The sequence below is a fragment of the Heloderma suspectum genome, chromosome 6, assembly GCF_057233095.1.
Source record: "Heloderma suspectum isolate Gila_16-S chromosome 6, 16-S_ref, whole genome shotgun sequence".
Lineage (NCBI taxonomy): Eukaryota > Metazoa > Chordata > Lepidosauria > Squamata > Helodermatidae > Heloderma > Heloderma suspectum.
This window is the reverse complement of record NC_139463.1, coordinates 52,443,815-52,515,607: the sequence shown is the minus strand read 5'-3', so window position 1 is coordinate 52,515,607 and position 71,793 is coordinate 52,443,815. Positions and strand designations below refer to the sequence as shown.

The 71,793-nt window shown below is 48.8% G+C and overlaps 1 protein-coding gene across 1 annotated transcript; it reads left to right on the top strand.

The window, feature by feature from the left end:
• Positions 1-11,485: 11,485 nt before the first annotated feature.
• C1QL1 (complement C1q like 1) lies at positions 11,486-69,609 on the top strand. Its single transcript, XM_084804339.1, has 2 exons — positions 11,486-12,055; positions 67,577-69,609. The coding sequence occupies exons 1-2, from the start codon at positions 11,507-11,509 to the stop codon at positions 67,754-67,756; spliced, it is 729 nt and encodes a 242-aa protein (XP_084660465.1). The 5' UTR covers positions 11,486-11,506; the 3' UTR covers positions 67,757-69,609.
• The last annotated feature ends 2,184 nt before the right edge of the window (positions 69,610-71,793 follow it).

Here is a 71,793-nt window from a genome sequence, read left to right as displayed (position 1 = left end):
CAAGTTGATCATACTGCTGGAAGAAAAAGTAAGAGGACTGGAGCGGCGACTGTCGACCCTCCGGGGAATAAGAGAACACGAAGAGTTTTTGGACAGAACGGTGGAACTATAGCAGCAAAGTGAAGAACAGAAGCTAAAAGAGCAACAGCAAGCTGATGCAGAAGAGCAAAATGCTGAGGTGAGGAAAAATGCAGTAGAGGATACTCCTTGGAAAAGGGTGACAGTTAGGAGCAGAAGAACCAGAAGCCACTCTGCACCAGTGGAAGCAGTGGAGCTGTGGAACCAATTCCAGGTACTTGTGGATGAGACTGGAGGACAGCCTGCAGAGAAAGAATCACAGGGGAACCTGCATGAGAGTGAGCAAGAGGCTGAAGGTCAGTCAAACAGAGGCAATGAAACCCAGGCCTACAACAAGAAGAAGAGAAGAGTGGTAGTAGTGGGAGACTCCTTGCTGCGCGGGATCGAGACCCAAGTATGTTGTGAAGACCCGTGGACTTCCCAGGTATGCCGTCTCCCGGGAGGACGGATTAGAGACGTGACTGAAAGGTTGCCTGCACTCATAAAGCTCACTGACAGGTATCCCTTTCTTCTCATCCATGTGGGAACAAATGATACTGCCAAGCAGAGCTACGAAGAGATCACATCAGACTTTAAAGCTTTGGGAAGGGAACTCAAGAACTTTGGGTCCCAGATAGTTTTCTCATCCATCCTTCCAGTAGTGCGAAGAGGGATAGAAAGAGAAAGAAAAACACTCCTGGTGAATGACTGGCTACAAAGGTGGTGCCGACGCGAGGGATTTGGATTCTGGGACCACGGGCTATACATCCTGGAAGATGGGCTGTTGGCAAGGGACAGGTTGCACCTCATAAAGGCTGTGAAGAATGTGTTTGACCACAGTATGAACAACTTCATCAGGAGGGCTTTAAACTGAATCCTACAGGGGAGGTGGGATGACTCCCATGAATGGAATACAGCAATTGAAGGATATAACTTGTTCAGAAAGAAAAGAACGAACAGAAAGGGAGGTGGAGTTGAACGGTATGTCAAAGATGCACATCTCTGCACAGAAATACAGGAGGATGAGCTTGGTAGCCCCATCGAGAGCATCTGGGTTGAAATAAATGGAGCAAAGAATAAAAGGAACCTGGTGGTCAGAGTCTACTACTGGCCACCCAATCAAGGAGAAGATGAGGATGAAACTTTCGAAAAGCAAACTGCCAAGGTTTCAAGGAAGCATGATGTAGTAGTAATAGGGGAGTTCAATTTCCCTGATATTTCTTGGGAGGCGAATTCTGCGAAACATGGCCCCTCCAAGAAATTCCTGACTTGTGTGGCGGATAACTTCCTCCTACAGAAAGTGGAGGAAGGAACTAGAGGATCAGCTATCCTTGACTTGATCCTAACCAATAGAGATTACTTAGTGGATAAAGTAGCAGTTACCGGAACTCTGGGGGGAAAGTGACCATGTTATCCTTGAGTTCTTGGTTCTAAAGGAAGCAAAAGCTGAGTGTAGCCAAACACCTACTCTAGATTTTAGGAAAGGTGATTTTAATAAACTCAGAACAATGATCAGTAAGGTCCCATGGCAAGCGACTCTTAATGAGAAAAGGACTCCAAGATGGGTGGGAGCTTTTAAAAAAGGAAATTCTCAAGGCACAATTACAAACAATTCCAACAAGAAAAAAAGGCAGAAGATAACGGAAGAAGCCAATGTGGCTTCACAAAAAGCTTGGAGATGACCTGAAAACAAAAAAGGACACATAACAAGTGGAAGGACAGCCAAGCTACAAAGGAAGAGGACAGGGAGGTAGCACAGAATTGCAGGGATGGCATCAAGAAGGCTAAAGCTGAGAACAAGCTGAGGTTAGTGAGGGAGGCTAAAAGCAACAAAAAGGTTTTCTTCAGATTGTTGTTGTTCAGTCGTGTCCAACTCTTTGTGACCCCATGGACCATAGCACGCCAGGCCTTCCTGTCCTGCGCTCTCTCCCGGAGCGTGCTCAAGTTCATATTCATTGCATCGGTGGTGCTATCTAGCCATCTCATCCTCTGCCGTCCCCTTCTCCTTTTGCTTTCAGTCTTTCCCAGCATCAGGGTCTTTTCCAGAGAGTTTTCTCTTCGAATTAGGTGGCCAAAATATTTGAGCTTCAGCTTCAGTATCTGTCCTTCCAATGAGCACTCAGGGTTGATTTCCTTTAGGATTGACTGATTTGACCTCCTTCCAGTCCAGGGGACTCGTAAGAGTCTTCTCCAGCACCACAGTTCGAAAGCATCAATTCTTCGGCGCTCAGCCTTCCTTATAGTCCAGCTCTCACAGCCATACATTACTACTGGGAAAACCATAGCTTTGATTAGACGGACCTTTGTTGGCAAGGTGATGTCTCTGCTTCTTACTATGCTGTCTAGGTTTGCCATAGCTTTCCTCCCAAGGAGCAAGCGTCTTTTAATTTCATGGCTACAGTCACCGTCTGCTACTAAAGACAGAAGAAAGCAATGGTGGTTCAACTATTCAATGAGGATGGCAAAATGATAACATGACAAAGAAAAGGCAGAAGTGCTCAATTCGTACTTTGGCTCCGTCTTCTCCTGAAAGAGGGTCTATGAGCCCCTTGGCAAAGGCAAAGTACAGGCTGAAGGGGCAGGATTGTAGCTTGAGACTGATAGGCAGATGGTCAAGGAACATCTAATTACTTTGGTTGAGTTCAAATTTTCAGGGCCAGATGAACTGCATCCTAGAGCAATAAAGGAACTGGCAGAAGAGCTCTCATAACCACTCTCTATTCTCTTTGAGAAATCATGGAGGATGGGGGAAGTGCCAGGTGACTGGAGGAGGGCTAATGTTGTCCCTATCTTCAAAAAGGGTAAAAAGGAGGAACCTGGGAACTAAAGACCAGCCAGTCTGACATCCATCCCTGGGAAAATTCTGGAGCAGATGATAAAGCAATCCATCTGTAAGCACCTTGAAAATAATGCAGAGATTACTCAAAGCCAACATGGATTTGTCAAGAACAAATCCTGCCAGATGAATCTGATCTCAGTTTTTGATCAGGTAACCAACCTCCCTTGTGGACTGTGGGAATGCTGTGGACATAATATACCTCAACTTCAGCAAAGCTTTCGACAAAGTGCCCCATGATATCCTGATTAGCAAACTAGCTACAAGTGAGCAAGATGAAACAACTATCAGGTGGATCCACAGCAGGCTACAGAATCAGACTCAAAGAGTGCTTATCAGTGGGATCTTCTCAAACTGGGGAGACATAACAAGCGGGGTAATGCAGGGCTCAGTCAGTCCTGGGTTCAGTGCTCTTCAACATTTGTATTAATGGCTTAGAGGAGGAAGTACAGGGAATGCTGATCAAATCTGCAGATGATACAGTGTTGGGCGGGATAGCTAATACCCTTGAAGACAGAAACAACGTTCAAAGTGATCTTGATAGGCTGGAGCACTGGGCAGAAAACAACAGAATGAAATTCAGTAGGGATAAATGCCAAGTTCTGCACCTAGGAAAAAGAAACCAAATGCACAGTTACAAGATGGGGAATACTTGGCTCAACAATACTAGAAGCGAGAAGGATCTTGGAATTGTTGTCGATCACAAGCTGAATATGAGCCAACCATGTGATGTGGCTGCAAAAAAGGCAAATGCTCTTTTGGGCTGCATTAATAGAGGCATAAGGGGCTGCAGTGGCTTAGTGGTTAAGACGCTGAACTGCAGACTGGAAGGTCGGCAGGTCAGCAGTTCGAGACCCGAGTGCTGCGTGACGGAGTGAGCTCCCGTCTTCAGTCCCAGCTCCTGCCAACCTAGCAGTTTGAAAGCAAGAAATTGCAAGTAGATAAATAGGTACCGCCTCGGCGGGAAAGGTAACAGCATTCCATGCACCTCGGTGTTCAGTCATGCCGGCCACATGACCACGGAAGTGTCTTCGGACAGTGCTGGCTCTTCAGCTTAGAAACGGGGATGAGCACCGCACCCTAGAGTCGGACACGACTGGTTGGGGACACCTTTACCTTTACCTTTAATAGAGGCATAGCTTCCAAATCCTGGGAAGTACTAGTTCCCCTCTACTCAGCACTGGTTAGGCCTCATCTGGAGTACTGTGTCCAGTTCTGGGCACCACACTTTAAGAAGGATGCAGACAAACTGGAGAGGGTTCAGAGGAGGGCAACGAAGATGATCAGGGGACTGGAAACAAAGCCCTATGAAGAGAGACTGAAAGAACTGGGCATATTTAGCCATGTGAAGAGAAGACTGAAGGGAGATATGATGGCGCTGTTCAAGTACTTGAAAGGTTGTCACAGACAGGAAGTCCTGGATCTCTTCTCAGTCATCCCAGAGTGCAGGACACGGAATATTGGGCTCAAGTCACAGGAAGCCAGATTCCAGCTGAACATCAGGAAAACTTCCTGACTGCTAGAGCAACACGATAATGGAACCAATTCCCTTGGGGGATGGAGGGCTCTCCCCCGCTGGAGGCTTTCAAGACGAGGCTGGACAGCCATCTGTCAGGGATGCTCTGAATTGGATTCCTGCACTGAGCAGGGGGTTGGACTCGATGGTCTTGTAGGCCCCTTCCAAGCCTACTATTCTATGATTTTATTATTCTAGTCCAACCAGGATGTAACTAAAGCATGGGTAACCATGGCCAGATCAGACATCTCTACGAATGGTTCAGTTGGTGCACTAGCCTCAGCTGTGCAGATGCACTCCTGGCCACTGGCAAGATCTGGGCACCCAGGTTCAGGGCCGTGTCCAAGCTCAAGTGCGAGCTTGAGTCTTCAGGGGGTGTGTAACCCCATCCAACACAGGCTGAATCCCTATTCCCTGATCTGCCTTTTGACTGACCAAAAGCACTTCTCTCATCGGGATGTTTGCCCTCATCCAGTCCATTACTAACATCAGGCACCAATTTAGAGCCAGAACAGCCTCCTCGGATTTAGTTGGAAAGGATAGAATTGGGTGTCATCAGCATACTGGTGACACTGAACCCCAAAACTCTGGACAAGCTCTCCCAGTGTTTTCATGTACATATATGTTAAACAGCATGGGGAATAAGATGAAACCCTGAGGGAAGGCACAGGCCAACAGCCACAGCATCGAACAGGAATCCCCCAGCACCATGTTCTGAGATCGCCCCACCAAGGATTGCCCCTGACGCCTCCCCATATAACAATGCCTCCTAGTCCCATCTCAGACACTGAAAAATATAGAAAGCCCTGGTATGGATGTTGTGGGCCCCTGATTCGGTCCAGGAATCCAGCAGAACTCCCCTGCCTGTGCCCCCGAACTGTGTTTCCACCTGTTCCTGCTTGCCCCCTGCCTGCGCTCACCAATGTGCATATCTGTGTAAATGCAAAATGGGGCTGTGAATGGCCCACAGGTGCAAGATTATGGTGCAAATGGCCCACAGGTGCAAGATTAAGCAAATGCCTGCAATCTTGTGTATATGAGCGATTCATGCCCCCATTTTGTGTATACGCAAATGTGCGCCTTTTCACAATCGCCATTTTATTTTTCCAAAAATGGCGATCGCAGAACTCAACAAGGCCACCCAGGTGAGTGCGGATGGCTCGGAGAGCGGTGGGGAGCTTGAATGCCCATCCCTATCAGCAAGGCTGCTGAGAAGGACGTTTTCAATTCCACATCACATCCATCATCTAAAGGAGCCCACCTTAATCGTGCCACAGAAATGGAGGCAAAATGCTCTTGTAGGGCTGGGGGATTTTCCATTCATGTAGAGATACCCAGAGAACCCTGGTGGGCTGAGCTGGGAGAGGTCTACTCCCCCAGTCTGATCCAACCAGGCCTCCGTGGTGCAGGCCAGGTCGGCACACTCATCCAGTATCAAGTCATGGATGGCTGTTGCTTTCCCATTCACTGACCTGGCATTCAGCAGCAGTGCCTTCAAGCCAGGGGGGCTGTCACCAGGACCATGCAGGCCCTCTGATGTGGGAGACCGCTTGGGAGCAGCCACCATCCTGTCGCACTCCCCGCTCCCACAAGGACCCAGCTGACTCCCAGTACCACGTCTCTCTCTGCCCTCTCGGCCTCTCCTGTTCCAATGGCTGCTCCTGTAACCCCCCCCACACACACACCTCTGTCCCTTTTAAAACACATTCCTCCCACCAACAAGCAATAATTGTACCCCATATGTACCCAAGAAGGGTACAATGCTGCTATATCTACCCAAGAAGGTAGGTGTCCAGTCCCTCCCCTCCTCCCCTCTGCCCAAGAGATGGGGTGCCCTCATCCCCCCCAAAGGGGCAACCCCCTTTGCTGCCACCCCTATGGTGGCAGCCCCCTCCCCGGCTGCTCCGCTTTTCATGCATCAGCCCCCAGGACTGAGACGTGTGTACGCTTGACTGAGATGTGCATCTGTTTGTGTGAATCTAGACACTTTATACAAGTCAAACTAGAGCATCTTGGCAAAAAGGGTTCAGGAAAAGGAGAAAGACAACAGAAAAGATCTCTGTGTGTGCACAGACAGACAGACGTTTAATCCCTGCCGTGCCAGCTCCAGTCTCTCCCTCTTCACCCTCCCAAGCCATCTCTTCATATATCTCAAGCTGCTCTCCTCCAGCTGGAAAGAAGGGAAGCCAGTGGGGAGGGAAACAACAGCTTGGAGGGGTGAGGAGTAGTTGTGAGCTGACAGACCAAGTCTGAGGAATAGACAAATGAAGGCAAGATATAAGAGATGATAGCTAGGATGTAGCTGCAGAAATAACAGGGTCATATTTCTTAGGATAGCAGAAATATGTGGGAGTTGAACTGTTTCTCCTGCCTGCTCTCTCTTTCTTCCTCTCCCATTATGTTGGGGCAGGCCAAGGCACAGCTATCTAGCAGGTGTGACAGAACAGGATGGCAGCTTCCCCCCCCCCCAAATAATTCCTTCGCCACTAAAGCTGGGGTCTGCTCAGGGCACAAAACATTGCTGGCGACAGCTTTCTTCTCATTCGGAAAGGTTTCTTACAGGCACGCCTGCTTCTGAGGCTGTTTAGGATTGCAGCCTTAGTGAAATATCTGTCTGCCTATCTCCTGTTCTCCCTACCGAACTAATAGCAGGCCACTATTTTGCCATAAAGTAGTATCTTCTCACTGCCTTTGCCCCGCAAATATATTTAAGAATGATTTTGCTGGATCAGATCAAAATTCCAGCTATCTCAGCACTCTTGCCTCCAACGAAAGCAGATGTCCCCGAGAAACTAACAAGCAGAACATTATCTATTGACTGTCTACAGCTCCTCGCAGTCATACATAACTTGCCACTGAATATGGAGGTTCTGTTATTAGCTATTGAGACAGATTGGTTTATCCTCCATGAATTTGTAACTTCATTTTTAAAAAGCCTTCTAAGCCAGAAGCTTGGTAGCCCCATCGAGAGCATCTGGGTTAAAATAAATGGAGCAAAGAATAAAAGGAAAATGGTGATTGGAGTCTACTACTGGCCATACAATCAAGGAGAAGACGAGGATGAGGAAGCATGATGTAGTAGTAATGGGGGACTTCAATTTCCCCGATATTTGTTGGGAGACAAATTCTGCAAAACATGGCCTCTCCAAGAGATTCCTGACTTGTGTTGCAGATAATTTCCCCCTACAGAAAGTGGAGGAAGGAAATAGAGGATTGGCTATCCTTGACTTGATCCTAAGCAACAGAGATGACTTAGTGAATAAAGTAGCAGTTATGGAAACTCTGGGGGAAAGTGACCATGTTATACTTGAGTTCTTGGTTCTAAGGGAAGCAAAAGCAGAGTGTAGCCAAACGCTTACCCTGGATCTTAGGAAAGTCAATTTTAATAAACTCAGAACAATGATAAGTAAGGTCCCATGGCAAGCGACTCTAATGAGAAAAGCAGTCCAAGATGGGTGGGAGTTTTTTAAAAAGGAAATTCTCAAGGCACAATTACAAACAATTCCAACAAGAAAAAAATGTGGAGGAAAACAGAAGAAGCCAACGTGGCTTCACCAAAAGCTTGCAGATGACCTGAAACCAAAAAGGACACATATAGGAAGTGGAAGGGAGGCCAAGCAACAAAGGAAGAGTACAGGCAGGCAGCACAGAATTGCAGGGATGGCGTCAGGAAGGCTGAAGCTGACAACGAGCTGAGGTTAGCGAGGGATGCTAAAAACAACAAAAAGGCTTTCTTCAGATACATGCATAGTAAAAGGCATAGGGAAGAAATGGTTGTTCAGCTATTAAATAAGGATGGCAAAACAATAACCGATGACAAAAAACAGGCAGAAGCGCTCAATTCCTACTTCGGCTCAGTCTTCTCCCAAAAGAGGGTCTATGACCCCCCTGGCAAAGGGGAAATACAGGCTGAAGGGGCAGGATTGCAGCTTGAGATTGATAGGCATATGGTCAAGGAACATCTAATTACTTTGGATGAGTTCACATCTCCAGGGCCAGATGAACTGCATCCTAGAGTAATAAAGGGACTGGCAGAAGAACTCTCAGAAACGCTGTCTATTCTCTTTGAGAAATCATGGAGGATGGGGGAAGTGCCAGGTGACTGGAGGAGGGCTAATGTTGTCCCTATCTTCAAAAAGGGTAAAAAGGAGGAACCTGGGAACTACAGACCAGCCAGTCTGACATCAATCCCTGGGAAAATTCTGGAGCAGATGACAAAGCAATCCATCTGTAAGCACCTTGAAAACAATGCAGTGATTACTCAAAGCCAACATGGATTTGTCAAGAACAAATCCTGCCAGACGAATCTGATCTCAGTTTTTGATCAGGTAACCAACCTCCCTTGTGGACTGTGGGAATGCTGTGGGTATAATATACCTCGACTTCAGCAAAGCTTTTGACAAAGTGCCCCATGATATCCTGATGAGCAAACTAGCTCAAAGTGGGCTACATGAAACAACGATCCGGTGGATCCACAGTTGGTTACAGAATCAGACTCAAAGAGTGCTTATCAATGGGACCTTCTCAAACTGGGGAGAGGGAAGGAGCGGGGTACCGCAGGGCTCAGTCCTGGGCCCAGTGCTCTTCCACATTTTTATGAATGACTTGGAGGGGAGGTGCAGGGAATGCTGATCAAATTTGCAGATGACACAAAATGGGGCGGGATAGCTAATAATTTGGAAGACAGAAACAACACTCAAAGTGATCTGGATAGACTGGAGCGCTGGGCAAAAAACAACAGAATGACATTTAATAGGGATAAATGCCAAGTTCTGCACCTAGGAAAAAGAAACCAAATGCACAGTTACAAGGTGGGGGATACGTGGCTCAACAACACTACAAGCAAGAAGGATTTTGGAATTGTTGTCGATCACAAGCTGAATATGAACCAGCCATGTGATGTGGCTGCAAAAAAGGCAAATGCTCTTTTGGGCTGCATTAATAGAAGCATCGCTTCCAAATCTCAGGAAGTAGTATTTCCCCTCTACTCAGCACTGGTTAGGCCTCATCTGGAGTACTGTGCCCAGTTCTGGGCACCACACTTTAGGAAGGATGCAGACAAGCTGGAGAAGGTTCAGAGGAGGGCAACGAAGATGATCAGGGGACTGGAAACAAAGCCCTATTAAGAGAGACGGAAAGAACTGGGCATGTTTAGCCTTGAGAATAGAAGACTGAGGGGAGATAGGATAGCGCTGTTCAAGTACGTGAAAGGTTGTCACAGACAGGAAGGCCAGGATCTCTTCTCGATCATCCCGGAGTGCCGGAGACGGAATAATGGGCTCAAGTTACAGGAAGCCGGATTCTGGCTGAACATCAGGAAAAACTTTCTGACTGTTAGAGCAATACGACAATGGAACCAACTGCCTAGGGAGGTGGTGGACTCTCCCACACTGGAGGCATTCAAGACGAGGCTGGACAGCCATCTGTCAGGGATGCTCTGACTTGGATTCCTGCATTGAGCAGGGGGTTGGGCCCCTTCCAACCCCGCTATTCTATGATTCTATAAGTCATCAAGACAGCTAGTAGCCCTGAGTTCCCTAGGTTATCCTGAACTTACTCAATCAGAACTAAATGGTTTCTTGTTTGTGTCGCATTACGTTGGGAAATGAACATTATCGGTAGGTTCATACAACATTCTTGGATGTTAATTGCTGGGGGAGGAATGAAAGGAAGGAAGGAAGGAAGGAAGGGGAAAACATAAACCCTCAAACAAAAAGTGTTTCTTATATTAAAGTCTCAATACAAATCCCTTGACTCTGCAAAATTGAGCTCCTCAGAGAACCTGCCTGGTAAAAGATTCCCAAACTTTGGTTTATCCGCAGTGTGTTGATTTCTGTCCGGGGGGGGGGGGGACAGGGGGGCCAAGAAAATTTCACAAGATTTATTTTGACACAAAAGACTTAAGCCCTGGAATCTGGTAAATACTGTTAAGTGCATCTGAGCATGTGCAAAAAGCCTTCAGCTGGTCTGCCAAAAAACTACAATCTACATGCTTAGGATGAAGGAGCAAGGCTTCCAGGCAGGATGGAACAGAGTCCCGGTCAGCTTGAAACCTGGTGCCTCTCTCATCTTTAGAAATTAGGCAAGCAAAACATTTCCCTTGAAAAATGTGTGTGTGTGTGTGTGTGTCTGAGAGGAAGAGAAATAATTTTCTATATGTAATAAATGTGGTTAAAAATATATAAAACAGTCAAATTTTGAATCACTTTGACACACATATAGTTCCTGAAGATTAATTTCCCAAAGAATCCATAGTAATCCAGCCTGGGTGAAGGTGACCTCACTGAAACTTGGGAAGGGACCCCCCCCCCCATCTTAAGTCCTTTTAATCTCCAAAAACTAGAAAGGAGAAGGGGGGGCGCTTCTCAATAGATACATGCTTCCCTTCCAGATTATTTTAGCACCCTCCCTAACCCCCCCCCCATTTTTAAGTCCCCCGCTAAGTGCTCAGGCGTAAAAAATCCCCTTCGTTTCAGGACGGCAGCGGCCCCGCCCCGGTCTGTCCAGGTGCTGCGTGCTTACCTGTCCCCTGACTTCTTTCCCCGCCTACAGTTCACCCTGGCACGGGGAAAGTCTCCCCCTCTCGCCCCGATTCCTGCCCCTGCCATCTTGCCTCCCCTCTCCATTTTTTCCCGAGGAGGAGGAGAACTGAGGGAGGGGGAGGCAATCAATGAGGCCATCGTGCCGAGACGGGCAGCGCGGGGCGGGAGAGGAGCGGCCGGTCTGCCGGGCGGCCCGCCCCTCTCCTCCTCGCTGCTCTTCTGCGGCGCGTCCCGCCTCGGCTCCCCGTCTCTCTCCTCCTCCCTTTCAAGACGGCAGCCCCATGCCCGGCCCGGAGCTCACCCGTGCAGCTGCCGGAGAAAGGCCACCGGCGAGCGCCCGCTCTTCGAGGTGATCAGCCAAGGAGCGCGCGGAGCCGGTCGCTTTCTGCACCCCGGCCCCGCCGCCCCGGGGGGCGCCTCCCGCGCCCGCCCGTCTCCCTCTCGGGCGCCCGGGCGCCCGCCACCATTCCCGCCCCGGCGAGGCGACGCGCCCGGCCCCTCCAGCGGCTGAGCGTTGGCCGGAAAACCTTGGCCGCCGCGGCCGTCGGGGTGGCGATGCTCTTGGCCCTGGTGGTCCTGATCCCGGCGCTGGTGCACTCCGCGGGCGCGGGCGGGCACCACGAGAGGCTGGGCGCCTGCCGCATGGTGTGCGAGCCTCACGCGGGCCGGGCCGCCGCCCCCAGCGGCGCCAGCCCCCGCGCCCAGGGGGCCGGCGGGCCGCCCCCGCCCAGCCTCGCGCGGGGCCCCCAAGGCAAGCCCGGCCCGCCGGGGGAGCCGGGCCCGCCGGGCGCCGCGGGGCCCCTGGGCGCGAGAGGGGCCCCGGGGGCCGCGGGGCCGCCGGGGCCGCCCGGCCCGGGCCCCATCAGCACGGCCACCTACAGCGTGGCGCCGCGCGTGGCCTTCTACGCCGGCCTGCGGCACCCGCACGAGGGCTACGAGGTCCTCAAGTTCGACGACGTGGTGACCAACCTGGGCAACGGCTACGAGGCCGCCACGGGCAAGTTCGCCTGCAGTGTCCCCGGCACCTACTTCTTCACCTACCACGTCCTGATGCGCGGCGGCGACGGGACCAGCATGTGGGCGGACCTGTGCAAGAACGGGCAGGTAGGGCTCCGGGCCGGGGGGCGCCGCCGCCCCGAGCGCGGCCACGGCGGGCCCCGCAGCCGCGGGCCGGGCCAGCTTCCCTCCGCCGCTCAGGGCACTCCCGCGGGGAAAGGGCCCTCCGGCCTGGGCAGGGCCTCACCCTCGCGGCGGGGCCGGCCGGCCGGCCGCGCGCCCCGCCCCGCCCCGGGGACCGCGTCGCGCCGGGCGAGCGCCGCTCCCTTCCCCCGACGCCCGGGCGGCGCATCCCGCGGGGGCGTGGGGCGCAGCCCGGCGTCCGCTTGCCTGGCCTGGGCGCCAGCCCGCTCGAGCTCAGCGCGACCTGCCTCTGAGCGGACGTAGGGAGGCTCGGGCTGCTCGATCTCCCGCGGAACGCTGAGCGGTCGCTGCCGCCCGCTGTGGAACTCGGGGCAGCGCTTAGTTCACCTCCGTTGCGCTGCTGTGAAGTGAATTCGTGGGCTGGGGCGCGGGGGGAGCCCCGTTTCGCCAAGCGAAGGGCTCCGGGGAGAGAGGCCATTGGCAAGGCCCGCCCGGCCACTGAAGGGTCCCGGGCTCTTCTTCGAGCTTCGGCGATGAGATCCATTTCAGTCGCTCATTTCCTCTTTTTCTGCCCCTGGAAATCCACTGCATTTTATGTTTAATGTTTGGCACACGTCTCTAATTTAACAGAGGAGAATGAATATGGTTCGGGGCATAATGTACAATGTATGATGTCTAGTCTCATTTTTAAAAAAATATTTTAAAGAAAAATTTGAGGATATTTGGCAACTTTCCCCCACTTTCTGGGATATTTCAAAGTAAGCTGCATTATGCAAGAACATTTTAAAAAGTCCGGTTTTATTTAAGATAAAAACTAACATGCCAAGGGGCAGGGGGAACAGTCCACCAAAGAAGGGAGCTGTAATCTGTTTCTTATTAATCAGACCTTCCGTTTATGATAGCACCAGTTAGTCCTGCGGCCAGAGGGAGACCAGCAAAGGATTCTTGACACTTTCTAATTGGATTTCATAATTAAGCCTGGGCCCCACAGAATGGCTTTTCATGTTGTATCAAGATCTGTCGCAGTCTCTTTTTTCATGTGCCTCTTCTCCCTGGTAATAATTCAGCAAGGTTTGAAATACATACAAAGATGCCACCACATACGTCTTTTTTATTTTCCAGTTCTTTGCATTTCTTATGTGATACTCCTTTTGTTGTGGCCTTTGATTTATACAATAAATGTGTGATGACGGGCCACATAAACAGGACCCTGCCTTTTCACACTGCCTTAATTCAGAAGAAATGGCCACAGCCCCAGTTCTGCACTCACAGTCAGTGCCTCCGGTCGCCATTTCCAGCGGGGCAGCCGCGTCCATCTGCGGCAGCAAAAGCGACAGTCTTGTGGGGCCTTAAAAGACTCACAGGGCAGCCCTCCTCAGACAGGCACCGTTCCATGGGGCTTACGCCCAGGCAAGTGTGCAGAAGACAGCAGCCTAGAAGGACTTACCCTGGCATGAGCATGCCTCTGGCAAAGGGGGCTCTAGTCCAGGGAAGCCTGTGCCGTGATGGATGTGTTAGCCCCCAAGGTGCCACAAGACCGTTCCGACTCAGGCAAGGATCCCCACCGTCCCCCACAGCCAGGCGTGCTGAAAGATGGCTCACAAGTGTAACATGTTCGTCCAGAATATGCAGCCACACACGTGCGCGCGTGCAGCTTGCCCCACAGGGCGCTGCTACTGTTTATCCATGCCTTCATGTTTCCATGGGAACAGTGGTGTTGTGGAGCCAGGGCTCCCAGGGGCACAGCCAGGGCGCTTTTTGATTAGCAAGGACCCCAACGTCCTCTGCCGCCCCCCCCTCAGACTTCCCTGCTCCCTCTGAGCTGAGATGCCCTCCTCACAGTAGTGGGGGCGGGGGCAGGGGGGATGCCTTTCTCAGCAACAATGTATTATTCCCTGTTGTATTTGGGGGTTTCTTGGTCCTGAATGGGCAATTAAGGCCCATCAGCTTTATGAAAGACCCACTTCTGCTGGAGATGAAAATGACTAGAACTGGTTTGTTGCTATGGCTGCCTCAGTTTCTGGACTCTCCTTGGGGGCATGGCTGTGGGGGTGTCATGATGAGTGCCTGCACGTCAACATTTACCAGGACACCACTGTGTGGGAGGAATCAGGAAGGGTTTTCTAAGACCACATATTGGAGGTGCCCCCATCCACATACAGTGAAGTTTGTTTCTAGCAACAACAACAACAAAAACCCAACAAAACACACATGCAAACAAAAAACAACCATTTTCAGAATTTAGGTACACAAAGAATAATAAGTAAGGGGGAAATCTTAAGGATCGCTGCTCCTTTTCCTCCCAGCAAAAGTGACCTGAAAAACAGTATGCACAGACTCATAACTAATATTCAATAAACACTAAAAGTTTATACATTAAAGGTCACACATGAAACTTAGAAGAAGGAAATGGACCCTACCCAAGCTTAGCCCCTGAACCTGCTTTCAATACCAATTATCACTCTTACTATGTGAATGAATTAGTGCCTCTGAACAAGTGTAAAGTGCCATTGTCATGCCACTGCATAAACACAGCCTATCCACAATGGGCATTGTTTTAGAAAGGCACATATGGGCATGTGCCCTGTATCTTCTGAGCTGCCCCATGCCATCCTTTGCCTTAGCGCAAGCCTGCTTCTTCCCTGTTAGCTCAGTGGCTTTGCAGTTACTAGGAAACTTCAGGACTCAGTCCCATAGCAGTCCATAGCAGTGTAGCATGAAGGCACTAGCCTTCTAAACTAGAGGGGAGACTGCCACCATTCCTTCCGCAGTCTGGTGTGGGTTTTTTTGCTCTCCCTACTTTTCGACTCTTACATGCCCACTGCTGGGAGCTTGCTTGCAATGAAATTTTGAAGAGAGGGAGGGGGAAGAGCTCCCTGTGAAATACTGGTATTTCATACAACATCTGATTCTACTTCCCCAAACTGGAACCTTTGACTTCTGCAGAGGTTCAGAAGCTTTAGCACAGCAAAGGATTTAGTCAGCCTTCACAAACTTCTTTTTCCACCTCCACCTTAATTTCCCCCATATAGCTCCAGGCAGCATATTATTCCAAAAAGAGGGTTAGGACTATGTGATATAATGATCCAGGAGGTGCTGGGGCTTTTAAATGGGTTTTACAGTTTTAAAAAAGCAAGAAAAAGCCCTCAGCCACCGTACCTCATAACATAAGAACAGCCATGCTGGATCAGACCAAGGGTCCATCTAGTCCAACATTCTGTTCTCACAGTAGCCAACCAGCTGTCAACCAGGAACCCACAAGCAGGACATGAGTGCAACAGCACCCTCCCACCCATGTTCCTCAACAACTGGTGTACATAGGCTCAATGCCTCTGGTACTGGAGGTTGCATATAGCCATCAGGACTGGTAGCCATTAATAGCCTTTTCCTCCAGGAATTTGTCCAACCCCCTTTTGAAGCCACCCAAATTGGTGGCCATCACTACATCCTGTGGTAGCAAGTTCCATAGTTTAACTATGCATTGTGTGAAGAAGTATTTTCTTTTACCTATCCTGACTCTCCCATCAATCAGCTTCATGGGATGACCCTGGGTTCTAGTATTTTGAGAGCGGGAGAAAAAAGTCTCCCTATCCACATTCTCTATACCATGCATAATTTTGTAGACCTCTATCATGTCTCCCTTCACTCTCCTTTTTTTCCAAGCTAAACAATCCTAGCTGTTGTAACTTTCCCTCATAGGGGAGATGCTCCAGCCCCTTGATCGTTTTAGTTGCCCTTTTCTGCACTTTTTCCAGCTCTACAATATCCTTTTTTAGGTGTGGTGACCACAGTATTCCCAGTGTGGTTGCACCATACATTTATTTGTATAAGGGGAGTACAATATTGGCAGTTTTATTCTAATTATGCCTAACATGAGTTTGCCTTTTTTTTTACAGTGGCTGCACACTGGGTTGACATTTTCATCAAGCTGTCCACCACAACCCCAAGACCTCTTCCTTAGCCAGTTAATTTAAGTATGTGTAACCCTCACACACACACCACACCACACATACCCTCTTAAACTCCTTTGAAGTGCTACCCCTCTGAAAGGAGCTACTTGTCTTGGGGAATTCTCTCTCTCCTCCATTTGTTTCCCATCACCATTATTCTTTTCCTCTTCTTCCCTCCACTATCCAGGTCTTTCTCTTCTTTATTCCATCCAGGGCACATCTTGGGGAATTCTGTATTTAACTTTATATAAACTGACAAGAGGATTTGCTTTTCTTCTACTCCTCAGTCAGGTCTTTCAGAAAAGTGGGTTCATATGGTTGCAGAGGAAGGAATCTGGGCTGTTTTGTTTGTCATTTGCTATTATCCAGCAAATATGGAAGGAGCAAAACACACCTCCCTTGGGAGGGAATTCCGTAAATATGGGGCAACCACTGAAAAAACCCTGACTCTTATGCCTGTCAATCTGACTGGCCTTAATTGGGGTGGGGGGTCTGAGCAGGGGTTCTGCAGCTGATCTGAATTTTCATTTTAGCAGGAGATAAGGACTTCACAAAGAAGTTGTTTTTTGGAGAATGGAGAATAAAGGGAAAAAGAAAGGGGCATGTGGTATTATATAGGTGTCCTGAGATGAAGTTCCAGATAAAGGGGCCAGCAGCAATGGATTATGGGAAGAGTTTTGCTTTGAATTGTCTCCTGTGTGTGTGTATATATATATATCACCACTTTGAGCATTATATATATGGGGACACAGTATACAAATAAAGTGACTTTGTTGTTTAAGGGAGTAGGATAAGGGAGTTTGGAGGGCTGAGGGTAGTAGAACTGGATGGGTGAAAATCATGAGCAGTGATATAATGGGAAATAAGAGCAGAAAGATGGGGAGGGGATCTTACAGGAAAAACTAGCTGGTGCAGAGAGCATTTCTATTCCAGCCTAAAATCCCGCAACTTTACCAGGGCGTTCTGCTTCCGTTTTAAATGCAGGATCATGACGGGCTCCTTTTACATGTGCTTCCCTTCCTCCCCCACTTTCTCCCTTATCTGCATGTTCTATATGTTTCATTATACAGCCACTAGACGGCGCTAGAGGATTTCCTCTTTTCAAGAGGGAACTCAATGCCCTGTAATTTGATAGCACATTATCTCCAATTATCTTTTAAAAAGTGGGATAAAGGTCACTTAGCGTGGAGGTTGATGTCATCATGTAAAGGACTCACAAACTTTTTGCAAAAGAGTCTTTTCCCCTACTCTCTTCCTACCCTTCATGTCATACTGTAGCTTGGGAAATACTGCAGTAATACTTTGAGTACCTCACTATGCAAAGTGTTGCAACCGATGCTGTTTGAGACTAGTTTATTGGTTCAGGTTACATTTGGTTTCCTTTGCAAGGCACAGGGTCACTGAAACCCATCCCTAACTCTTTTAAGAAATGAGACAGCCAAGGAAAGAAACAGTGTGTGATTTCTAAAGCTCACGTTGTCAACTTTTAATGGGGATGCTCTTGTCACACCTTGAATGTCACACCTGAATTTTCCTCAGTGTCACACATAAGATGGAGAGAGAGAGAGAGAGAGAGGGGGATATCTCTTTCTGTGACTCATTTTGTAGCTATGGAAAGTCTAAAAAGCCAGTGGGCTCTGTAACTTTAAATAAGTTATAACTTCCCAATCAGTAAATGTATTGTTCTCCTCCCTGTCCGCTCAATTTTCCCTTTTCTATTTGCATTTGGAATGCTCATTATACACCCAGAAGACAAACACAAAACTCAGCCCTCTCTGCCTGTAGGATAGGATCCTTGCCATGGAAATTCAGCCTTTTCCCTAGTTCTCTGCTATTCAGTCAGGATAACTAATGTCTCTCTAATAACTGTTCAGATTGTGATATATTTTCCCTGTTTTCTGATCAGCCCCCTGGTTTTTAGAATGAGAACAGAATCCCTGCCAGGACAAACAGCCTGGCTTGCTCTCACTCGGATCCTACTCTTTTTGTTTCACTTTGGCAAGGGGGTTGCCAACCAACTGGAAAAACTGAGCCAGCCTGGCTTGTACCTGTGCTGTTAACAGCTACTTAATGCTAGAAATCAGCAGGTGAGGCTTTTCTCTGGCATAGTTGTTACCTGCTAAAAGCAAAACAGCAAGCTGCTTTTAAAGGCACAGCTGCAGGGCTGGGTTCATAATCTGGGAACCCTACTTGGTAACCACCTGAACGAGAAACTTATTTATAACTGAGATGGACAGGACTGGGTCCTTGAGAGGAAGATTCATGTGACTACAAAGTACATAAAACAGCAGTGGTACCTGCATGATGTTTTTCCCTCTCTGTGTGTTCAAAACCCTTGTTGTATGTATCTGTGTATTTCTAGGCCGCCTTTCAGGGCAGGAGAATAAACTGTTCAACAACCCTGTAAGGGAGGCCAGTATTATTATCCCAGTATTTTAGATTGGAAAGTGGGGGCACGGAGGGCAACAAAAGTGTGGTTTGCCTATGGCCAGTTAACAGACATCAGATGATAATGCTAATTTCCATGATATAAAAACAGCATTACAAGCTGATGGCTACAGATCACACTCATGTTAAAGGGACAAAAGCAGGCCAGGCCAGTTTTTCTGGTCAGTTGGCTACTCTAGACCTGAACCTGGCATTTCTAGCTCATACGTCATGGCCCTATCTATACCGAGATGCTTTTCAGCGTGATTCCATTTAAATCACAACAGCTCCTTCCATGGCACATGGAGCCACTAAAGTGGTGTATACATTGACAAACACCCGCTTTCACGGGGCACACAGCTACTGAAACTGCATTGGTTCAGGGTTGGGTGGGCAAAGTCCCACAAGTCAAATGGACCACCACCATCAGTTGCATAGGGGCGGGAAAGTGAATGAGCTCTCTCAGCTCTAGGGCTCAGTGAAGTGCAATTGAAAGCAATGAATGACTTCCAGGTAGATATGTTTAGCTCACTCCTCTCCTCTAAGCTGGCAATTCTACCCCTGCTAAATTCCTTCACCCATACAAGTCTACAGTATTCACAGAATAGTAGGGTTGGAAGAGGCCTACAAGGCCATCGAGTCCAACCCCCTGCTCAATGCAGGAATCCAAGTCAGAGCATCCCTGACAGATGGCTGTCCAGCCTTGTCTTGAACGCCTCCAGCGTGGGAGAGCCCACCACCTCCCTAGGTTATTGGCTCCATTGTCATATTGCTCTAACAGTCAGGAAGTTTTTCCTGATGTTCAGCCGGAATCTGGCTTCCTTACACTTGAGCCCATTATTCTGTGTCCTGCACTCTGGGATGATGGAGGAGAGATCCTGGCCTTCCTCTCTGTGACCTTTACTTGAAGAGCACTATCATATCTCCCCTCCGTCTTCTCCTCAAGGCTAAGCATGCCCAGTTCTTTCAGTCTTTCCTCTTAGGGCTTTGTTTCCAGTCCCCTGATCATCTTCGTTGCCGCCCTCTGAACCCTCTCCAGTTTGTCTGCATGCTTCATAAAGCATGGTGCCCAGAACTGGACACAGTACTCCAGATGAGGCCTAACCAGTGCTGAGTAGAGGGGAACTAATACTTCACGTGATTTGGAAGCTATGCTTCTATTAATGCAGCCCAAAACAGCATTTGCCTTTTTTGCAGCCACATCACATGGTTGGCTCATATTCAGCTTGTGATCAACAACAATTCCAAGATCCTTCTCGCTTGTAGTGTTGTTGAGCCACGTATCCCCCATCTTGGAAGTGTGCATTTGGTTTCTTTTTCCTAGGTGCAGAACTTGGCATTCATCCCTATGAAATATCATTCTGTTGTTTTCTGCCCAGTGCTCCAGCCTATCAAGATCACTTTGAATTCTGTTTCTGTCTTCCAGGGTATTAGCTATCCCACCCCATTTTGTGTTATCTCCAAATGTGATCAGCATTCCCTGTACTTCCGCATCCAAGTCATTAATACAAATGTGGAAGAGCACTGGGCCCAGGACTGAGCCCTGCAGAACCCCACTGGTCACCTCTCCCCAGTTTGAGAAGATCCCACTGATAAGCACTCTTTGAGTCTGATTCTGCAGCCTGCTGTTGATCCACCTGATAGTTGTTTCATCTTGCTCACTTGTAGCTAGTTTGCTAATCAGGATATCATGGGGCACTTTGTCGAAAGCTTTGCTGAAGTCGAGGTATATTATGCCCACAGCATTCCCACAGTCCACAAGGGAGGTTGGTTACCTGATCAAAAACTGAGATCAGATTCGTCTGGCAGGATCTGTTCTTGACAAATCCATGTTGGCTTTGAGAAATCACTGCATTGTTTTCCAGGTGCTTCCAGATGGATTGCTTTATCATCTGCTCCAGAATTTTCCCAGGGATTGATGTCAGACTGACTGGTCTTTAGTTCCCAGGTTCCTCCTTTTTACCCTTTTTGAAGACAGGGACAACATTAGCCCTCCTCCAGTCATCTGGCACTTCCCCCGTCCTCCATGATTTCTCAAAGAGAATAGACAGTGGTTCTGAGAGTTCTTCTGCCAGTTCCTTTATTACTCTAGGATGCAGTTCATCTGGCCCTGGAGATCTGAACTCATTCAAAATAATTCGGTGTCCCTTGCCCATATGCCTATCGATCTCAAGCTGCAATCCTGCCCCTTCATCCTGCACTTCTCCTTTGCCAGGGGGGTCATAGACCCTCTTTTGGGAGAAGACTGAGCCAAAGTAGGAATTGAGCAATTCTGCCTTTCTTTGTCATCTGTTATCGTTTTGCCATCCTTATTTAATAGCTGAACCACCATTTCTTTCCTCTGCCTTTTACTATGCACGTAGCTGAAGAAAGCCTTTTTGTTGCTTTTCTCATCCCTTGCTAACCTCAGCTCGTTCTCAGCTTTAGCCTTCCTGACGCCATCCCTGCAATTCTTTGCTACCTGCCTGTACTCTTCCTTTGTTGCTTGGCCTTCTTTCCACTTCCTATATGTTTCCTTTTTTGTTTTCAGGTCATCCCTAAGCTTTTTGTGAAGCGACATTAGCTTTTCTGTTGTCTTCCGCCTTTTGTGTGTGTTGGAATTGTTTGTAATTATGCCTTGAGAATTCCCTTTTTTATTGATCTTTTGGTCTTCAGCTTAAGCAGTTGGAAGCAAATTTTCATTTCATGTATTTCTTTCCTATACCATCCAATAGCCAGGGCTCTCTGGGTGGTTCACCAAAATTAGAAAACAAGAACATAATATGAAAAACTTATAGAAACTCTAAAAACAACTTGAAACAGCCAAGAAACAATTACAATAAGATGCTGGGGTTTCAGTGGCATTGGCAAAGTGGCAATGGCTTGTTTAATGCCGATTACAGTTTCTATCACAGCAGCCTAACAAATATCTCAATCTGTTATAAACTTAGATTTGGTAGAAGTGATTTTTGCTGGTTGGATCCTAAAGTAGAAAAGATAAGAGAAATGTTATTGGACCAACTTCTGTGTGTGTGTAAAAGTCAGATGTTTTACTTGCACAGAACATTTCGTTTGTTCTGTTGTGGCTGATTCAGGCTAAGTCCCAGGATGGTGTGTGGGGCAAATCCATCTCAAAGGCCAAAAGACAGGCAGAGGTCAGAAGTAAAGAACAGTCTGTAAGCAGGGTCTGAACCAGAGCCAAGTCAAGCACAGGCAAACATCCCAAAACAAGCACAATCGAAGGAGCAAAGTCTTAGCAATAATCCAGGGATCAGTAGCATAAGAGATCAGTCAAGGGAAGAAGCAGGGTCAGGAAAACTAAGTTGGAAGGTCTAGGAGCTGATACACAGACGTTATTCCAGCAACTAGTAGCTGGAATTCAAGGCTATTAAGCCTGAGCTTTCAGAGCACCACCTAGGGCACAGCTGCAGACCATTAATGCCACCTGAGTAAAGGTCTACTCATGAGCAAGCCCTGCTCATGAGTACACCTTTACTCACAAGGAATCCTTATTCCTCAGACAGGCACTTCTGCATCTTGCAGCAGACTGAGCCCTGACCTTTTGACCCCTGCGCCCCCTAGGGCTAGGCAGCTGCTTTCCATCTGCCTCTGAATTTGAGAGGGGCTAACTGTTGAACTGCAGACCGGAAGGTCGGCAGGACAGGACCCGACTACCACGTGACGGAGTGAGCTCCAGTCTTCAGTCCCAGCTCCTGCCAACCTAGCCGTTCGAAAGCAAGAACTTGCAAGTAGATAAATAGGTACCACCTCGGAGGGAAAGGTAACAGCGTTCTGTGCACCTCGGTGTTCAGTCATGCCGGCCACATGACCACGGAAGCGTCTTCGGACAGCGCTGGCTCTTCGGCTTAGAAACGGGGATGAGCACCGCACCCTAGAGTCGGACACGACTGGTTGGGGACACCTTTACCTTTTTAACTCTGTTGTGACGGTGAGGCTGAGGGCTGTCCCCCCCCCCCCGCCATCCCAGGATCCCTCTGATCCAACTCAAGGTCCTCGGACAAAGGCTTTGTGATGCTTGGCTCAGGGAGCTCCTGGTCAGTGAGGAAAAGTACATGGTACAGCCCTCCTGGGATTGTACCGCTTCATTCTGCATATGTCTGAAAGCTCCTCATGCATATCCCATGCTTTCTCACATGTAAAAAGCTAGCATGTCAGGGAGAATGCTAGGCTATAATCCTTCTCCTTAACATGATAGTTTTCCTTGGGCAGAATGCAAGGCCAAGTGCCCTACTTTATGTAGGACAGTCCTCCATTTCAAGCGGTGTTCAGTCCAAGTCCAGATTAAGGATCGACAATGAGAAGGGAAAGAATGGGCCTTGAAGTTGCCTTCAACAGTGAGCCCCTGGACAGCAACCGCACAGGCCTGCAAGTCGCCTGGCCATAGCCTTCCCCATTATAGTAACATGTGTTATGTTCCTGTTTAAATTATAGTACTTATTTCTAAATTTGCATCTATGTATTAGCATATGCAAAGTTTATGCAAATCTGTGCCCTTTTTTGTTCTCCTTTTTAGTGATGCATAACTGGCCACCCTACTGAACAATCTGAAGTGGAGAGCTATACTTGGGGCGCAACCCTAAGCGTGTTGAGAGAGAAGTCCCACAACTCCCACTGTTCCCCAGCCAGCATGGCTGGCTGGGAGCTGTGGGACTTTTTTCTGTCTAAACATGCGCCTTACATGACTTTTCCAACCATATTGATTGGTTCTAATTCTCAGCAATATAAAAAAGAGAACCATTTCAGCCAGAGAAGCCAGTATATATGCACATACTGTTTTTAAAATAATTTTAAGGTACAGTCTTATGCATGTTTAGACAGAAAAAAGTCCTATAATTCCCAACATCCCTTCAGCCATCTGGGGCATGCTGAGAATTGTAGGACTTTTTTCTGTCTAAACATGTGTAGGATCACACCCTTAATTGTCATGGTTTGCACCAAATAAAACATGAGAGTGATTGTTTTGTGCAGAGTCTGAAACAGACTCCTAGCCCCTTGTGAGAGCCATAATACTTGAATAGGTTTGGAAGTGGCTTACAAATGTCATAGAGTAGACATACTAGCAGTCAGCCTGATAAACTTTGAAGCCAGGAGACTGGGATCCAGTGAATACTATCAAAACTGAAAGGGAATGGGGCTCAAAAATGCTTGGAAGCTCACCCCCACACACACACCATGCTCCCTAATCAAAGATGTGGGAGGATCTGTTTTTAAAAACTTGCCTGTCCTATCATGTGCCTTTAGCAGCATTTGGATCTGCTGGATTCAGCAAGTGGCTGAAGTTTCATGAAGGAATTAACTTCTCACTTATGGGAATGGCCAAACCCAGTGGTGGAACACCTGCTTTGCATGCAAAAGGTTCCATCTTCAGTCCCAGGCATGTCCAGGTAAGGCTGGGAAAGACCCCTCTCTGAAGCCATGGACACCTGCTGCCAGCCAATATTTTATGGTCTGACTTGGTATAAAGCAGGATTGAGCCTCTTTTTTCAAAGACGTGAATAGATACAATATTAAGAATATATAGTTATGGTGAACATTTGGTGCAGGGGTTCCCAACATGGCAGCCACAGGGATCTCCACTCCCTGCCCACTTCAGATTTTTTTTGAACACCTCGTCTTGCTAGCTTATCTGTTCCTTAATCCACAGACGCCAAAATAAAACAAACTACCTTTGTCAGCTCTATTGGTAAAACCTTAATGATTTTGGAGTGCCAATTTTCACCTTCGTCAGAATCTTGCTGCTGCCACCATACGTCAAGGTTCCCCTTATGAACTGGACCCCTGAGCAACTCCTTTAAGGATCTCTTGCATCCCTTAAGAGTTCCACCTTCCTTCTTTTACCTTCCCCTTTTCCAGTGACATCAGGTTAGGCTGTAGATGTGGGTTGATTGACACTCTAGACACAGGGTTTAACCACAACAGTTGACTAGTAAATATAAAGCTAGCAAATCACAACTAAAGGTATTTACACAATAGAGCTGAGTGATTACAAAAGGCATTAAAAGAAAATAAAAGTTGCAAAATGCAAGTTCCTTTACCCTAGCTGTCCTTAAACTTTTCTAGGCTGCTTCTTCCTGCTCTCTGCTCTCACTTCAGGCTCTGGCTGTCTCTGCTCTTACTGGCTCTCTCAGTCTCTCTATGTACCCTCCTCACTCGAACACAAAAGTAGTGCTTCAACCCTGAAGAAACGAAACTTAGGTGGAGAAATGAAACTACCCCTCTCAGGGTTACCCCCTCCCAACAGAAAGCTGCAGGCCTCTAAGCCTGACCCTTTCCCCCCTTGCCTCTAGGCATCAAACCTTCACACCTTGAGAAACATTAAGGTGCCAGCGGTGTTTCTGCACCTGCTGCAGATCAGCTGTTGGCAGACAGGCAGAGCAGGAAAGAGCTGCTCTCCGGCCCCGCCCCATCTTCTGCCCTCGTTGCGCTCTCTCTCCCTCCCCAGCTTGCGGCCTTGCTATCTCTCTCCCCACATCCCCTTTTCTCATGCTTTGTCTCCCCTTCCCATCCCTGGCCTTCTAGCCTGGCTCTTTCTCTCCCTTTTGCCTCACTGTTTTCCCCTCCCTCCCAGCCTCTACTGTCGCTGTTGCTCTCCCCACCATCACTTCTTTAGCTCGCTTTTGACTAGCCAGGCCCCCATGGGAGCCATTAGGTGACTGGCCACATCCACCATGGGAGCCATTTTGTGTTGGCGCCCACAGCAGTTTCACAAATTCCCAAATGCACCCATGGGTCCAAAAAGGTTGGGGACCCCTGTTTCAGTGGATACATATATTATCAATGATTTACATATATTTTATCAGAGATAGAATGTCTGTAGTTGGTTGTGTTATAGAAGTGGTTTGTTGTACTCCTTACAATTTTTTTAAACGTTTCAAAGTGAGTAATGATTTTTATATGAATTTTGTTTCTGTTTTTAGAAGCCCTTGAAGAAGGAATTGTATTTCGGAAGTGCGTTGGGCAGAATACATGTGTTAGGCAGAATCACTTCTCTCTTGCTTTTGTGCGGCATTCAGTGTCTTTCCCTTTTGTTGGTTGTCTGGTTCCTCTTGTGCTGATTTCTAATTATCAAACTGCTGCACTACAGTAGGATCTGGTTAAAAAAAGTGGGTAATTCTAGTGCTTTACTCAGTGGCAGGGGAACTCTGCTCATCCTCAGTTGTTGGTTTTCAAAGGTTGCGGAGCCTTACTCAGGCCAAGATTTTGAGTTGGACGCACAGAAAATGTTTCAATGGACAGCAGACCCAAGTTCTCTGCTTTTGCCCCCAAGGAAAGAGTGGCAAATGACTCTGGATAGTCCCAGGGGGGTTGGCACAGGGCAGAGTTTTCTTGCTAGCTCCATTCTGGACCTATGATTTTGTGGTCAATTAAAGCTAAAACCTGAAGTCCACTGTTATCAAATGCAGTCAATTAAAGCTGCTTGGAATCATTCATTACTTGAGCTAGAAGGACATAAGAGGCTGCAGGGCAATAGCTCGGGTGGCCAGAGGCAGAAGAGGACAGGACTTCTGCAGCTTTATTAGTTGAGGTGCAAATTCAGCAGGTGTAGCTGTTTTTACCATAGTAGGAACCTGTTTCCTGGCCCCTGTGACTTTAACAGCAGGTTTTGTTGCATGATCTGCAGTTTCACAACATATTATCATCATGAGTCCGATGGTTAAATACCAATGACCCTTGTTAAAACATACACTCTAATAATAACCACTGCTCCCACCTGTCAAAGACATGCGCATGCACAGACACAAACCTCTCTCAGCACCCTCCGATCTCTTTTTCCAGAAGAGGATTAACAACTTCTTAAAAAACTGATACAATCCTTGGATCAAGTGCTTCTGGCATGAGCGGGATGCCTCCTCCTCCTAATGGGAAGACAACGCAGTTTTTAAAAGAACCCAAGGACATCTGATCCAAGATCTGACTTTTATGGACAGAAGGACTCTGCTCATGAAAGTTGTTTCCATCCAGTTTTAGGGGATCTCCACTCATGCCCTGCATCACAGCTCACCCCATTCAAAATGGGGTGTCCTGATACACTGCGTGGCATTCTCAGGGGCTGGGATGCTGTGGGAAGGAGGGGGCGGGGCTGCCAGGTCCAAGTCTGGTCTAAGGTCATAGCACCATGAAGAGGGAGAGCCGGGCCTTGAAGCCACCTGTCGGCTCTTGGCCAGTAGATGAGCAGCAACGAAGGTCACTTGACCACAGTCTTCCCCACCCTGGTGAGATATCTTGCATTTCAGTTTAAATTATCAGCATTATTTCTAAATCAGCATCTATGCCTATAAATTAGGATATGCACATTTCATGCAACCCCTTCATGGCTCACTGCCTTGTTGTGGCGAAGGGGCTTGCGTAACTCAGTGAAGCCATAAACTATGCCGTGCAGGGCCACCCAAGACGGACAGGTCATGGCGGAGAGTTCTGACAAAATGTGGTCCACTGGAGAAGGAAATGGCAACCCACTCCAGTATTCTTGCCAAGAAAACCCCATGGAATGTATCACAAGGCTAAAAGAGATGACACCGGAAGATGAGCCCCTCAGGTCGGAAGGTGTCCAATATACTACTGGGGAAGAGCAGAGGGTATTTCCAAGTAGCGCCAGAAAGAGTGAAGCGGCTGGGCCAAAGCCAAAAGGACACTCAGCTGTGGATGTGTCTGGTGGTGAAAAGAAAATCCGATGCTGTAAAGAACAATATTGTTTAGGAACCTGGAATGTCAGATCAATGAATCAAGGCAAGCTGGAGGTGGTCAAACATGAGATGGCAAGATTGAACATCGACATCTTGGGAATCAGCGAACTAAAATGGACAGGCATGGGCGAATTTAATTCAGGTGACCATCATATCTACTATTGTGGGCAAGAATCCCTTAGAAGAAATGGAGTAGCACTCATAGTCAACAAAAGGGTGGGAAAAGCAGGACTGGGGTACAATCTTAAAAATGATAGAATGATCTCAGTACGAATCCCAGGCAAACCATTCAACATCACAGTAATTCAAGTCTATGCCCCAACCACTGATGCCAAAGAAGCTGAGGTTGATCGGTTCTATGAAAACCTACAACATCTTCTAGAACTAACACCAAAAAAAGATGTCCTCTTCATCATAGGGGATTGGAATGCTAAAGTAGGAAGTCAAGAAATCACCGGGATAACAGGCAAGCATGGCCTTGGTGTACAAAATGAAGCAGGACAAAAGCTAATAGAGTTTTGCCAAGAGAACACGCTGATCATAGCAAACACTCTTTTCCAACAGCACAAGAGACAACTCTACACATGGACATCACCAGATGGTCAACATCAATATCAGATTGATTATGTACTTTGCAGCCAAAGATGGAGAAGCTCCATACAGTCAGTAAAAACAAGACCTGGAGCTGACTGTGGCTCAGATCATGAGCTTCTTGTTGCAAAATTTTGGCTGAAATTGAAGAACGTAGGGAAAACCACTAAACCATTCAGGTATGACCTAAATCATATCCCTTATGAATATACAGTGGAGGCGACAAATAGATTTCAGGGATTAGACCTGATAGACAGAGTGCCTGAGGAACTATGGACGGAGGTCCGTAACATTGTTCAGGAGGCAGCAACTCAATCCATCCCAAAGAAAAAGAAATGCAAGAATGCCAAGTGGCTGTCTGATGAGGCTTTACAAGTAGCTGAGGAAAGAAGGGAAGCAAAAAGCAAGGGAGAAAGGGGAAGATATATCCAACTGAATGCAGAGTTCCAGAGAATAGCAAGGAGAGACAAGAAGGCCTTCTTAAATGAACAATGCAAAGAAATCGAGGAAAACAACAGAATGGGAAAGACTAGAGATCTCTTCAAGAAAATCAAAGATATCAAGGGAACGTTTTGTGCAAAGACGGGCATGATAAAGGACAAAGAAGGCAGGGACCTAACAGAAGCAGATGAGATTAAGAAGAGGTGGCAAGAATACACAGAAGAACTATACAGGAAAGATCTGAATGTCCCTGATAGCCATGATAGTGCGGTCACTGAACTTGAGCCGGACATCCTCGAGAGTGAAGTCAAGTGGGCCTTAGGAAGCATTACTAACAACAAAGCTAGCGGAGATGACCGCATCCCAGCTGAGCTATTTAAGATCCTAAAAGATTATGCTGTTAAAGTGCTGTACTCAATATGCCAACACATTTGGAACACTCAACAATGGCCACAAGACTGGAAAAGGTCAGTTTACATTCCAATTCCAAAGAAGGGCAACGCCAAAGAGTGTTCAAACTACCGCACAATTGCGCTCATTTCACATGCCAGCAAGGTGATGCTCAAAATCCTACAAGCTAGGCTTCAGCAGTATGCGAACCGAGAACTACCGGAAGTACAAGCTGGGTTTCGAAGAGGCAGAGGAACTAGAGATCAAATCGCCAACATTCGCTGCATCATGGAGAAAGCAAGAGAATTCCAGAAAAACATCTATTTCTGCTTCATTGACTACGCTAAAGCCTTTGATTGTGTGGATCACAACAAACTGTGGCAAATTCTGAAAGTGATGGGAGTACCAGACCACCTTACCTGTCTCCTGAGAAACCTGTACGAGGGTCAAGAAGCAACAGTAAGAACCAGAGATGGAACAACCGATTGGTTCAAAATTGGGAAAGGAGTACGACAAGGCTGCATATTGTCACCCTGCTTATTTAACTTATATGCAGAGTACATCATGAGAAATGCCGGGTTGGATGAATCAGAGGTTGGAATTAAGATTGCTGGGAGAATTATCAACAACCTCCGATATGCAGACGATACCACCCTAATGGCAGAAAGCGAAGAGGATCTAAAGAGCCTCTTGTTGAGGGTGAAAGTGGAGAGTGCAAAAGCTGGTTTGAAACTCAACATTAAAAAAACTAAGATCATGGCATCTGGCCCTATCACTTCCTGGCATATAGAAGGGGAAGAAATGGAAGCAGTGACAGATTTTACTTTCTTGGGCTCCAAGATCACGGCAGACGGTGACTGTAGCCATGAAATTAAAAGACGCTTGCTCCTCGGGAGGAAAGCTATGGCCAACCTAGACAGCATAGTAAGAAGCAGAGACATCACCTTGCCGACAAAGGTCCGTCTAATCAAAGCGATGGTTTTCCAGTAGTAATGTATGTCTGTGAGAGCTGGACTATAAGGAAGGCTGAGCGCCGAAGAATTGATGCTTTCGAACTGTGGTGCTGGAGAAGACTCTTACGAGTCCCCTGGACTGCAAGGGGGTCAAATCATTGACCCTCGTACAGGTTTCTCAGGAGACAGGTAAGGTGGTCTGGTACTCCCATCACTTTCAGAATTTGCCACAGTTTGTTGTGATCCACACAATCAAAGGCTTTTGCGTAGTCAATGAAGCAGAAATAGACGTTTTTCTGGAATTCTCTTGCTTTCTCCATGATGCAGCGAATGTTGGCGATTTGATGTCTAGTTCCTCTGCCTCTTCGAAACCCAGCTTGTACTTCCGGTAGTTCTCGGTTCGTATACTGCTGAAGCCTAGCTTGTAGGATTTTAAGCATCACCTTGCTGGCATGTGAAATGAGCGCAATTGTGCGGTAGTTTGAACACTCTTTGGCATTGCCCTTCTTTGGAATTGGAATGTAAACTGACCTTTTCCAGTCTTGTGGCCACTGTTGAGTGTTCCAGATTTGTTGGCATATTGAATGCAGCACTTTAACAGCATCATCTTGTTGCAGAACTCAGAGTCAGAGAGACCACGGAGTGAAGGAAAAAGAGATTCTTTATTTAACGCGCGGGCTTAAGGCTGGAATCATTTCCAAAGAGCCAGAAGCCCCGAAATACATCAGCACATTGTTTTTATAGACATTGTGACACATATGAAACGGCTCCTCCTCCCCCTCCCGCGTGGGGTTGCAGTCCTCAACATTTCTTCTCCTAGCACTATTGTTTATAATACAAGAACTGGGTTATAGGGTAGCCATGATAAGGAGAGAACAGAAGAGAACAGCAGAGAACAAGATATACAATTGTATGACCTTTGACAAGATAAGGAATTCCTGTGTCTCGTCAGCTTACAACAATATATTCAAGGGAGAAAGAGCTCAGCAAGAACATGAAGCATGAGACTGTATGAGGCTACTTAGTCTGACCCCTGATATGGCTGCTACTGTAGCTGCAACACTACATTCCCCCCTTAAATACATAATTTCATTACAATTATAGCATTTCTGATAACTATACAAAGCTTTTTGTGACATACATATTACTTAGCCTCTTGTTGGGCTATTAGATCATAGAGGGCAGCAGTTTTACTAGCTGAGACATAAAACAGATTGGTTAAACAGCGCATAAGACAAGGAACGCAGAGACATAACAGAACTTTATGAACAACACTGGTAGAATTAGGATGAACAATGCTTCAAGCCAGCTAAGATCTGGAAGCCAAGGGGTTAACTAATTGAGCTAATTGTTTTGTCTTATTGTTTTGTTAGCTACTATATTGTGCAGCTTGTTGATCTGTTCATCTACAGCATTGCCATTATCAGTTGAGTTAAAACAACAGAGCTTTTGGTGTGTCTCACAACTTAAATGATGAAGAAGGAAGAGGTAATCTATACCAGCTCTGTTTTCTAGAACCGCACCTCTTAGATCACGCAACTCTTTATTTAACAATGACAATGCTCGTGAGGTGGCATTTATGCTTTTGGCTAAGCTGCAAGCTAACCGGTTGATCTTTAGACCATTAGCCAAGGCTAAACCTGGAACCCCAACCAGTGACATTGCTAAGGCCAATTTTTCTGAGTCAGAATATAACTGCACATGACTATTACAATTTTTAGTTAGTTGGAGTGCTCGAGGCTGCCGTCGACGGATTTTCTCGGGCTACAGGGGAAGAATTGGCACTAGGCGGCTGAGGCAACATGGGTGGTTATTAGACAAGTTGGCAGGAATGAATGACTAAGTGCGGGAACTACATGTCTAAAACCATCCATGAGGCAAAAGTATGTGGGCATCATTAAAAGATATGTTTTGAATTTTATTACAGTGGAAGGGGGCCAGGGATAGCTTTATATTTTCTGGAAAAATTTTTGACAATTAAGCATTCGTGCACACGTAGCATTTGTTTCAGCAATGATTGGGGTGCGTAGAGTGAACTCTGTAGGGGGTAGGATCTTTGCAACCATGCCCCAATTAGCATTTTGGGAATAAGTTAAACTTACACCATAAACTCTTAACATGGTATCTTTTTGAATTTTCCCAGGATGTCTACAGACAGGTATTAGGCAAGAGCTAATAAGCCTGTTTGCAGGTATACCTCTTGGCAAACAAAAATGTTTTACTTTCGTGATGTTAGCCAGGTGAAGCCAGTAATTATCAGCAAATCACTGGGACAAACTTTTTTTTCCAGGGGCAGACGCCCTTTTTTGCACCTTATTAAGGAAACACAATGCAACACTACTAACACTACAACACGCATGTTTGATCTTCTTTGGGATCTGACCATACGCTGGGCAGCTATTCACCTGGCAAGCTGCAGCAGGGTGTAGTCCCCTTCTTCAATTCTCCAGTTGCAGGTCTGACCGTACGCAGGGGGACAGTCTCCCGGTGTGTCCACAGTAAGGTCTAGCCTGAGTCTTCTTACTGCTTTTTTAGAATGATTTTTAAAGGATTTTCAGGATTTCTGTTTACAGTCTACTTTCCCCCTCTCGCTTTCTTGACTCGTGTCCAATGTATCCAGGGTTTAACTCCAGCTGCTTTCATAGCTGTGGGGGTGGAAAGTATGACAGTTTTCAGTCTTCTCCATCTGGGAGTCAAAGGGTTATTTTTTCCTCTTTAACTCATACTTTAACTCTTGGTTGGAAAGGATGAACTTCCGTGATGGGAATGGCTTATTTTTTAAGACAAAGCAACGCTGGGCTTGAAGAACTTTGCTCAGTGTTTGGACTTCTTGTTTAAGGCTAAGGTTTGCTTGCTTTTGATGCCGCTCTAGTGTCAATTATGAAGTCAATGTCACGGCCCCTCTCAAGCTGTCTCCCTGTTCGCCCATTCTGGCCCCTTTGGTTTTCTCTTTTGTATTTGATTTATTTTATTTGGGCATTCATGCCACTAATGTCTATCTTGTCCACACTGGGCACACTGGTTCTTTTTGAAGAATCTTCTGCCTCTGCCGGGTCTTCTTCTTTTCTTCTTTCGTCCACATCTTGTTGGGCCTCTGGGTTGAGGGAGGGGGGTGTACTGGCGATAGGCATTTGAAAGACGCTCCAAGTACGCTCTGGGGCCTCGGTGGCACCTTGCAGCACTTTAGACACTTTGGTCATATTAATTGACTTCTTTATACCTGCCTTTACGGCTTTTAACAGCAGGGTTTGATACTGGGTGAGGCGCTCTAGCCCCACTTGTGTTTAGGGATTCCAGCGGGGGGGTTTACTTACAAGGAGACTTTATTGGGTAACTTACAGCACACAGGCGTACTTAATGGTTGGATCAGACAGCTTCTCTAACCACGAGCTATTGGGCTAAATGGGTTTTATACCATACATGTTACCCATGAGGCAACACAACACTAGCAAGCATTTTCAGCATAGGCTAGAAGTGTTTGGTTCTCAGGCACAGCTTCCTGTAAACAACTTCGCTTCCCAAGGTGCTTTTATTCATTAGTATGGGAAGACAATTTTTTTCTCTTTCTTTTGCTTTCTTTTTCTTTGCTGATCTGCCTGTATTGCAGATCATGTTTCAAACTTTTTATATAAAACTTTCCTCTCTATGCACCAGCCTTGTCTCTTTATTTGTCTTTTTCAAGTTAAACTCACTTACTTAAACCTTTCTGCCTTACACTAGTCCCAATGACACACATTTGGGATAGGCTCTTCTTCTCCTTCTAGTTACATTTTCTTCATTTTAAAGTACTATTACATTATTGTGGCTACTTTACCCCAGGTAATAAGCTCCAGGCACAATCAGCTGCTTTTAATTTACCCTGGGGGCAACTATGGCCACCCTTCTTTTCTACAAATGTTTTTTTTCTTTGCCTCTTGCCTTTTCTTTTTTCTTTTTTTCTCTCTTCTCTATCTGTCTTCTACTTTCTCTATTTCCTTCTTTTCTACTTGCTTTTGTCTTTCTTTCCTTGTCATCTATTGGGAACCACACTTAGTATTATTTGGAGTTGCAACTAACACTAATCTGCAAATATTACATATATTTTATGATATCTAAGAAATCATAAAATATACACAACAAACTTTTTCTGCAAGTTAACACAATGAATAGAAAGCACTTTTAGCACGGTAAGGCATGATGGAGCAGATCCAGCAATTATACTGCTCTTCTGGCTGAAAGCTCAGGGCCCATTAAAATCAAGGGACGGGCATACCCACACACGCAAAGAGTTCTAGGTCACCATTTTTGCATCGGCAACTCTATGCTGCATGAGTTCTGGCAGAAGGAAATCTAAAAGTCATAGATCAAACTCAGCCTGCTGTACACTGAGCTGTACACAGACACACGGTCCACAGTGATGAGAGCTCAAGTTTATCAAAAGCTTCACAGCACTGTCCATGGCAAGTCTTTGACAATTTAAAATTTTAGTTCATGTGCAGAGTGTCTCTAAAAAGCCCAGATGATGATGGAGGCAAACAGAGAAGGCTCTGGGCAATGAAGATGCAATGTTTCCAGCAAAGGCTCTCCACTTTTGCATCAGTTTAAAAAGGGGAAGTGTGGCCCTACACCCCTTCTGACAGACAAGGGCCTTTAACTTTTTAGCAAGGCCTCTGTCTAAACAGAGCGGCACAGCTCAGCTCTCTAGCCGTGACGCTTTAACTTGGGCAACTCTTCTGTAAATTTTATTCTACTGTCAGGTTCTCACAGACATTTAAAAAACTTACTCTTTTTTTTTTCTCTTCTAGCCTGGTACACGAAAGCACTGAAACACTGAGTGCCGAAACTCAGGACGCTGGGGCGTGATGGGGATCGCTTTATACTTGCATTTTTCAGGCAGCCATTAATCTTCGGGGAGGCGGTGGGGTGATTTGCAGGACTTCAAAGGCAAGCTTCTCAGTTTGTCTGTATTTGTAAATCCCAAGCTTAAAACAGGACACGACGAGGTACAGGGCAGCCAAATTCTTGCTTTGGCACGGGCAACAAATAACTCGGGTCAGCTTTCTTCGCTGGGGTCTCAAACAGGAAAACAGTCTTAATTTAAAGTTGTAACATCACTGACAGTGTCAGCCAGCCAGCTACACAGATCTCATTGTTTTTTAAGACAGTTGCTCCAATATCTTCTTTTCTTCTCAATCAGGTTGGGTCTCCCAGCTTACACAGTTTATTGCAGCTTTTAGGAGCATGGTAGTAGCGTGATTTTGGCTTGGCCAGGAACATGCTGTCTGGTTTCTCGGTCTCTTCAGCACACACACTTAGGCAGTGTAACACTGGACTCTCAAATCAGTGAGATTTCTTCATTGCAGGGAATCCCACGGCAAAAGCTTAATGGTTACGCTCTTCAGAAATCATATAGCCGATGGTCAGTAGCTACAGGCTCTATGCAATTTTAACACAGTTCAAAGCTAAACACGGTTACCTTGACAGAGATCTTCAACATGGTCTTTCCGCTTCATTCTGCTTTGGGCCAGTCTTATGGCACACTTTTCACTCGAAGAGGGGTCTAGCCTGTGCTCTGGGGGCTGATTCTTCACCTTTATTTTCTATTTTGCCTTCATCTTCTGGGTCTTCATTTTCAGTTTCCATTTCTTAGGGATTTCATCTCAATTAGGCGAGGTGATGATGTTGCACAACTCAGAACGTTGTGGGCAATTTTCCTGCCCCCCCTCTCTCGGCGCGCTAGGCTAACAGCTACTTCTTTGGCCTTACACTCCCACGCTCCCACGCTTTATTAAAAGCCAGACTGTCCTGCAACATTTTTCTAATTAACAGCCTCAGATCTTGTTCTTTTTTTCCTCTCAGCTCGACCTTGAGCTTTTTGCTGTTTTCTCTCTCTATTCTGAATCTTTTTTTAAATTTTTCCTTCTTTGTTTGACATACATCTCAAGGGGGTGCAAGGTTTGCTTCCCCCACCACCCATAGCCTCCCTCCTAAATTGAAGACAGACACAATTAGGGAATGGGAATTGGTCAGTGAGTAAGGGGTCTCACTGGCCGACACAAGAGGATTTTACACACCACGCACTTTGCTACTGGCCTGGGCACCCGGACAGTCAACGGTATGCATCAGAAACCGCAGTAGCCACTCACACAATCATCAATCTCTCCACTGCATCCATATGTCCCTGCCACCCACTTTTTCCACTTTTTACCAGAGCGGAAAGTGGCTTCCCCAGCTTCTTCAGCTTCCTACTGAGTACTGGCGTGCTAGGTACTGGCGCCCACTCGGGGGTGTGATCAGGCCCCCCTTCTACCCGCAAGGAGTAGGTTCTTTTGTATACGTATACCACCAACACTGACCTTCTTCATAAGGCGGGGCCCTCTTTTTTTCTGCCCAGTGGCCTTTCTCCCTAAAGGCGGGGCCCTCTTTTTCCCATATACTTGCCTTTCTCCTGAAGGCTTCCAATGTGGGTTTCAACTCAATTGCAGCTGCGATACAGGCAGGGCTCAAGTTCCTTCCTCCGCTTCCCAAGGTTCTCTTGCTGCTCGGTGCCGTTTGGGCGATCCCGGTGCAGGTCTTCTCCCATTCACTCGACAAAAAGGTCGGTGGCGCCAAGAAAGGGAGGCATGCGCCGAGCTCGTCTTCCCGGTGCGGCGATCAAGAGCAGGCAACTGCCACCTGTCTGGCTCAGAGCCTGCCGCATCCGAGTCACGGCACCATTTATGTTGCAGAACCCAGAGTCAGAGAGACCACGGAGTGAAGGAAAAAGAGATTCTTTATTTAACGCGCAGGCTTAAGGCTGGAATCATTTCCAAAGAACCAGAAGCCCCGAAATACATCAGCACATTGTTTTTATAGACATTGTGACACATATGAAACGGCTCCTCCTCCCCCTCCCGCGTGGGGTTGCAGTCCTCAACATTTCTTCTCCTAGCACTATTGTTTATAATACAAGAACTGGGTTATAGGGTAGCCATGATAAGGAGAGAACAGCAGAAAACAAGATATACAATTGTATGACCTTTGACAAGATAAGGAATTCCTGTGTCTCATCAGCTTACAACAATATATTCAAGGGAGAAAGAGCTCAGCAAGAACATGAAGCATGAGACTGCATGAGGCTACTTAGTCTGACCCCTGATATGGCTGCTACAATCTTTTAGGATTTTAAATAGCTCAGCTGGAATACTGTCATCTCCGCTAGCTTTGTTGTTAGTAATGCTTCCTAAGGCCCACTTGACTTCACTCTCTAGGATGTCCGGCTCAAGTTCAGTGACCGCACTATCATGGCTATCAGGGACATTCAGATCTTTCCTGTATAGTTCTTCTGTGTATTCTTGCCACCTCTTCTTAATCTCATCTGCTTCTGTTAGGTCCCTGCCTTCTTTGTCCTTTATCATGCCCGTCTTTGCACAAAACGTTCCCTTGATATCTTTGATTTTCTTGAAGAGATCTCTAGTCTTTCCCATTCTGTTGTTTTCCTCGATTTCTTTGCATTGTTCATTTAAGAAGGCCTTCTTGTCTCTCCTTGCTATTCTCTGGAACTCTGCATTCTGATACGTTCCATGCGGTTTTCTTGACAAGAATACTGGAGTGGGTTGCCATTTCCTTCTCCAGTGGACCACATTTTGTCAGAACTCTCTGCCATGACCTGTCCGTCTTGGGTGGCCCTGCACGGCATAGCTTATGGCTTCACTGAGTTACGCAAGCCCCTTCGCCACAACAAGGCAGTGAGCCATGAAGGGGACTGTCTTCTGACAGCCCTTTAATAGGCCCCCCACCCTTGCAGAGGAAAATAAAGTGACAACCATGATTTATTCATTTGAACTATTTTTACCTGGGGTGCCCATGTGTCCGACTTTACTGAGAACAGTCCTCTATTTAAAGGGCTATCTTCTGACAGCCCTTTAAATAGAGGACTGTTCTCAGTAAAATCGGACACATGGGCACCCCAGGTAAAAATAGTTCAAATGAATAAATCATGGTTGTCACTTTATTTTCCTCTGCAAGGATGGGGGGCCTATTAAAATGGTCCGCCCCGGAGACTACTGGATTCTGATGGATTCCAGAGGGCTCTGGGTTTTTTTCCTGCCGGTATGGCTGGTGCTCCTGTTGAAGCCCAGGTCGCTCTGTGGAATGCAGAGTTGACTCGGGCGGTTGACACGCCCAAGCACCCTCTCCCTCTGAGCAGAGCCTGGCCAGCTCCTTGGTACACACCTGAGCTGAGGGCAATGAAGCAAGAGGGGATACAGCTAGAACGCCGGTGGAGGAAAACTCATGCTGAGTCTGACCAAACACAGGATAGAGCTCATTATCGAGCCTACTCTGTGGCGGCAAGGGTGGCAAAGAGACAGTTCTTTTCCACCAGCATTGCATCTTCTCAGTGTCGTCCAGCAGAGCTTTTCTGAGTAGGTCATGGCCTGTTACATTCTGGGCCAGGGAGGGGGACTGTGGAACCCTCGGTAGCACACTGTGACAGGTTTGCACGGCACTTTGAAGATGAAGTCACTCAGATTTGTCATGAATTGGACAGCACAGTAAATGCAGTTCCATGAGTAGAGACATCCAGAGCACCGTCTGGTCCAGTTTTATTGGATGAGTTTCAGTAACTGAGGCCTGAGGATGCGGACAAGGTGCTTGGCCAAGTCCGATGGACCACCTGTGTGCTCGACTGTTGCCCTGCATGGCTTATCACATCAAACAAGGAGGGGATGTCCAGCTGGGTCCAAGAGGTTGTAAATTCCCCCCTGAGAGAGGAAGTGGTGTCAGCCTCTTTAAAAGAGGCGGTAATTGGGCCATTCCTGAAAAAGCCTAAGCTGGACTCGGGCGATGTTAACACCTATAGGCCAGTGGCCAAGATCCCCTTCCTGGACAAAGTGCTGGAGCAGGTGGTTGCAGGACAACTCCAGGCACTCTTGAAGGAAATGGGATTATCTAGATCCATTTCAGTCGGGCTTCAGGCCTGGTTTTGGAAAGGAAACTGCCTTGGTCGCCTTGTGGGAGGAACTCTGCTGGGACAGGGGGAGTGCGATCCTGTTGATTCTTCTGCACCGCACAGTGGCTTTTGATACCATCGACCACGGTATCCTTCTGGATAGGTTGTCTGGGTTGGGAGTTGGAGGCACCGCACTGCAGTGGTTCCGCTCCTACTTGGATGGCCGATTCCAGACAGTGGTGCTGGGGGATTATTGCTCTGTGCCATGGCAATTGTGCCATGGGGTTCCACAGGGCTCTATTTTATCCCCCACACTGTTTAACATCTACATGAAACTGCTGGGGGAGGTTATCCAGAGGTGTGGGCTGAGGTGCCATCAATATGCGGATGACACCCATCTCTAATTCTCTTTCTCATCAAACTCAGGTGAGGCAGTGGCTGTTCTGAATCAGTGTCTGGGCATGGTAATGGACTGGATGAGGCCAATAAACTGAAACTCAATGCAGACAAGATGGAGATACCATTAGTGGGTGGTTCGTCTGCCCGGCTAGGTGTTCAACCTGTTCTGGAGGGGGTTGCACTCCCCCTAAAGGATCAGGTTCATAGTTTGCAGGTTCTTGGACCCAGAACTGTCACTTGAGGCACAGGCAAACTCAGTGGCACGAAGCACTTTTCATCAGCTTAGGCTGGTATACCAACTGCACCCTTATCTGGACAGAGATAGCCTAGCTACAGTTATCCATGCTCTGATAACCTCTCGTCTGGATTGTGTTATACGTGGGGCTGCATTCGAAAATGGTCTGGAAACATCAGCTGGTCCAAAATAGGACAGCAAGACTGTTAATGAGGACTGGCCAGCGAGCTCATATTATGCCAGTACTTTTCCAGCTGCACTGGCTGCCAGTCTATTTCCAGGCCCGATTCAAAGTGCTGGTGTTAACATTCAGAGCCCTTAACAGCTTGGGACCAGGTTATCTGAAAGATCGCCTCCTCCCATATGTGCCTGCCCAGACCCTAGATCATCCTCAGTGGTCCTTCTCCGTGAGCCCTTGCCAAAGGAAGTGAGGTGGGTGGCTACCAGGAAGAGGGTCTTTTCTGCTGTGGCACCTGGTTGTGGAATGAGCCTAGAGAAGTTCACCTGGCATCAGCGTTGGACTCATTCTGGCACCAGGTGAAGACCTTTTTATTCTTCCAATATTTTAGCATTTTAGCTTCCGAGTCTTTTAGCTCTGGTGCTTTAAATCTGTATTTTAAATCTCTGCATTGGTGCTAGGTTTTATTCTGGTTGTACTGTTATATTGTGGTTTTCAGCTTTCATATTTTATATTGTTTTATACCCCTTCATGGCTCACTGCCTTGTTGTGGCGAAGGCGCTTGCGTAACTCAGTGAAGCCATAAGCTATGCTGTGCAGGGCCACCCAAGACGGACAGGTCAAGGCGGAGAGTTCGGACAAAATGTGGTCCATTGGAGAAGGAAATGGCAACCCACTCCAGTTTTCTTGCCAAGAAAACCCCATGGAACGTATCACAAGGCTAAAAGAGATGACGCCGGAAGATGAGCCCCTCAGGTCGGAAGGTGTCCAATATACTACTCGAGAAGAGCAGAGGGAATTTCCAAGTAGCGCCAGAAAGAGTGAAGTGGCTGGGCCAAAGCCGAAAGGACACACAGCTGTGGATGTGTCTGGTGAAAAGAAAATCCGATGCTGTAAAGAACAATATTGTTTAGGAACCTGGAATGTCAGATCAATGAATCAAGGCAAGCTGGAGGTGTTCAAACATGAGATGGCAAGATTGAACATCAACATCTTGGGACTCAGCGAACTAAAATGGACAGGCATGGGCGAATTTAATTCAGGTGACCATCATATCTACTACTGTGGGCAAGAATCCCTTAGAAGAAATGGAGTAGCACTCACAGTCAACAAAAGGGTGGGAAAAGCAGTACTGGGGTACAATCTCAAAAATGATAGAATGATCTCAGTATGAATCCCAGGCAAACCATTCAACATCACAGTAATTCAAGTCTGTGCCCCAACCACTGAGGCCGAAGAAGCTGAGGTTGATCGGTTCTATGAAGACCTACAACACCTTCTAGAACTAACACCCAAAAAAGATGTCCTCTTCATCATAGGGGATTGGAATGCTAAAGTAGGAAGTCAAGAAATCACCAGGATAACAGGAGAGCATGGCCTTGGTGTACAAAATGAAGCAGGACAAAGGCTAATAGAGTTTTGCCAAGAGAACACGCTGATCATAGCAAACACATGGACATCACCAGATGGTCAATATCGAAATCAGATTGATTATGTACTTTGCAGCCAAAGATGGAGAAGCTCCATACAGTCAGTAAAAACAAGACCTGGAGCTGACTGTGGCTCAGATCATGAGCTGCTTCTTGCAAAAATTTTTTTGGCTGAAATTGAAGAACGTAGGGAAAACCACTAAACCATTCAGGTATGACCTAAATCATATCCCTTATGAATATACAGTGGAGGCGACAAATAGATTTAAGGGATTAGACCTGATAGACAGAGTGCCTGAGGAACTATGGATGGAGGTCCGTAACATTGTTCAGGAGGCAGCAACTCAATCCATCCCAAAGAAAAAGAAATGCAAGAAAGCCAAGTGGCTGTCTGATGAGGCTTTACGAGTAGCTGAGGAAAGAAGGGAAGCAAAAAGCAAGGGAGAAAGGGGATGATATACCCAACTGAATGCAGATTTCCAGAGAATAGCAAGGAGAGACAAGAAGGCCTTCTTAAATGAACAATGCAAAGAAATCAAGGAAAACAATAGAATGGGAAAGACTAGAGATCTCTTCAAGAAAATCAGAGATATCAAGGGAACGTTTTGTGCAAAGACAGGCATGATAAAGGACAAAGAAGACAGGGACCTAACAGAAGTAGATGAGATTAAGAAGAGCTGGAAAGAATGCACAGAAGAACTATACAGGAAAGATCTTAATGTCCCTGATAGCCATGATAGTGCGGTCACTGACCTTGAGCCGGACATCCTAGAGAGTGAAGTCAAGTGGGCCTTAGGAAGCATTACTAGCAACAAAGCTAGCGGAGATGACAGTCTTCCAGCTGAGCTATTTAAGATCCTAAAAGATGATGCTGTTAAAGAGCTGCACTCAATATGCCAACAAATTTGGGACACTCAACAGTGGCCACAAGACTGGAAAAGGTCTTACATTCCAATTCCAAAGAAGGGCAACGCCAAAGAGTGTACAAGCTACCGTACAATTGCGCTCATTTCACATGCCAGCAAGGTGATGCTCAAAATCCTACAAGCTAGGCTTCAGCAGCATGGGAACCGAGAACTACCGGAAGTACAAGCTGGGTTTCGAAGAGGCAGAGGAACTGAAGATCAAATCACCAACATTCGCTGGATCATGAAGAAAGCAAGAGAATTCCAGAAAAACATCTATTTCTGCTTCATTGACTACGCTAAAGCCTTTGATTGTGTGGATCACAACAAACTGTGGCAAATTCTGAAAGAGATGGGAGTACCAGACCACCTTACCTGTCTCCTGAGAAACCTGTACGAGGGTCAAGAAGCAACAGTAAGAACCAGAGATGGAACAACCGATTGGTTCAAAATTGGGAAAGGAGTATGACAAGGCTGCATATTGTCGCCCTGCTTATTTAACTTATATGCAGAGTACATCATTAGAAACGCTGGGTTGGATGATTCACAGGTCGGAATTAAGATTGCTGGGAGAATTATCAACAACCTCAGATATGCAGACGATACCACCCTAATGGCAGAAAGCAAAGAAGATCTAAAGAGCCTCTTGTTGAGGGTGAAAGTGGAGAGTGCAAAAGCTGGTTTGAAACTCAACATTAAAAAAACTAAGATCATGGCATCTGGCCCCATCACTTCCTGGCATATAGAAGGGGAAGAAATGGAAGCAGTGACAGATTTTATTTTCTTGGGCTCCAAGATCACCACAGATGGTGACTGCAGCCATGAAATTAAAAGACGCTTGCTCCTCGGGAGGAAAGCTATGGCAAACCTAGACAGCATAGTAAGAAGTAGAGACGTCACCTTGCCGACAAAGGTTCGTATAATCAAAGCTATGGTTTTCCCAGTAGCAACGTATGTCTGTGAGAGCTGGAATATAAGGAAGGCTGAGCGCCGAAGAATCGATGCTTTCGAACTGTGGTGCTGGAGAAAACTCTTATGAGTGCCCTGGACTGCAAGGATGTCAAATCAGTCAATCTTAAAGGAAATCAACCCTGAGTGCTCACTGGAAGGACAGAGACTGAAGCTGAAGCTCAAATATTTTGGCCACCTAATGCGAAGAGAAAAGTCCCTGGAAAAGACCCTGATGCTGGGAAAGATTGAAGGCAAAAGGAGAAGGGGACGGCAGAGGATGAGATGGCTGGATAGCATCACCGATGCAATGAATATGAACCTGAGCACACTCCGGGAGAGAGTGGAGGACAGGAAGGCCTGGCGTGCTGTGGTCCATGGGGTCACAAAGAGTCGGACACGACTGAAGGACTGAACAACATTGTTTTATGCTTCGCTTTGTGGTTTTAATTTTTGTAAACCGCGCAGAGAGCTTTGGCTATTGGGCAGTATAGAAATAAATAAATAAATTTACAACATTGCCCATGTGCCCAGTGGCTGATGGACATAAGAAAACTCCCAATCAACTGGATCTCCTGGCATATGTGGGATATCATACAGTAACATGACTGCTGAAAGGTCTCTGTGTGCCTCCTCCAGAACGGTTGGCCATTGCTCTCTCTGCAGAAGCCCCCCCCCCAATTCTGGGACTCTAGAAGGTTTCCTAGAATGTCTCTGTGGTTGAGCAGCCCTGTCCCAAATCCAAATACATAATTAGCCAGACTTGGGCATACCCAAAAGTCAAATTACCATAAAAGGAATTTTATTGGGCACAACCCCATTATATAAAACAATGTGCCCACAAGTGTGGCAATCTGTAGTGCTCACAAGGGATGGGAGAGGTTCCCAGAACATCTGTGGCATGGGAGGTCCTTCTGGCCACAGCGGCCATCAGTCAGAGTGAAAACCACGAGTTATCCTTTAGAGATGTATCCAATTCTCTTTTGGAGGTATTGGAGTTCTTCATTTCATACCTAATTTGGTGGTGGTTGAGGAAGCAAAGCTTGGCATTTTACATGGTGGTCATTTTTGTTCAGAATGTGCCATGAGAGAGAAGCACTGGAATTCAAGAATGTCATATGGTGAGAACAGGGCCCACCAGAGTGTCATGTAGCCTTCCCCAGCTTGGTGCCCTCCAGATGAGCTCATTATCCCAAGCCAGTATGACTGCCAGCAATGCTAACTGGGGGTGATGTGAGCTGTAGTCCAACACATCTGGAGGGCACAAAGTTGGGGAAGACTGTGTAGTGGTTCTGACTGTAGCATTTAACTCCGCGGAGTGACCCTTGATAAGCCACTATCTCTTTTATTCAACCCCTAAATGTGGCCTAACTTTCAGGGTTCTTGTAATAACTATCTAGACTTCTAGATAACGTACATTAAGAACTCTGAGAACCTGGAGAAAGTACTTCACCTTTCTTCTTTTTATAAATTATGAGAAGTGGTTAATTAGTTGAAGGGGGATCACAAAGTGAGAGTGCTGGGAAGTTGTGCGTGGAGCGCAGCCTCCCGCTCAGCCGTATTCCTGAACCGCCACTTCCAGCAGCGTTCGGTAGGGTGTCCCTCCCCTCTGCCATGATCAGTTAAACGACCCACCCCTGGGCACCGCTGATGGAAGACCTGACATTGTCACAGTCGTAAATAAGCCATGGCAGTTCAGGAGCACCGGCATCCCATGTAATTGCTGTCTCTACCAGGGATCAGAGTTATTCCAGTCTCCAGGGGAAAATAACTCGCCTCTCGGTGACTGTAATCCTTCTCTAGATCTGTTATGTCAATTATCTGCTGCCCAGCGGGTTCTGGCTGCAGGTGCAAGGAAGCCACATAGGTAGAAAGTTAGTTGTAGGGCTGGGAGATCAGAGTTCAAATGTTGTGCCTGCCATGAACGCAGTGGAGTATGACAACAGCGACAATGCTAAGCGAGGTGTGGCCCAGAGCAGTGCTGGATATGAGATCTGTCTGGAAACCATCCATCAGCTGGCCAGAGCTCCTTGTTGGAAGAACAGCATCCCTACTCAGTTGTTCAAAAACTGCCAGTGAGAGGGGAGTGGGGATGTGCAGTGAGGCCCCTCCATCTGCGACCTCCTTGTGTTCACCAGGAAGATCAGGAATCCTGCATTATCACCTGCCCAGCAGCTGGGAGAGCACCATACACACCCTCAAAATGGTGCCAACCGCCTCCTGCTCCACATGGGGCATAGTGCACGTGCATTGGCCTTCACAGCACACAGCCTTCAACTACAAGCATGCACATTATGCTGGAATTGCATGCATTGTTCTTAGTGATGCAGAAGGATAGACTGTCAGCACACACATGCACACCGAACACCAAGAATTGTACATCTGGAAAATCTGGGAGGGAGGGAGGGATTCGCATTCTCCATTTCCAGCAACTGTCCAGAGAGTTACAGTTCTAGTTGTCAGCAAAATTCTGGCTAGACGGCCGCTCTGCCTTGGTAATGGAAGCAGAGCTGGCCCTAGGCCCTGTGCTGCCCCACGCAGTTGCAGGGGCACAGACTGTTCAGCTTCAGGGGCGGGGCCGGCCTAGGGCTCAGCCAAACTCAGGGCCACAGAGAGATAACCCAGGGCCCAGGACAAGACAGTCTCCTGCATGCCACGTCCCCCTCAGTGCTGGGTGCAACTGAGCATCTCATTCTACTTGTATTTATCCCATTTGTATCCTGCTTTTTTTCCCTCTAAGGAGCTCAAAGCAGTGTGGGGTCTAGTCCTCTTCCCTCCCACTCAGGGCTGTTGCTTGTCCCAGTTTACAGTCCTCAGCCAAGGAATCACTCTGCAGCACTCCAGCTCACCTGCAAGGAACTCTGGGAACAGGCTTCCTATTTGACTCTGTACAGCAAGGGTTGGCAACCTGGTGCCCTCAAGATGTTTTAAACTACAACTCCCATAATCCCTTACTGGCCACGCTGACTGGGGCTGATGGAAGCTGTAGACCAAAACATCTGGAGGGCATTAGGTTGCCTACCCCTGCTGTAAAGCCACTGCCCCGAAGCTCAAAGGTGAATGACTGCATATGCGAGAACAGCAGCACGCGCCAGAATTTTTAAAAATTAATTGTTGGGGAACCCAGGACAGAAGAATTTGGGCTGGAGAAAAAGAACAAGTGCAGCGTAACTAAAAATTGGCTCTGGTTCCATCAGGCCCAGGACTGTACTGGCCCTTGAAGAGATTATACAGGCCCAACCACTCAGTCATGCTTCTGCTGCAAAAGCGGAACTGTTTCTTCCAGTTCATTCACATTGCCTGCTTAGGCTGGCTTGGCTCTTAAAGAGACGTTATGCGACAGGTACAACACAAGCGACAGGTACAACACCTGAGGTGGGAGAGCAAGCAGGTGCCACCATCGCACCCCACACCCATCTGTTCTGCAGAGCAGCTTTCCCACATCCGGGATGAGGGGCCAAGTTTTGTCCCGCTTGCTTCAGCTCTGGCTCTGCTCTTTCAGCACGAAACCTTGAGCCTGCCCGCTGGCCGGCTACACCTCCATCACCATCCAGTTTCTGCTCCAGAAGCTCTGATCCAATCTGCCTCTGCAACTCAAACCCATTCCTCTCGTGCACGCGCACGCCTTGGAAGAAAGGGCTACGCCAGGAGGCCCGTTCCAGAGCAGCAATTCATCTTCACTAGCTAGAGGATGATGCCGTAATGGGCTCCTGCGCAGAGACCAGGCCGCTCCTTGACGGGTGTTGACGAACAGCCCCAGCGATGCTGCCAGGAGGCCTTTCGCTGCCATGGATGTGTTGCAGAAAGCTGGCAAGTGTGTTGCAGAAAGTGGAGGGGGAGGAATAGTTACGGGGAAGTTAAAACAATCAAACCAAGGCACAGCACTGGCTGCATGGAGAATGTCTGGCTCAGTGCTGCGTCAGAATTCAAGAACCCAGTAACAAGGGTTCTCAGCCCAGCTTATTTAAAACCCTATTTTTTTAATAAACAAAAAACTGTAAAGCCTCAAAGATTTAGCTGATGGCTTTGAATCAGAGTGCACGGTGGCGCTCCTGCCCTGGGCTCTACCTTCTGCAAGTTCCACCTGATGAAACGGAGAAGCCCCCTCAGGACGTCTCCTCGGCTGGGTCGGTTGTCCTCACTGGCACATAGCTTCAGCCCCTTTTACTCTCTGGGTCGAGGAGACACTCAGGGTGATGCCCCAGTCAGTCAAAAAACTGTTCGTTTAACCCTAACTTACCTGGGCTACACTTAACAGTGCAAGTACAGACAATATGGCGAGCATATGTTACATGCACTACCACCACCCACCGCCCCCCAACTCCCCCTGCCATAGGCATGTGTGAGGCTCTACCCCCCGCCCCTTCGTCCTTGGCTCCCTGGAAGGTCTCCCTGCACCCTTCCAGCACATTGTGCCTCTCCTGCCCCGTGAGATCCTTTCTCCCACAGCTCTTTAGTTCCCTCTGTCAGGCTGCAACTGGGGATGAGCAATCTGGGCCACACAGAGCCACGCCAAGGATGAAACATCAGGGCCCAAACAGGACCCTGGATGAGTTACAGCGTGGCTCGTTTCTTCCCCGCCATCTGGGGCAGTAAAGATTGTCACAGTTACAGACAGGATCTTGGGTCCTATTGGGTGGGTGGGCTTTGCTCATACTCAGGATCTGAAAGGGGAACACGTTTGCACCTGGGAAGGACTTCTCAGCCGTTCAAGTCAGACGGATTTTATTTCTCTGTATGTGCCCCGCTGGACCTCCCCTGATATACTTGTTTCCAGTATTCAGCATGTGTCACGCGGCTCACTCATTTGAGTCGCCTGGAACTCCTTGCCCGGTAGCCACCATCCGACAGTACACCCATTCTTTGCCTGCGGTGCATCATGGCCCGGATCGTGCAGTCTGGCCTGCAGGTAGACTGCTGCTGGATGGACCTATCCTTTGATAGGGGCAGCACTGACCCTAGCAGAAGGCAGGATAAGGGAACTGCCTCAGTGTGCCCTGAAGGGTGGCAAAGCAGCAGGCAGATCAGGGTCGCCCTGGGGAGCCCGCTGGGAGGCTCTTCTGAGCAGGCCCCACTGGAGCCGTGCAAGAGCGCATGTGCAGCTGGAGCCCACGTGTGCGGGGGCCTGTCCACAGGCACATCTGGATCCAGTCTGCAAACAGCAGGTGGGGCTGGAGGCCCGGCCACAAGGGCATCTCGCCTGAGGCCCTGGCAGTGGCAGCTGCTGCCAGCCAGGCTCTAGCGGGCTGGCAGACCACTGGCCTGATGCAATGTGAAGGTCGGGCCGCAACCCTTTAGCCACTTACATGGAAGTGAGCCCATTGAACTCAGTGGGACTTCCTTGTGAGCAGACCTGTATTGGATTGTGCTGTGAGTATGTGATTCCTCTTCTCACACCAGCAAGAGAGAATCCCCATTAAATGGCCTTTCTGGGACCTACTTAGTTCTTCTTTAAAAACTATATTTAAGACTTTGCTAGCTTGCAGTCCGTGGCTCTTCAAAATGTAAGGAAGTGCCCGATGTTCGTTTCACTTTACCCTTGGGCAAAAATGCCCAGGCTCCCCAAGGAGACCTTTCCTGAAAGAGAGCATTGGTAGTTTCTCCTGCCCACTTGATGAAATTTGGAACCTGGAACTTTCTGCATGTAAGGCACATGCTCTGCTGTTGAGCTGTGGCTCCCTCATGAGCAGGAACCCGAACCCAGTTTCTCCTGCCCGCTTGATGAAATTAATAATGAACTTGCAACAAGGCAGTTGGTGTTTATCCTGCCCTGTAAAAAGAGGCACACAATTTTTATTACTATTAACATCTGTATTCAATAAACTCAGAATGGCTTTCATGGGGTTATCTAATTTTATCATCACTACAATCCTGGTAGGTAGGTAGGCTGAGAGGTTCTCGTAAGGCTACGCAGTGAGCTTACATATGAATTTGCAATATTAAAATATTGACAGCAGCCCTTCAAAGCAGTGGTCTTTCCAAGCATTGTCTGTTTAGTTTTCTGTAAGTTTGCATTTTCTCAAGCACGAGTTCATTCCATCCCATTTCCGCAGCAGTTTGCAATTTTTGGGAAGTCCACATGAAAATTCATATGCATTTTGGTATACATTTCCCCCAGTGCATGCATTTTTGTAAGCAATTTTTGGTGTTCTGGTTCACATCTTAGTTTGGGAAGCAAGAATCAGGGCCGCTTGTATTAGAATGTGAACCAAACACATTTTGCCCTCATGCCTTCTGAGCACCGAGGAGCCATCACCATGGCTGGCCATGCCGGCTGGGGATGGCGGGAGTTGCAATCCAACACGTCTGGAGGCCATCAGGCGGGGGAAGGCTGCTCTCAATGGGGGCGTTGGGGCCTGAGCCCGGAGCCATCTGCGAGCAGGGCGTGTGCCCTGCTGCTGAGCTGTGGCTCCCCCACGGGCAGCAGCCTGCGCCGGGCCGGGCCCAGCCTGGCGCCAGACTCCGCTACCCGGCGCGGGGGCACGATCGTGCCGGCGGAGGAGTCAAGCGTGGGCAGGGGCATACCGGCAACGGCGCCTCCTGCTTTAGGCTCGCAGGTGTCTCTCTTCCAGCAAGTCTGCCTCGGGGGAGACAAACTCACGGGGGCCCGCTCGCGGCCCCCCCCGATTCCGGCCCCGGGGTCATTCTGAGGGCGGCGGCGGCGCCTTGCGCGGCCTCTCGGCTGCCGGTGTCCCGGGCCGGGCAGGGCGCCCCCCGTCGATTAAGCACGAAGCGGGGCGCGCTGGGCGTGAGGGGACGGCGGGAGCGGCCCGGCCAGGGCCCTCCCGCCGAGGAGCTCCGTTCTGCGAGCGGCGCCCGCCCGCCCTGCTCTCCGGCGCCCGGAGGAGGTCGGGAACGCGGCCGGGCCGGGCCGGGCCGGCGGGGCTCCATCCAGCCGAGAGCCGCCGCGAGGGAGACAGCGGGCTGCGGGCCTGGCACGGCGGGGAGGCCGGCTTCCGGCCCCGGCAAGCGCGGGCAGCAGGGCGGCGGGCCCCCGCGCGGCCGGGGCCCGGCCGGGCGCGAGGCAGCGTGGCGTGCGGTGCTTGAAGGTAGCCCGTCCGTTGCTTTCTAGACCAGCGGCGCCGGGAGAACACGGCCCGGCGCCCGCGCCCCCTGCTGCCGCGCCCTCGGCCCAGCTTCGCCTGCTCGCCAGGCCTCCCATGCTGGGCCTGGGCGAGCGAAGCGTGGCCCGTCTGCGGCGGCGGCAGGCTGGCTCTTCTTCCGCGGGCCCCCGCCCCCAGGGCGTGGGGGGGCAGGAGTGTGTGGTGGTCCAATGCTGACCAGCAATCACCTGTGTCTCCGTGGGACAGTTTGTGCGCCTGCTGGGGATGATTTTGGGAGGGCAGGCTCGCATACCTAGCCCAACCCAAAGCGTGTTTACTCAGAAGCAAATCCTATGGTATCCAGTGGAGCTTTCTCCTAAGTAAGCTCACGGACATCCGCTGGGATTTTTCTGGGGGTGGGTGGGGCAAAGCTGCACAGCACTTTGTGGTCGTAATTCGTGCGGATAGCGCGCGCCGCTGCAACACACCTGTGCCGCTTCCTTGTGTGTGCTCTTTGTTGCATAGCATCACATCCCATGATATTTAGAAGCCTACACGGGGTAGCCGAAGATCCTGGGAGCTGAACAGCACTAATGCAGAAGAGTGTTATATTCAGAAAGCATCATGAAGTCCAACAGAGCGATGGACAAAAAACACGCCTGGGAGCAAGAGAAAAAAAATCCCAAACGCACACACAGCACAGCTGTCTTAAGAATATCCTGACTGATCGCATCACTGTCCTGTCGCAACAGTGGCAACTTCACATGACGTGTCCTAGAATGATGTCCTTCATCTTGGAAACATTGGTGAGCCCTCTCCAGAGCGGCCTTCCCCAGCCGGGGGCCCTCCAGAGGTTTGGGACGGCGACCCCAGCACCCCTTGGCCATGCTGGCGAGGGCTGATTGGAGCTGATGTCCCGAACATCCGAAGGGCACCAGGTTGGGGAAGGCGGCTCCCAAGAGCAGCAGTGGAGTCTGGGGAGTGTCTCTAGCGGGGGGGGGGGGGAGAAAGGAGTCTGCTTGGTCAGGGTTTTAGGGCTCTAGAACAGCCTGGACGACTCGTTTCACTTTCCGCACTGTTATCAGCCACTTTTACATCAGCTAACAATACAACTTTTCATGGCTTGACTTTTGAACTACAGCAAAGTTCCATTGGAACTGCATATTTTTCCTTGAACTGTACAGTTTCTGTACAGTTGCACATTTTTAAAAAGCCCTAATAGCATCAGAGAACAGTCCACCATTTGGTGACTGAGCAGCAATAAGGCCTGGGCAGCCAGTCTGATAAGATAGGTAGACCTGGCCACTGAGAAATGGATTACTAGGTCTGTTGTTAATTGTGTCTGACTCTTTGTGACCCCGTGGACCATAGCACGCCAGGCCTTCCTGTCCTGCACTCTCTCCTGGAGCGTGCTCAAGTCCATATTCATTGCATCGGTGGTGCTATCTAGCCATCTCATCCTCTGCCGTCCCCTTCTCCTTTTGCCTTCAGTCTTTCCCAGCATCAGAGTCTTTTCCAGGGAGTTTTCTGTCTACTCCTCTGTTGTTTCTCAAGGGGTAGACCTGGTGTCCAAACAACATCTTTCCACTGATAGCTGAAACCCCCAGTTCTTTCCATGACTTCCTTCATGCCTGTAATGGCCCTTTGAGCCAAAGGTTGAAGGGCACGGTCAATATCGGTGGAGAGTGTGGCCTGCTCAGCTTGCAGCCCACTGCTAGCTTCCGCTGTACATGCAACATGCAATAGATTCAGGTACCTTCACAAGGGGTTTCTTTATTCCTACAATACATGAGAAAACACTAACTTCCGTGGAGCTGCTTGGCACCACTGTCTCAGCTCCAGAGCCAACACTAAGAGACGGGGAGGGGGGGAGGCGCCTGCCAGGGCTAAAAATGGCAGGTTCTCTTAAAGATACATATATCTCACAACAACTGTTTCTAACCCGTAGTGAGTTGCACTGTTGCCATGATCAATTTCACAACCCCACCTGCACGTGCCTAAAACACCAACAACACGGGACCGCACTGCAGCGTTGTCATGCGCGCCTCTAACCCACGCAGCCCTCTGCAAAATGGGAACAGCAGCACCGGGCCCCTTTGCAGGACTTGTGTAGCCCACGCTTTCCCAGCCACAGCCCTGCCTCCTGCAATATGGGTATAATCATGATGAACTTTATCTGCACAGTTGTCAAGATAACTGTTAAAATGTTTATAAACTCAGAAAAAAAGTATTAACAAGACATGAGTTAGGAAGATCATGAATGCCTGTCTTTGCTGCTACCTTTTGTTTTTTGGTAGACACACTACTGCCCAAACCCAGCTACAGGAAACTCCTGGATTTCTAAATTGTTTTTTTAAATGAGGATCCAATTACTTCCCAATAGGGAAGACCCCCAAAAGGCTTAACACACCCAGAAAAGTTAACACACCCAGATTTGGGGCAGGGGGAGGTTAGCTATTGTGGCTTTATTCGTTGGCTAAAAACACTAAAAGGTGAGATCTGGGTAGTTTCTCACAAAATGAATAGGCAGAATGGTGGCTGCGCATTTTGCCTCATATCTGGGGCTCTACAAGGGCTGAAGCAAGGGTCTCCAACCTTTTTCAGCCTGTGGGCGCATTTGGAATCCTGACAAAGTGCCAGGGGCACCAGTGACAAAATGGCTGCCATGGTGGGAACATGGCTACTCACAAGGTGGCCACTGTGGGGGCGTGGCTACTCACAAAATGAGTTCTGTGGGAGGGGTCAAGTCAAACAGGAGTTGGGTGGGCAAGCAAGCAGGGAAGGTCTCTGCCCCCCCAAGCCATCCGCCAACACACACCACAAAACAAACGGGGCTGGGGGGCAGCCAGTGAGCCCAGAAATCTAGTGCACGCATGGAACAAAAGCAGCGCAGGCGTGTGAGTGAGAACGTGGCAAAGTCCTTAATTTTGCATGTGCTCCCACATGCACCAAACAGTATCCAGAGTGCCACAGCATGGCAGGCAGCCATGGGGGAGAATAGGAAATGCCCCTGCATCACCCCCACCCCAAGCACAAAAGCCTGGAGGTAAAGCAACCAGGGCAGATGAGCGAACAGGCTAGAAATTCCATTGCTTTACCCACCCACCCACCCACCCCCAACCAACAAACAGAAGGGCAGAGAGGACAAGCACCGCACCTCCCAACACACAAAAATAAAGGGTTGGGAACCAAACAGCCCCCTCACCCCCAAAAATGCAGATAGGAGGGTGAGCAAGCAGGCAGGAAATGCCCTCCTTTTGCCTGTGCTCCGGTCTCAGATGGAAAAGACCCCAGCCCATTCAGTCCCGTCCCCGTACTGCCGGTTTCCATTCAATGGGGATGCTTACCTTTCCCTTCCAACACGGCCACCTGTCGCTCATGCCCGCTCCTAGCAGGCACGGACAGGGAGGAAGGGCACCGGGTTGTAACCTATTACTTTGGCCAATCAGAGAGCAAGGGAGTACGTCAAAACTGCATAGAGGTACATAGGCTTGAAATTATAGAGAAACTAGGAATGAGCAGACTTGCCTTGTGTACATAGAAATCACCCCGAGGGCACAATTAAAGGCCTCAAGGGTGCATCTGCACCCTTGGAAGCCCTGTTGGGGACCCCTGGGCTAGAGAAGTGCTTTTTTCTTTAAATGAAAGCTGCTAGTCTGGAGATTAGGGCTCATCCCCAGGGGGCCAACTGCCCCTCCTTGCCCCTTCCTGCAGACTCCCATAAGCATGGATGAAATTTGGAATGGCTGTCCTCAAAATGGGACAGCAGCCATCTCTCCCTTTCCCTTATATTCTCTTTCAGCACTTTCCTAGCCTTCGTGGGTGAAAGCAGAGGGTTTTTAGGTGCTTTCATGTACCAACATTAACAGCCCAGCCCTATGCATGTTTACGAGGGGGGGGGGACACAAAAGCCAGTGTGCATAAGGAGTGCATCTTCCCTTGTCATTCTGGGGCTGGCAGGGATTGCCCTTAGATACACCCCCCCCACACACACACAGACACGCTTCCTAGATGGGTGACATTCCTCGGCCAGGGGCCCACGCCAGGTGGAACAGGATGGGGAGTCAGCGAGGGAGGGATGACCTCAGAATGACCTCATGACTGGAAGGGGGGGGGAGCAGTTGTACCCCTCTTGCCCCTATGAGCAGATGCCTGTGAGCAAGCTGTAATAAGGATCTTCTAGTCCAAGTTTAAGAATATATTCATTCAAAATCATTCCTATTGAATTCACAAGGGCTTACTTTTACTCCTAAGGAACTCTGCACCAGACTACATCCCTTTATATTTCCATGGGGCTGGCATGATGGGGGCAGGTTTTAAATGTAGATGAGCTTGTGAGATGCATTTACATGAATGTGTGCATTGTCTTTTTTGCCCCATAACATTTTTTAACATTCACATTTACTGCCAAATAATTGTGCATTTGATTGAGGCATCAAGCTTAATCCTGTGCATGTTTGCTCAGAAGTAACTTACTTCCAAGGAACTGTGAGATACCATCACAAGGGAAGATGCACCCCTTATGTACACTGACATTTTGTTGCTTAACACACACATGCACACAAGGGGTGTCACTGCGTGGCAAGTTTGACCGTGACCGTCCACCGGCAAACAGCCGGCATCTTCACTATCCTCTGTCTCGTCTACGCTAATACAGATCTCAGATTAGATGTTCAGAGCCTGAGGCAGTCTGAGAGCTTCCTTGAATCTGCTTTGTAGAAAGGCTAGTCTTTAGCATAATAAAGTCGTAATAGCTTGAAGCTTTGAGTCTCCGTGGTGTTGATTGTGACATGGGGAGGACAATCAATCCTGACTGTGACCGGGTTCGCATGACCACCACAGCCCACTGTGGCTTACATAAGCTGCAGTGGGTTGCTGCGCCCATGGGTGCCAGGTTGCCAGTGTACGCCTCCGCTGCAGCTTCTGACATCCAAACTGGCAAGGATAGTTTGTTAACAAACCACCCCACAACCCTGCAATGGGCCATGGCTTCTGGGTGGTTTGTAATTAGGGAAATGTGCCGACACATGTTGGGGTGGTTAACAAGCCACTGGGGTTATGAGCCACGCTCCTGCCGTGCGAACCAGGCCATTGTCTGGAGGCTCTACTTTTAAAAGTGAGTAAACGAAGAATGACAAATTCCAGACGAATTGCTGGTCTGAAAGCCGCCCATGGCTGTTCTTTATAAACAGTGAAATGGGCCTGTGTACTAGATATGTAGGCAAAACGCATCCAGCCATCTTCCTTCATAAAGGATAAATGTTTGGCCTTGTTGATAATATTATTTACATTATCATCAGGTATAAGCAAACCATCACAACAAATGCTAAGAACATAAGAAGAGCCCTGATGCTGGATCAGACCAAGGGTCCAACATTCTGTTCACACAGTGGCCAACCATCCATTGACCAGGAACTCACAAGCAGAACACTAGTAGTGCAGCACCCTCCCACCCATGTTTCCCAGCAACTGGTGTACCTAGGTTTACCACCTCTGGTACTGGAGGTAGCACAGAGGCCCCAAGCCTAGCAGCCATTGATAGATTCTCTTCCAGGAATTTGTCTAACCTGAGCAGACTTGCCTTGTGCAGACTTACAAAGCTATCCAAGTGAGTGGCCATCACTACACCTCCTGGTAGCGAATTCCATAGTTCAATTATGCTCTGTGTGAAGGATTACTTCCTTTTGACTGTCCTGAATCTCCCACCAATCAGCTTCATGGGATGACCTCAGGTTCTAGTATTATGTGAGAGGGAGAAAAAAAGTCTCCCTATCCACATTCTCCACACCATGCATAATTGTGTACACTTCTGTCATGTCTCCCCTCACCCTCCTTTTTTCCAAGCTAAACAATCCCAGCTGTTGTAACCTTCCCTCATAGGGGAGATGCTCCAGCCCCTTGATCATTTTAGTTGCCCTTTTCTGCACTTTTCCCAGCTCTACAATATCTTTTTTTCTAGGTGTGGTGACCAGAACTGGACACAGTATTCCAATCGTGGTCCATAGGTTTGTGTAGGGGCAGTATGATATTGGCAGTTTTATTCTCAATTCCTTTTTTAATTATGCGTAACATGGAATTTGCCTTTTTTACAGCAGCCACACACTGGGTTGACATTTTCATCGAGCTGTCCCTCACAACCCCAAGATCTCTTTCCTGGTCTGTCTCACTAGCTCAGATCCCATCAGGCTATACTTGAAGTTGGGATTTTTTGCCCCAGCATGCATCACTTTACACTTGCTTACCTGAACCACTCTTAAAGCATGCTGCCTTTCTGGCCATTTCGCCTTGAATCCATCCGGGGGGGGGGGGGAGGTCTTTAAACCTTGCTGAGAATGTCTCCCTGCACTATTCGGGTCTCTTTGCCCTCTACCCCACTAAAACAAGATCAGCCTCGGATGGCCTTCTCTCTGTCCCATCAGCCAGGACAGCTAGACTGGTGGGGATGAGGGAGAGGGCCTTTTCTGTGGTGGCCCCCACTCTGTGGAACTCCCTCCCTAGGGAACTCCGTCATGCCCCCTCTTTAATGAGCTTCCGTCGTGCATTAAAAACGTTGTTGTTCAGGCAGGCATTTGGGGTGGGTTAGGGTATTTTAGAAAATGTTTTTATTGTAGAATTTTATTGTTTTAAACTGTTTTTATTGTATGTTATACATCGCCCAGAGTGGCTGGGTGACCAGCCAGATGGGCGATTAATAAATTTAATAATAAAATAATAAAAAATAAAAATCCTGCTGGCCAAGCAAGGAGAGACATGGGGTCCTCCCAAGCCCTCCACTACACCTTACCCCTTGCACCTCAGCCACTTTGGATTCTGGAACTCCTCTGCTTTTGGTCAGGAAGTTAAACAGTCATTTAAACACGGCTCAGTTCCATTTCATCGGAACAGGCCTGGAGAACCGCCAGCCTGCAGGGGTTCTTCAGCTAACCTGCCAGCTTCTTACCCAGACCCTACCCACTCTCCAGCAAGGAAAAGCTCTCATTTCCAATCACCTGCTGATGAGACATAGTCTTTCGCTGCTGGGAGAGGGGGTGTTCTGGGGAGGAAGCTGCTGAGTGATTTAGCCCTGCTTACTTCAGAGGCTTGCCCTGCTTGCTTCTGAGTAGACATGCAGGGGCTTGCCCTACTTACTTCTGAGTAGAGATGCAGCAGCCTGACCTCCTTACTTCTGAGAAGACATGCTGCTCATCTGAATAAATGTGCAGAAGCTTGGTATTTGGGATGCTATTTGAAAGTGCTGCTGAGGTATCCAGTCTTGCTGACTTCCGATTAGGGTTAGCTTTGATAATCATCACATTTTGGACACGGCCACTCTGCCTTTGGCTACTCCGGCAGGTGGAACGTGGGCCCCGAGGACTTTCCCAGGTTGGAGTTTAGCCCGTGGGCCAAAAATTTTTCTCCACACCAGTGTTTGGGTTCAGGTATGATTCCGATCTTGCTCCAACTGCATCTCCATGCTGGGAAAGGATCTAGTTAGTGAATCCCTGTCTGCCATGCAGTATTAAAGACCCAGAACGCCTACCAAAAAGAAAGATGGGGAAATAAATGAAGACTGGCTCACATGGGTATATGGAAAACTTGAAAATCCACCTCAGTGACATTTGTTTTCTGAGTTACCGGCTTCACTTTTTACAGTTTGTCTCCATACTCCTGAGGACTAGAATCTTATTACTTAAAAAAAAAACCCCTACAACATTAAGGTATGAATTATCAGTTTTCATAGATGCAGTAGATTCTGGGCATCCTGCAGAACAATCATTGCCATAAAGATTTCCACTGTAGGATGCAAAAAATTAAACCCTGTGCATGTATTTCAGAGTCCATGACTCTGTCATATGCACAATATGCTTATTGCTTATAGCCATACAAAGGTAATAGATCACAAACAATACAAACATATCTTTAAAAAAGGATGTACAACATGGGTAATTTGAGTAATAGTTCTCATTTAACATAAAAACCATAACTAAAATATATCCGTCATAAAAATGTCCAGTAATTACTTTAACTTAACTTGCTCAAAGTAGACCTTCACAGCTCGCTGATACTTTTTTCACAATGCCTGCTCAAATTTTCTTAGCTGCTGTAGCAAACAGTGCAATGCAGTAAGATACATATTCTCACGCATCTGAGAGCAAGCATGGCACTGCTTTATTTGTTGACCACCCCATACATTGAGACACATAACAAGACAGAAACTTGTTCTGGAATAATCAGATAATGGATAGAACAGTAAATAATGGACTTGGGGTGCAACCCTGTGTGTGTTTAGACAGAAATGAGTTCTACCACTCCCAGTTTTCCCCAGGCAGCGTGAGAATGCCGAGAGCTGTAGGGCTTTTTTCTGTCTAAACATGCATAGGGTTGCACCCAAATCTTCTACGCAACCATTTCCACAGATAGTCAGTCTATCCCTTAAAGGAGTATGATGACACATGTGCACCAGATAAGCAGTCGACATCTGCTGGAACCTACATTCTGTGAAGTCTTTTCTCAGTGGTGGTAAGGCGATATGCTGTAGATCCTTTGCAATTTGGTTATCTTTTTTTTATATATATAAAGGCAAACCATGAAGAATGATTATTATTAATGATTTCCCTGGCCATGAGTGTGTGAAAGCATCCAGTCTCTTCACCGAGTCCAGATTGAAGGCCATATACAACTACATACTCTGCAGGTATCAAATATTGCTGCATTCTGTTCAGACAAATCTATTCCCAACCACCTGATTTCATTTGTTCATACCATACCAACATTTCTTTGAGAAATTTAGTCTGCATCGGTACTGAATCATGCTGTTATTAACTCTTTTTTTGATAGGAGATAAACCTGTTTCTGCTCTCAGTAGAGCTGCTGGTATCCCCAGGGATAGTGCAAGAATTTTATTTAGAAATCCATTCTGGAGTATTTCCAGTGAGGCTATATTCCAGTGAGGCTATATATATAATTTCCCCAAATTTCAGACCCATAACACATTTGGGCAACTGCTTCCCCCACAAATATTTTTAGAACAGGTTCACTAATTGCCCCCCTTTTGGTGATGGGGCGGGGGGAGAATGCCAGAACCTGCTAAATAGTTCTTAATACTGTTAATATTACAGCTTCAAAATGGGTTTTCCAATTATATCCCCAGAAAGAGATACACTGCTCAATAGAGTGATTGTCCATTTAGGTTTCCTAGTTCTTCTTCCAAACAACGCAATTTTAGTTTTTAATACTAAGATGTTCCTCGTTGCAAAAGGAGTTTAATTTAGCTAACATTTTTCTCAGGCCTGTTTGATTGGTCCTGGACAGCAAGACTGAATCATAACAGAATCAATCTGTTTCCCACCTCCCAGCTGAGCAGAGCAGAGCAGAGCAGAGCAAGCTGCTCCAGCTGGTCCAGGGACTACAGAAGCAGGCAAGCTCCCAGAGAGCGAGCGAACAGAGCGAGCGAACAGGGGAAGCAAACAGGAGTTGGCCAGGGGAGTTCGGCAGGGGAGGTCAAGGGGGAGGCCCCTAACATTTTTTTAATTTTTTTTACTAACTTTTTTTCATTTATTTGACTTGTAGCACACACTTCCACACCAGTGGGACTCTGCTTTTAACCTCTACTGAGTAGAGGAGCAGGCACAGGCTAGTCTAGAACAATCACAAAGCTAGACACAAAAGGGAAAAGAGGCTATGGAAGGACAAGACTCTCCAGTGGTGGTGACCTGCAAGGTGTGTGCAATGTTTGTTTTCTTGCCTGACAACAACATGGCCTACACCTGCAACAAGTGCAAGTTGATCATGCTGCTGGAGGAAAAAGTAAGTGGACTGGAGCGGCGACTGTCAACCCTCCGGGGAATAAGAGAACACGAAGAGTTCTTGGACAGAATGGGGGAACTACAGCAGCAAAAGGCAGACCAGAAGCTTGAAGAGCAACAGCAAGATGAGGCAGTGGGAAATGCTGAGGTGAAGAAAAATGGAGTAGAGGATACTCCTTGGAAAACGGTGACAGTTAGGAGAAGAAGAACTAGACGCCACTCTGCACCAGTGGAAGCAGTGGAGCTGTGGAACCGATTCCAGGTACTTGCAGATGAGACTGGAGGACAGCCTGCAGAGGAAGAATCACAGGGGAACCTGCATGAGAGTGAGCAAGAGGCTAAAGGTCAGTCAAACAGAGGCGATGAAACCCAGGCCTACAACAAGGAGAAGAGAAGAGTGGTAGTAGTGGGAGACTCCTTGCTGCGTGGGATCGAGACCCAAGTATGTCGCGAAGACCCATGGACTCGCCAGGTATGTTGTCTCCCGGGAGGACAGATTAGAGACGTGACTGAAAGGTTGCCTGCACTCATAAAGCCCACTGACAGGTATCCCTTTCTTCTCATCCATGTGGGAACAAATGATACCGCCAAGCGGAGCTACGAAGAGATCACGTCAGACTTTGAAGCTCTGGGAAGGAAACTCAAGAACTTTGGGGCCCAGAGAGTTTTCTCATCCATCCTTCCAGTAGTTAGAAGAGGGATAGAAAGGGAACGAAAAATACTCCAGGTGAATGACTGGCTACGAAGGTGGTGCCAACGAGAGAGATTTGGATTCTGGGACCACGGGCTATACTTCCTGGAAGATGGGCTGTTGGCTAGGGATGGGTTGCACCTCACAAAGGCTGGGAAGAATGTGTTTGGCCACAGCATGAAGAACTTCATCAGGAGGCCTTTAAACTGAATTCTACGGGGAAGGGAGATGTAATGTTGGGGGTAACAATGGACATAGGCGCATGCACTGCAATGGAGAGAACAGCTCTGATAGCGCCCAATAATAGTCTTCAGACACATGTAGGAAGAAAGCCAGACTATGAAGCACATGGTCTTCGATGTCTATTTACTAATGCCCAGAGTATGGGAAACAAACAGAACGAACTTGAACTCTTAATACAAGAGGGAAATTATGACCTGATAGGTATAACTGAGACTTGGTGGGATTACTCTCATGACTGGAATACAGCAATTGAAGGATATAACTTGTTCAAAAAGAACAGGAGGAACAGAAAGGGAGGTGGGGTTGCACTGTATGTGAAAAATACATATCTCTGCACAGAAATACAGGAGGATGAGCTTGGTAGCCCCATCGAGAGCATCTGGGTTGAAATAAATGGAGCAAAGAATAAAAGGAACCTGGTGGTCGGAGTCTACTACCGGCCACCCAGTCAAGGAGAAGACGAGGATGAAACTTTTGAAAAGCAAATAGCCAATGTTTTAAGGAAGCATGATGTAGTAGTAATGGGGGACTTCAATTTCCCCGATATTTGTTGGGAGACAAATTCTGCAAAACATGGCCCCTCCAGGAAATTCCTGACTTGTGTGGCGGATAACTTCCTCCTACAGAAAGTAGAGGAAGGAACTAGAGGATCGGCTATCCTTGACTTGATCCTAACCAACAGAGATGACTTAGTGGATAAAGTAGCAGTTACAGGAACTCTGGGGGAAAGCGACCATGTTGTACTTGAGTTCTTGGTTCTAAGGGAAGCAAAAGCCGAGTGTAGTCAAATGCGTACCCTGGATTTTAGGAAAGCTGATTTTCATAAACTGAGAACAATGATCAGTAAGGTCCCATGGCAAGCGATGCTAGCGAGAAAAGGAGTCCAAGATGGGTGGGAGCTTTTAAAAAAGGAAATTCTCAAGGCACAATCACAAACAATTCCAACAAGAAGAAAAGGTGGAAGACAACAGAAGAAGCCAATGTGGCTTCACAAAAAGCTTAGGGATGACCTGAAAACAAAAAAGGACACATATAGGAAGTGGCAAGAAGGCCAAGTAACAAAGGAAGAGTACAGGCAGATAGCACAGAATTGCAGGGATGGCGTCAGGAAGGCTAAAGCTGAGAATGAGCTGAGGTTAGCAAGGGATGTTAAAAACAACAAAAAGGCTTTCTTCAGCTACGTGCATAGTAAAAAGCAGAGGAAAGAAATGGTGGTTCAGCTATTGAATAAGGATGGCAAAATGATAACAGATGACAAAGAAAAGGCAGAGGTGCTCAATTCCTACTTTGGCTCAGTCTTCTCCCAAAAGAGGGTCTATGACCCCCCTGGCAAAGGCGAAGTACAGGCTGAAGGGGCAGGATTGCAGCTTGAGATCGACAGGCATATGGTCAAGGAACACCTCATTACTTTGAATGAGTTCAAATCTCCAGGGCCAAATGAACTGCATCCTAGAGTCATAAAGGAACTGGCAGAAGAACTCTCAGAACCGCTGTCTATTCTCTTTGAGAAATCATGGAGGACGGGGGAAGTGCCAGATGACTGGAGGAGGGCTAACGTTGTCCCTATCTTCAAAAAGGGTAAAAAGGAGGAACCTGGGAACTACAGACCAGTCAGTCTGACATCAATCCCTGGGAAAATTCTGGAGCAGATCATAAAGCAATCCATCTGGGAGCACCTTGACAACAATGCCGTGATTACTCGAAGCCAACATGGATTTGTCAAAAACAAGTCCTGCCAGACAAATCTGATCTCATTTTTTGATCAAGTCACCTCCCCTGTAGACCGTGGGAATGCTGTAGACATCATATACCTCGACTTCAGCAAAGCTTTCGACAAAGTGCCCCATGATCTCCTGATGAGCAAACTAGCTCAAAGTGGGCTAGATGAAACAACGATCCGGTGGATCCACAGTTGGCTACAGAATCGGACTCAAAGAGTGCTTATCAATGGGACCTTCTCAAGCTGGGGAGAGGTAACGAGTGGGGTACCGCAGGGCTCAGTCCTGGGCCCAGTGCTCTTCAACATTTTTATTAATGACTTGGAGGAGGAGGTGCAGGGAATGCTGATCACATTTGCAGATGACACAAAATTGGGAGGGATAGCTAATACTTTGGAAGACAGAAACAAAATTCAAAGTGATCTGGATAGACTGGAGAGCTGGGCAGAAAACAACAGAATGGCATTTAATAGGGACAAATGCCAAGTTCTGCACCTAGGAAAAAGAAACCAAATGCACAGTTACAAGATGGGGGATACGTGGCTCAACCACACTACGAGCGAGAAGGATCTTGGAATTGTTGTCGATCACAAGCTGAATATGAGCCAACAATGTGATGTGGCTGCAAAAAAGGCCAATGCTCTTTTGGGCTGCATTCATAGAAGCATCGCTTCCAAATCCCGGGAAGTACTAGTTCCCCTCTACTCAGCACAGGTTAGGCCTCATCTGGAGTACTGTGTCCAGTTCTGGGCACCACACTTTCAGAAGGATGCAGACAAACTGGAGAGGGTTCAGAGGAGGGCAACAAAGATGATCAGGGGACTGGAAACAAAGCCCTATGAAGAGAGACTGAAAGAACTGGGCATGTTTAGCCTTGAGAAGACTGAGGGGAGATATGATAGCACTCTTCAAGTACTTGAAAGGTTGTCACAGAGAAGAAGGCCAGGATCTCTTCTTGATCATCCCAGAGAGCAGGACACGGAATAATGGGCTCAAGTTACAGGAAGCCAGATTCCGGCTGAACATCAGGAAAAACTTCCTGAGTGTCAGAGCAATACGACAATGGAACCAATTACCTGGGGAGATGGTGGGCTCTCCCACACTGGAGGCCTTCAAGACGAGGCTGGACAGCCATTTGTCGGGGATGCTCTGACTTGGATTCCTGCATTGAGCAGGGGGTTGGACTCGATGGCCTTGTAGGCCCCTTCCAACCCTACTATTCTATGATTCTATGATTCTATGATATGCATACAACAAAGTTGGAACGTAATTGCTTCACTGGGGGGGGGGAGGTGAAAGCCATCTCTTGGGGCTTCTTCACCCAGAGCTTTTATCCTGCTGGTGAGATTGCTCACTCACAGAAGTTTGTGGGTCCTTTAGGTGACGTTGGCAACCTCCAGGGCATCTCCTGCACTAAATGATCCTTACTCCATTTTTAAATAGATTGGAGATAATGAGCTACCCTTCTTGAGTTCCCTCCATGAAAAAGGAAAAACTGCAAGAAGAGGTAGATAATGAAACATATGGAAGACTGAGGAAAAACTTCCTGACTGTTAGAGCAATATGACAATGGAACCAATTCCCTCGGGAGGCGGTGGGCTCTCCCACATTGGAGGCGTTCAAGACGAGGCTGGACAGCCACCTGTCAGGGATGCTGACTTGGATTCCTGCATTGAGCAGGGGGTTGGACTCGATGGCCTTGTAGGCCCCTTCCAACCCCACTGTTCTATGATTTTATGACTCAGATAAGGGGGAGTAGGTGGGAAAGGGGAGGGAGAAAAGGAAGCGCATGTAAAGGGAGTCGATTGTGATCCTGCATTTAAAACGGAAGCAGAAAGCCCCATTTAAATGCAGGGTTTTAAGCTGGTGTAGAGATGCTCTCGTTCTACATTGACTAACAAATTGAGTAAGACAGGCCAAGAGACATCTTCATCTGATCCCATGGCAGATATTAATGCCCTCTGTCAAGTGGCCATGTAGACCCACCCATACCTGCATAACATGGTTTTGATGGAGCTTTTGAATCACAGCAATCTTTTGTCAATATTTGTACCAGAAAGCTTTCCCCATAGACAAGGTCTGTTTACTGAGTCAATAGCTGAGGTCAGATCTATAAATACTGCAAACAATTTCTTAGTGGGTCCTTGCATGTTTGTTTGCTTTTTATTTGATAGTGAAGGACAAAGCACGGATCTATAGTGCTTCATCCTTTACAAAAGCCTGCCTATTCCTCACCAATGACGTTATTAGTTTCCTTCCAGGTTTCCAGTTCATTCAAAAGATATTGGGAATAAAGCTTAGAAACCACATTCAGCAGGGTTATTGGTCTGTAGTTTTTAGGATCCTGATTATTAAAAATTGGAACAATTACACTAGAGGACTGTCAATGATGGGAGTGTTATTTTCAACTTCAGTGATCTTGCCCCTTTGTTGATCTTCTCCCAAAAATAGTAATAGTCCCCGTGGCCAATGAGTCCCCTGCCACAGTGGATAGCGTACACACAAAACTCCTGCTTGCGCCTGCGACAAAAGTCCCGCCTGCCTTGGCTCCAAGCCAGCTGTGTGAATCAGCTCGGGCAGACCAAGTGCGGCTCCATCAGTGCCCGAGGGACCCGCTGCTCCGATTAGGGACGGGCAGACGCCCTGCTGCTTGCCTTGAGGATAGCCAGGGCTTTCCTGGTGTTCGTCTCAAGCCTTTGAAAGGCCTTCAGGGGGTGCCCGAATGTTCTGTACGAACATTAAAATAACACTTGTGCTGCCATCCTCCCTCCCAAAGCCCAACATGTTTTACCTTGGGGGAGAGGGATAACAGGGAGGTGCCACCTGAAGCCTCTTCCCAGCAGCAAATGACGCGTGGCGTGTCATCCCTGCTGGGGACGCAAGCAGATGACACTCTGCAAGCTTTGGGGGCCTGGAGAAGGCGTGGGGGGGTTACCGGCAGGGCAGGCATGGCAGCAGCGGAGGCAGGCTGCAAGCCCCCACTTGCACCAGACACTGCTCAAAGGGGCTGTACACGACTCAGACTGGGACAGCTGTCCTCCTGTGGGGGAGAGCATTCCCATTTTGACCCACCATTGAATACTCATTCCGCCCTAGCTCAGATGAAGAAGCCAGGCCAGAGTCCACAGCTTTGTAGGACCAGAGGTGGAACCCTTGTGTCCCCGAATCCTTGCTGAGCTGGTAGCTGCAACGCCGCCCTCTGGCCACCCGCAGAAGTGGCGCTGCAGCACAGCAGAGGACGGCTCAGCTACCGCAGAAATGCCTCCTCGTGCTCCTGGAGTTTCTGGTGCCTCACAACCAGGGCCTATTGCCCCATGCAAGAATCTGACTTCCTGCTGCCCTGAACATCAAAAAGAGGTTGCAAGGCTTGGGGATCTTTAGAGAAAGCACCTTCGCCGCAGCCTTTTGTTGTTCAGTTGTGTGACATGCATTCCGGGATGTTTTGTCCAGTCTGCCTCTAAACTTTCTGATATATTTATTACTAACAAAATGTCAATCTGACAGATGGTACAGGGGTCCATATTTTAGGGATGTCTGATACACAGCAGAGATACATTGTTACACACACACAGGTGGGGTCCCTCTCAGTGGAGGTCAGGTTTATGTTTGTTTGTTTGTTTATTTATTACATTTCTGTACTGTCTGATAGCCAAAGCTCTCTGGGCAGTTCACAACAATTAAAACCATAAAGTACAACAGAATAAAGTACAATATAAAAGTTTACAAGTTTAAAACTACAGTACAGAATTAAAATAAGAACCAAAATAAAATCTAGCAGCAGCGCAAAGATTTAAAATACAGTAACAGTTTTAAACAACAGAAGCGGAAAGACTAAAATGCCTGGGAAAATAAGGTAGGCTCCAGGTGAGCCTCTCTGGGAAGCTCATTCCACAATCAGGTGTCACAACAGGAAAAGCCCTCTTCTCAGTAGCCACCCACCTCACTTCCATTGGTGGGGGCTCCCGGAGAAGGACCACTGAGGAAGATCTTAGGGCCCAGGCAAGTGTATATGGGAGGAGTGATCCTTCAGGTAGCCTGCCCCAAGCTGTTCAGGACTTTGAATGTTAATACCAGCCCTTTGAATGGGACCTGGAAACGGACTGGCAGCCAGTGCTGATGGAAAAGTACTGGCCTAATATGATCACGTTGGCTGGTCCCCGTTAAGAATGTCGCTGCCCTGTTTTGGACCAGCTGAAGTTTCCAGACTGTTTTCAAAGGCAGCCCCACGCATAATGCATCACAGTAATCCAGACAAGAGGTTACCAGAGCAAGGACAGCTGAGCCAGGTTCTCTCTGTCCAGTTGAGGCCACATTTAAAAGGTGCTCCGTGCCACTGAGTCCACCTGTGCCTCCAGTGACCATGCTGGATCCGAGAGCCCCTCCTCTAATGACGAACCTGATCCTAGGGGGGGGGGTGCAGCCCCCTCCAGAGCAGGTTGAACATCACTTAGCCGGGCAGATGAATCGCCCACTAAGAATACCTCTGTCTTGTCTGGACTGAGTCTGTTTATTGGCCCTCATCCAGTTCCATGCCCAGGCACTCAGAACAGCTGCTGCCTCCCTGGGATTCAATGGGAAAGATTAATAGAGTGGGGCATCATCCGCACATTGATGGCATCTCTGCCCACACATGTGGGTCGCTTCCCCCAGTGGTTTCCTGTGGAACCCAACAGCATAACTGCCAAGGCACAGGGCCATAATGCCCCAGAAATGCAGTGCCCCCAACTCCCAACCCAGACAGCCTGACCAGAAGGACACCTCCAGAACAGGGCTACTCGCAAGCGGCGGTGACAGTGAGGCAGAGGGTGGGCAGGGTGCTCCGGGGCACCGGGGCCTCCGCAGCTGCCCCAGGATGCCAGCCACTGCTGCTGGCCTTGCCCCAGTCCCTCCATCTGCGTAGAACCACGACGCGGCGCTCTCGCCAGATGCTCACGAAGAGCACGTGCCCACATACGCACCGCTGGCTATACCGGCTCGCGACCATGAAGTGGTGTTAAGCCCCAAGTCGGCCGTTGACTTGGCAGTTTGCGGTGGAGAAGGCGCTGCAGCTCCCCTTTTGCCCTCTGCCCCCTACATAGTGGGATACTGGGGATTAAAGGGGCCCGCTTCGCGAGGCAGAGTTAAAAGGGACGGTGCAACAGAGACACAGGCTCTCTTCACACGGAGCGCTCGCCCTGCGCTTGAGACGGCCGTTTCAGCGACGTTGGCGGGCTCGTTGCACGACGCCGCGGCCGTCCAGGGCGCCTCCTGCACTAAATGCCCTCGGTTCCGTTTTTGAATGGATGGCAGGTAACGGGCTATCAGAGTACCCCGGTGTGCTCCGCTGGAGTTCCCTCCGTGAAAAGAGGAAACGGCGCAAGACGAGGAGCGAGACCAGCGAAGGACAATGGAGGGCGGGGCGGGGCGGGGGCCGTTGGACGCCGCCTTGAAAGCGGAAGCAGCAGGGCCCGGTTTAGGCGGGCGGCGGGCGCCCGCGGCCTTGCCCGCCCGGCCCGGCGGACAGCCCCGCAGAGCGCGCTCGCGGCACCGCCAGTAACTCCGCCCGCCTTTCTCTCCCCCCCAGGTGAGAGCCAGCGCCATCGCGCAGGACGCCGACCAGAACTACGACTACGCCAGCAACAGCGCCGTGCTGCACCTGGACGCGGGCGACGAGGTCTTCGTGCGGCTGGACGGGGGCAAGGCCCACGGGGGCAACAGCAACAAGTACAGCACCTTCTCGGGCTTCATCCTCTACTCGGACTGAGGGCCGCGCGCCGCCCAGCCCGCCCGGCCTCCTGCGTGGCGAAGCCGGCGCGCCCTCCCCGGCCGTCGGCCGCGGCGGCCGCGCCCCGCCCGCGCGATCCCGGGAGCCTCCCCGGGCCCGGAGCCTTCCGAGGGCGGCTTCGTCGCGGGGAGGCGGTTCCCGGCGGCGGGGGCGGGCCTGTGGACGCAGCGAGCTTGTAGGCCCCCTCCAGCCACACGGCCCTATGATTTTTTAAAAATGTGAATGACGACGTACCCCCCAGATTGCAAACTGGTGTAAATTTTTCATTTTGGCTCCTCTTTATGAGTTTCAGGGCGTTGATCTATGTATAACTGAGTCAAAGAATAGCCACACATAATTTCATAAAACCGAGATGAAATCAGAGCAACAAATGTCCTAATTGTCCCAAGGTGCCTTCTCTCACTTTCTGCTCAGATCGCACCTTAGATCACGGACCCCAGCCCGCCCGCCCGCCCCGTCTTCTTCCAAGGAAGCGGGGTACTCACCTACACAACCTCCCCTGTGACTGGTTGCTTCCCCCCCTTCACCTGTTAATTGCTAGCTAAAACTGTGCTAGTCAGAGGCCTTCTATCCCCAGCATCCATCCCCCATTCAAACGGCCTCCCTGAAATAGGGAAATCCACACCCTATCCGGTGTAAATCACATTTGATGCATTCCCCACTAAGAGCTGGGTGGATTTCAACACTCATCCCAGTCATTCTATTCTGTATATAAGTACAGTGTGCGTGTATGTTCCCTAGACAGGTTCTACTACAGGAATGCTATATCCATATCATTATACGAGGCAATGCCAAAGGGAGATGTCCACTTTGGGGGTTTTGGCCACCGTTTTGCCACTTTTCTTGGTCCATTCTTTCTCCATCCTTGCCTGGCATTCCAGCGGTGAGCTTATTTTGGTGGTTGTCCAGTGGGAGGCATGTGGGATAGGGGTGGGGTGAGGTAGGTTAGCTTTAATCTTAAGAGCTGAATCGTCACTGAGCCTTTGTCTCTTCTTTTATCAGCCAGCCCCCTGTTGGCTTCTGGGGAGCTGGAGTGCAGACCTGTACATATTTGCTCAGAAGTAAATCCCATTGAGTTCAATGAGACTTAATCCTGGATAAGTCTGAATACAACATCCCCAAAAGAAAGCATTGAAGCCAAGGCCTTATTGAGACCCTGTTTGTAGTGTGTTTCACTTGAAAATCTAAGGATTTTGTGTGGCCCAATGGCATGGATAGATGTCTTCCATGTGTACCAGAACGTGGTGTGTATCCACTTGTTCTGGTAACTATAAATCTCTATCAAATTAACTCTTAACAAAGAGTGAACACAGAGGCTCTAAGTAAAGGGTGCTTCTTTGCCTGTCTAGCATTTATACCTTTGATTATAAATGGTATTATGGCTTCCATAAGGCCCAGATGGATTCTTGTAGGTTAATAGACATCCCATGGAATTGAATGTTCTCATTGACTGCAGAGAAACTGACAGTGCTGTGCTGGAGCTGGGATTTTTTTGTAGCACTGTGGCTATTATTTACCAGCAGTGTATTTGTTTATCTGATTGTAAATACAACATGTTCCGAATCGCTGGTCTTGTCTAGGAGCAAGACATTTGCTGGTCCTCCAGGTTCCTGTGGGTGGAACAGGCGAGCGGGAGGCGGCGAAGAGGGCATCCAGCTGGACCCCATCCAGCCACCGAGAGTGAACTGCGGCAGTGGCCCTGGACCGTGGGGGGGTGTCTACATCCATAGTCTTGTGATATTTGGCTTTTCCCTGTGAGCCCCCTTGGAAAGATTTCTATCCTGAGAAGCAAGTTACGATAAATACTGGAAATAAACTGTGGCCTGCCAAGAGCCTAGTAAACCTGGTTCGCTCGCTGCCTGCCTGAGAGGGCGGCCACGGGGGCTGCCCAGTCCTGGCTGGCCGCCGGGCGGGGCGAGGCGGGAGGCCCCTGGGCCAAGGGTGCCGCCCGTGTCCGCAGGCCTCTTCCCGGCCGGCGCGTCACCCTTCCACCCCTTCCCTTCCTCGCGGGAGCCTCTTTTCTGCTGGGTCGCGCCGTGGCGGCCGGGCCGGCGGCGGGACGCCCGCTCAGCCCGAGGCCACCTCGGAGAGCCCCCCGGGCGCCGGCTGCCGGGGGCGGCCGAAGCGGGCCCGGCGCTCCCGTCGGCCAGCCGGCGGCGCCCGCATCGGGCGGCGGGGCGCGTCGAGTCGCGCCGCTCGCTCCAGGGCCTGCTGCGCCTTTGGACCGGGCCGCCGCCACCGCCCGCTCGGCTGCCCAGCCGGCCCGGCGCTCCGGCTGCCGCTCTCGCCCTGTGCCCCGCGGCGGGGCGCTGGCGAGGCCGATCGGGATGGTTCGGCCGCCCCGCGGCACAGAGCGGGCGGCGGGGCTGCGCGGAGAGCCGGGCCGCTGTGGCCGGCCGTGCGGCTGCGCGGGGGGCGCGGCGCTGGCCGGCGGCGGGGCCGCCCCTCCCCAGCCGACGGCCGCTCGCCTCGAGGCTCCCCGCCGTCGCGAAGCCTCCGCGGAGTGGGGAAGAGCCGCGCAAAAGCGAGGGCGCCGCAGGACGCGGCCTGGCGACCTGGGCAGCCCCGGCGGGCCCGATGGGGACGCGGGGGGCCGGGGCGGGCCCCGCGCAGACGCCCGTCTTCTGCCCCGGCGGCCGCTGCTTTCTTGGGCGGGAGCTCGGCCGAGCGGCCCCGCGAGCCCCGCCTGGCGGCCCCACTCACGGCAGCGCTACCTCGCGCGGCCGCCCGCCCGCTCCTGCTTCGGGGTCATGGCGTCGTTTTATTCACCGTGAGCCTTTCCTTTGTTGCACTGCTAGTCTCGCAGTAACTCGGAGCTGCTTGTGTAAAATGCTACGAATTCAGCGTTTGCGCTGCAAGGGGAGGACCGGGAAAAAACATGCGGGCGCGGCGCGGGCCCTCGCTCCGGCCCCCTCCGCGCGGCGTCGCCTGCCTCGCTCGGTGGCCTGCCGCCGCCGCTTCAGCCGGCGCTGCATCACTGGCCTCCTGAGAACAGGCGTTGGTACTGGGACAGTGGCAGAGTGGGACAGACCGCAGACCGGGGGGGGGGGACCGTGGCCCTCCCAGGCGTTGTTGAAATCCAGCTCCCATCAGGCCCAGCTGGCATGGCCAGCGGTCAGGGATGATGGAAGATGTAGTCCAGGCTCCCCACCCCTGCTGCAGAGGGTGGAGTGGTCAGCCATTTGCCAGGGTCCCGAGCCTGGCAAAGGAACCACTGCCCCAACAGCACCGTGATATTCACCAATGGTGCCATCAGAGCAGGACTTTAGGGCAGATGTTCAGGGCCCCACTCAGCTGAATGAGCAGGAGGGCCCCCAAAGGCAGCAGGGCTGGCTGGCTGCATTTTGAAATAAGTGGCATAATACACATCTAAATTTAAAGCAGGGGTGGACAGAAAGTAGATCTCCAGATGTTTTGGACTTCCAATTCCCAACATTTCTATTGGCCATGCTGCCAGGGGTTTCTGCAAGTTGAAATCCGAAACATCTGGAGATCTATCTTCAGCCCACCCCTGTTCTAAAGAGTTCCCCATAAGACATTAAGTCCAGAGTCTAAAATAAATCACCTACCAATACCACTCATTTTCCCTTTGCACATAGCACTCAAGGAGGTCAGAGGCGAGATGAATTCTCAGTTCGCACGCCCTCCCTCTTCCACGTTGGGATGCCTTGCTCAAGAGTCCACCCGACATCCTCAAGCTGGCACTTCTGGCAGATAGACAGAGTGAGGCTGATCTTTTCTCCAGCAACTGGGCCCTGGTGGTTAAAGATGGATATTCTGCTGGCTGTTTGGAATGGTGAAACCAAACAGATGGGGGGGGGGGAATTGCTGTCAGGAGCGCCCTAGTTGCCTCTTAAGAGTCCCCTCCAGCTGCCAAAACAAGACATAGACAAAAGGGATTCTTTCCAAGGCTTGATTCCTTTACAACCTAATGACTCTTTCAGATGCTAATTGCCAGGGACTAAGCAAGGAACTGCGGATGCATATCTTAGCAGAGTAACATAAACTCCATGTAA

Bases quoted from the DNA above. Each gene is read 5' to 3' on its own strand.
- C1QL1 (XM_084804339.1), top strand. From the start codon at position 11,507: ATGCTCTTGGCCCTGGTGGTCCTGATCCCGGCGCTGGTGCACTCCGCG. The intron at 12,056-67,576 runs GTAGGGCTCCGG...TCTCCCCCCCAG, and splicing joins ACCTGTGCAAGAACGGGCAG to GTGAGAGCCAGCGCCATCGC.